Below are 71,003 nucleotides of genomic sequence, written 5' to 3' on the forward strand. Positions count from 1 at the left end.
GCAAACAGCTGCTTCTCCCACCCTTCCACTCTAAGAGGCACAGCACCTTGGGGCTGGACCCCCATCCTACCCCGCTACTAGGTCACCCCCAAGGCGACCGTCCCTCTCTGACTCAGGTTCATTGCCTCTAGGGAGGCAAACCCTGAAAAAAGAGCCTGGGGTTGGGGATTTGCATCCATGCATTTCCATCTCTGTTCACCTGTGTAAATGGTCCAGAAGAGAATAAAGCAGACCATAATTATCGCAATTATAGTGAGAGGGGAGTGGCACAGATGCAGAAGTATAATCCAAATTAAACTGTGAAGGAGGTAGCTACATCGCCTCCCAAGGCCCTTTTTTACACTAATACTCTGTGAGTCTCTGAGCCTAAACCTTCCTGGGGGCCCAATTCTGATAATGTGGTGACATAAAGACCAGTTGATTTTTTGGATTTACAGTTTTCTGGGAAAGTGTTGCTGGGACTTGGAGAGGATCTGCACATTTTCTGGAGAGAAGGTGATAGCCGGGGAGGTCAGGAGAGCATGGAGGATGCAGGAACACATGCTAACTCTGGTCAAGGCTGCAGTCCTTGGGCGGGCTGAGGGCTGGGCCCGGTGCATGGTCTCTCGTACACACAGAGCGAGAGGGCAGAGCCCTGGGCCAAAAGAGAAGTGTGCAGAGCTTAGTCTTGACACCAGCCTGCTTCTTCCCCTATCTCCTTCTCAGTCCTCATCTGGGAAGGCAGAAAGAGCCTAAGGGCCTATCTCAGGCCAGGTTCCCTGGAAGAAGCAAAGCCTGAGCAGAGATTCTTGAGCAAGTGACTGACCGGGTAGTGTCCTCCAGAAGAACCAGGGTAGAGCAGAGGACAAGGCCAAGGCTACATGATCCCATGATCCCACAATCCCACGAGGAGCCCTGGAGCATGAATGGCACCACAGAATCCACTGCACCTGGAGATGTGGGGGCTGGGCTTCCATACGCCTCTGTCAGCTGGTGATTGCCCAAGTGCCTTGGAATGGTGGTGAGGGTTGTAGTCTCCAGGAGTCTGCATTGGGTTAAGGGCAGGCCTCTGGAGAAGGTTGCAGGTGTGAACTATTAACAGCCAATCTGGATGGGTGCACCCACCTATGAATGGGGCAGGCACCAACAGCACCTGCTACTCTTTCTTTCCTACGAAATGCCACGTTAATTCAACGCGAGAAGATCCTTGCTTACTTCTGAAGATAGTTTAGAAGTCGTGTGGGAGTAGTTAGGAGGAGGAAATCTAAGGTCCTTCACCACCCTAAAATCTACAAGATTACATTCAAAAGTGAATAATTGCTGGGATAATTCTTCCAAGACTCATCACATTTAAAGGCTTATTATAATAAACATTCTTAAGGCTGGGCGCAGTGGCTCATGCCTGTAATCCCAGCACTTTGGGAGGCTGAGTTGGGCAGATCACTTGAGGTCGGGAGATCGAAATCATCCTGGCTAACAAGGTGAAACCCCATCTCTACTAAAAATACAAAAAAAAATCAGCTGGGCGTAGTGGTGGGCGCCTGTAGTCCCAGCTACTCGGGAGGCTGAGGCAGGAGAAAGGCGTGAACCCGGGAGGCGGAGCTTGCAGTGAGCTGAGATAGCACTACTGCACTCCAGCCTGGTGATAGAGCCAGACTCCATCTCAAAAAATAATAATAATAAACATTCTTACGATGAATTTCCATGCTGAGTTGGCACTCCCCTCACACAAAACTGTTGCTGACAGTGGTTGTTTCACTTAAGGTGACTCAGCTAGTCAATGTAGTCCATGTCTGATAGTACAATTTCAGGCAGTACTACAGACTTCTGGGACTATTCTTTTTAGGAGGGGATCTTCTCTGAGCAACTCTTTAAGTCACAAACTTCTTTGCACCCTCCATAGCATCAACTTCAAATGAAAACATTTATCAACTGTCTTCAGTGTTCAAGACACTGGTAGGTCCTGGAGGCTGAAAAAGGAAGCGGTATCTGCCTCCCGGGGTTTGCAGTCAAACCAAGAGCCATATTTGGAGCAAATGGGGAGGTTTGATTAAGTGCCAAATAAGAGGGTAGGTGGGCATCATAGGAAGTGGGGAGGAGGAGGGAACTTCTGAAGGGGAGAGGTGTTCCAGCATGGCCTTCTGAGAAGGGTCTGGAATCAGAGAGATTCAAGCTAGCTGCTGGAGAGTCCCTTCCTTCCAGCTGGTTGTTGCTGGGCCACCTGTGCCAAGAAGTGGCACATTCAGCCATTCATGTATCCACACAAACCCGTGTCGGCTAAGCTCCCACTGTCTGGCAGGCTCTGAAAGGACTCCCTCAGAGCTCCCATCTCATGCGGCCATGGCCTACTCTACTATCTGCTTTCCAGTTCCTAATCCTGGGTCCTGGGCCATCTAGATTGGGAGGCACTCTGAGCAGCATGTCTGCTCTTGAATTTACCCCACTCTAATTAAACAAGTGGTCAAAGTGGTCACTTACTTATCTCCCTAGAGAGAAGAGGTTTTAGGGTAGGGAGTGTATCACTTAGGAATGCTTTTGGATGCATGTAACAGAAAATACCATCTACAATAACTTTAAACAGAGGGATTCATTTAATCCCTTCACAAGAGGTTTTGGAAGTGGCAGCAGCTGCTGGTCTTTGCTCACTGGCTCAACAGCATCAAGGTATTCTGTTGCCCTCTTGGCTTGTCTCTTGTCTTGTGGTTAAAACAGGGCTGCTGTAGCTCAAGACATCACATTCAAATGCAAGGGAGGAAGGTGGAGAAAGGAAAGGGATTGGTGCCCACTGAGTCTATCTCTTACAAGGAAGACAAATGTCTTCCCAGAGCCTGTAGCAGACTTCTGCTTATTTCTCCTTGGTCAGACCTGGGCACCCGTAACTTCAAAAAAGGCTGAAGAAGCAAGTGTCTCACCTGAGGCTGGGAACATTGCCACTGTGTGCAATGTGGGAGTTTACTATCGAAGACAATGGGGGAATGAATTTCAGGGAGGCAATCACGTTAGCCACAAAGAGAGCTGGGGACTTCCTTGTATAATCCCAGGCACTGAGCTCCTGCCCCCAGCTCCTGCCCAAGAAACTTCTGGACAGCCCCTACCACTGAAATGTCAAGCTGCTTCTTCCTAGCCTGTCCTTAGATGAACCTTGAGAACATTATGCTAAGTGAAGTAAGCCAGTCACAAAGCTACCCTACTGTCCTCTTTCCTCCAGCACATGGAATCAAACACCAGCCTCCTCGCCCTCCCTCCCTGACTCAGCCAGGAGGCTGTTCTCCTGGTTTCTGCTCAGTTTCACCCACTGTGGAGCCCCTCTGGGAAAGTTAAAGGGAGGGAGAATGAAAGAGGAGGGAGAGTGTTAATTAAACACCAGACGTTTAACTCTGTTAATTAATTGCTCTGTCACCCTGAGTGGCAGCAGCCTTCTCTTCTCTGTCTCCTTCCCCCTCACTATTCTCTTTTTCTCTGGAGGGCCTTGAATTTGAAGCTAAAGAACTCAACATTTGTTCAGTGGGGCCCTGAGACCAGTGAAGGGTAAAGGGAGAAAGCTGGCTAGGCGACCCAGGAAGAGGGGGTTCCCTTGTCCAGGAGGGAGGCATGGACATATTGGCAGTAGGAATGGAAAGAAGGAACAGTGGGAGAGAGAGACCAAAGCCCAGAGGTCACAGAGAGACATGTTTTGTTTGGTGCATGTAGGGATTTCAAAAAATGCAAGCGGTTGCAAGCATTTAAAAATGGGAAAAATTTCACATAAATCCAGATGTGCAGATCTTCTTTAAAAATAGGCAGGTCTGGGCCTGTGTCCTCACACAGCAACAGTTAGCTGGTGGAAAGTAGAGCTGGGTAGCTGGTAGCTGTCCTACCCAGACGAAATGTGTGTCCTCCCATCCTCCTCTGCCTCCACCCCACATACTTAGCTCATATGTCACATGTCACCTGCCATCCCATCTGGGGTTGGAATCCACTGAGGTACAGGTGCCAGGACTCGACAGTGGGTTGCCTGTAGGAGAAGAGAGAGAGGAGAGCCTGAGAATGCTGAAACGTGAGTCAGGATATTTGGGGAAATTGTAGGACCAATGACAGAAATGAGGAATGTGGGAGGAGCAGGTTACGGGACAAAAATGGCAAATTTATTTTGGGCAGGCTGCAGTAGTGATGCCTGGATGACATGGAGACGGAGGTGGCCTGGTGGTCCGGAGTCCGGAAGAGAAGGGCTGGCAATCCGTGGAGCTGGTGGCGTAGGGGGTGGAAGTGGAAACCCTGGGTATGGAGGGAGGGAGGGTGGCTGAGACCACCCAGTATTGGCTACAGTGAGAGAAGAGGGAATTGAGGATAGAACCTTTGAGAACCACACATTTGGGAGAAAGAACCAGAAAGAAAAGTTAGGGTCAACTGAGAGGGTAGAAAGAACCCGGACTGTGTAACAACATAGAGAAGTAGAAACAGGGTTCAATATTTTTATGGCACCTTCCTCTATATGATCTGTTTTGATGCCCAAGTGGTATTTCCAGAAAGCCAAGGGAGTCAAATGTTCTGCTCCTCCCGATGCCCCATGTTCTCTGTCTCCTTTCTTATCTGCTACAGCTGGCTCCCCAACGAGACACAAAATCAGCCACTTATATCACAGCTTTTTGACCTCTTTCAGGCCATTTGGATTCTTATCTCTAATAACTTTAGAATAAAATCAGCCACTTATATCACAGCTTTTTTTTTCTTTTCTTTTTTTTTTTTTTTTTTTGAGTCAGAGACTCGCTTTGTTTTCCAGGCTTGAGTGCAATGGCACGATCTTGGCTCACTACAACCTCCGCCTCCTGGGTTCAAGTGATTCTCCTGCCTCAGCCTCCCAAGTAGCTGGGAATACAGGTGCGGGCCACCACACCTGGTAATTTGTTTCTTAGTAGAGATGGGGTTTCACCATGTTAGTCAGGCTGGTCTCGAACTCCTGATCTCAAGTGATCTGCCCACCTCGGCCTCCTAAAGTGCTGGGATTACAGGCGTGAGCCACTGCCCTCAGCCAGTTCGGATTCTTATCTCTAATAACTTTAGAAGGAAAGGCTTGGTCTGTAATTGAAAGTTTCATTAGCATCCCAGAAATGACCTGCTAGGTAAGCAATAGCCCCTGGTGCTGTCTGCTCATCTACTTGAGCGTGTAGGAGGGATGTAGCTTCTGTGACCAACACAGACACACACACAACTCTTTGCCACCCTGAAAAGTCTCTGCTCTCTGTGAGTGGCCAAAAGAACGGGGCTTTGGGGTCAGAGTGCCCTTGGGCCAGACCGGACCTGTAGCCACCCATTGTGACTTTTCCCTCCTCTCTAGCCTCTCTAGTTTATACATGTGTCAAATGAGAGTAAGGGTGGTGCGTGCATTAAATGGGATAATTTTCATGGGGGGTCAGGGGGTTGGGGAAACTGGGGCAGAGTCTGAGCCCATCACCACAGTCTGTGGTTCTTTCTGTCTCCCTCTGACACCACCAGCCCAGAAAGCAAGGAAGCAGATGTTACTGGTCTCACTTCATTTCCATAGATTTGCAGGCATCCCTTTATGTGTTACTGAAAAATTGGGTGTAAATCCTATTTTAAGAACACAGTGGAGCTCATTACTTAAAGAACACTTTGGAAAATCCTTTTGGGAAGTGAATAATGATCACCTTGTGTGCCGGTGTTGATGAATTTCTTTTTGTTGGAGTGCAGTTCACCTGGAAGGTCTTCCCGCGATCTCCCCTTTCCATTTTGTGGCCGTCCTCTTTCTCACCGGACAGACCCTGTTCTCCTTTCCTGTGCCTATCATTTCCACATCTCTGCTCCTCCCTCTCCCCCGCCCCCCGGGCCTGCATGTCCGGCTTCCTGATGTTCCTCCAGCAGTAGCTCCTTCTTCTCTGAGAACATGTGGCCATGACTTGCCGGGATCCATTTACTAGCTGCTACTCCTTCTTCAGAAATTCAGTCACAGATGAGTCTCTGGATGCCAGAAATGTGTTTGCCATGTGGGAATGACTGAGCGGGAGTCCCTAGGGTAGGTGTGGCAGGCAGAATAATGGCTCACCAAAGATGTCCATGTCCTAATCCCTAGAACCTATGAATATGGTGCCTTATGAGGCAAAAGGGAATTTGCAGATGTGATTCAGTCAAGGACCGTGAGGTAGGGAGATTATCCTGGATGATCTAGATGGGCCCAATGTAATCACATGGATCCTTAAAAGTAGAGAACCTTGCCCAGCTGTGGTCCACGGGAGAGGTAACAGTGGAAGAAGGGTTAGAGATTGCAATGTGGCTGGCTTTAACTATGGAATGTGGGCAGCCTCTAGAAGCTGAGAAAGGTGAAGAAATGAATTCTCCCCCAGAGCCTCCATTGAGGAATGCAGTCCTGCTAATGCCTTGATTTTAGCCCACTGAGACCCATGTTGGACTTCTAACCTATAGAATCATAAGGTAATACATGTGTGTTTGAGGCCTGGCGTGGTGGCTCATGCTTGTAGTCTCTTTGGAGAGAGAGAGAGGCAGGAAGACACTTTGGGAGGCTGAGGCAGGAAGATCTCTTGAAGCCGGAAGTTCAAGACCAGCCTGGGCAACATAGTGAGATAATATTTACAAAAAATTTTAAAAATTAGCTAGGTATGGTGGTGCAACCTGTTGTCCCAGCTACTTGGGGGTCTGAGGCAGGAGGATCTTTTGAGCCTAGGAGGTCAAGGCTGCAATGAGCTGTGATCATGTCACTGCACTAGACCCTTGGCAGCAGAGCAAGACCCTGCCTCAAAAAAAAAAAAAAATTGTTCCAAGCCACTACTGTGGTGATTTGTTAAAGCAGCACCAAGAAACAAACAACAGCAGCAACCATGTGGTCCCTGGGGCAGTCTGGCCTCATATCTGACCTGATCTCTTTTGCCTGGTTCATCATGTATCCATGACTCACCCAAAATTCTCCCCCTTCAGTGAGTGGTTCCAGCTGATGCCTGGCCTGCATCTCTTGGATGCCCTGTGGCTTCACTCCGTCTCCTGTTGCCCACCACCTCGTCCCTGGGCCGCCCGATACCCCAGCCCAACAGCTAAGGTGTGGATGGACAGTAGGGGGCTGGCTTCTCTCACTGGTCAGGGGTAAGTGTGCCCAGGGGAGTGTGAGGGGGGCTGCAGCAGGTACCAGACTGAGGGGAGAGCAAGGAGAAGACCCCCTCATCTGGGGCATCATCAGCATACCTCCTAGGACCTCAGTCCACTGTATTTGAGCAGCTCTTCCTTTTTAAAAATTGTGGTAACATATATATAACATGAAATTGGCCATTTAACCCTTTTTAAGTCCATGGTTCGGTAGCATCAGGTACACTCACATTGTTATGCAGCCATCACCACCCTCCATCTCCAGAACACTTCATCTTGCAAAACTGAAACTACACCCATTAAACAATAACTCCGGCTTCCTCCTGCCCCAGGCAAGCACCATTCTACTTTCTGTCTCCATGGATTTGACTATTCTAGGTACCTCATATAAATGGAATCATGCAGTGTTTATCTTTTTGTGGCTGGCTTGCTTCACTTAGCATAATGTCCCCAAGGGCCATCCATGTTGTAGCATGTGGCAGAATTTCCTCCTTTTATAAGGCTGAATAATATTCCATTGTATATACCTTTCACATTTTGTGTATCCATTTGTCTGTTGATGGACACTTGGGTTACTTCCACCTTTTGGCTATTGTAAATAATGCTACTATGAACATGTGTACGAATATTCGATATCCTACTTCTGGTTCTTGTGGATATATACCCAGAAGTGGAATTGCTGGATCATATAGTAATTCTATATTTAATTTTTTGAAGAACTGCCAGACTGTTTTACATAGCGGCTGCACCATTTTACATTCCCACCAACCCATTTTAACTATTTTCAAGTATGCGGTTCAGTGGCATTAAGTACATTCACACCGTCCTGTAAGCATCACCACCATCCATCTCTGTAGGAGCTCTTTGAATTACAGAGAACTAACTCTCTGGATGTGAAGAAACTTACTGGGGGAGGTGAGTAGAAATGGGCCCTCCCCACAAAGATTTATGCTGAGCAACTGAATTGATGCTGGAAATCCCAAGAAAATCCAGGCCTTTAGTTGGATTTGCTGCCTGTTTTTGAGCTGTGGGCATGTTTTCAAATGCAGTTTTCGTTTTATGCAGCAACTGAATATCTGATAGTGAAATGTTTCTACGGAGAGAGCCTGCCCATGGGGAGGAGGAAAAGGAGGCTGCTCTAATGAATAGATAAGCTTGATTTGCATCTGGTGACATCCTTAGCATTTAATTTCAGCAATTAAAGTAGGCAAGTCTCCTTTGTTTTCTTTTTCCTTGCAAAAACAATAAAACATTACAGAATGTTTGGTAAATAAGAAACAAAATCCTACTCATGATATTACCTTAGTGAAACCACCACCACCATTTGTAATGCTAATCTGTGCAAGGCATGAACCAAACATACTATTCACCTTATTTCATTTAAGCCACTCTGCTACTCTATGAGGCAGGGGCCTGGTTCTCCCCGATGGTTGCATGCTCTCTGCGCACGCATTTGGTCCATCTTCCTCCACATGCCTGTCTTCTACACAATTGCCCTCGTGATGTTCACACTTTGTTTTCCCAAGTGATGTAAACATTCTTGTTATATTCTTGTTTTCAGTTCTTACTGTGTGTTGACTTACTCTGTCTGGAGGAGCAAGACCAGTCTCTATGATCACAAATACAGAAGATTATAGACCATGTTTATGAGATTTTCGCCATCTGCAAACATTCCCTGGAGTGGCCTGGGCTCCACCCACATGGCTATGTCAAATAATGTCATTTTCTAAATAGCTGAGTCCTGTGTGGTGTGCTGGCATCGAGTAAGGAGCAGACTCCTGAGCCCGGCTGCCTGGGTTTGAATCCAGCTTTTACCAGTTGGACCTCATGCAAGTTACTTTTAACTGGTCTGTGCCTCAGTTTTCCCATCCGTGAAATGGGGGTGATTACAATATCCGCCTCACGGGGTTATTGTTTGGATTAAGTGGCATAATATAAAGAGCATAGAACACTTCTGGGTACATAATAACATGGTTGTTGTTGTTGTTGTCACTGTTACTTAATCCTACTATTACTTAGTCTCTGCCACGAGCTCCCTGCCCAATCTTGCTGTCTCCTCCCATTCTCAGTTTCTTCATCTATAAAGTACAGTGTTGAACTATGTGATCTGTATCAGAGCCCTTCTTGTTAAACTTTTGGTCATCACCTTGTTCCTTTTATCTTCCCCATTGCAGCTGGAGGGATGTGGGTGGGACTGCAGGGAGGACTGCCAGAACACTCATGACACACATGTGTGACTTGGAGGTTTCTAGGAATATATGGAGGAGAGAAGAACGCCGCCCAGATTGCAGAAAGCAGAGGCAGGGGATGAACTTGCCCCTGGGAGAGGGCAAGGGGGTGGGGGTAGGAGAGGCTCCTACCCCCCCCAATTTTAGAGCTGAAAAGTGCTAGGAAGGCTTTCCTCCCTCTGCCCCTCCCCGCTCTGGTCCAAACCTTCCCTCTGGGCCCCAGTCCCTCAGATGGTCTAAAAGGGAAGGAAAGAGGAAAATCCGTATCAAATCTGCTCTATTCAGAGCAATGGGAAGGCATCTGCCTCTCAATCTTATTTTTGTGCGGAGTTGGGCTAAGCTTGGCCCCCCAAGTGGTGAGTGATGGTTGGGTGGGAAGATGCCTTCACCGCCCCCACGGAGAAGCCCACTGCTAGGCCACCATACTCGGTGGCCCTGGGCAGGGGCAGGAGAGAGCTGCCCCCACAATGCCTTTCCCTCCCTGCCAAACTGCAGACAGTACACATTCTTCTCTGCTCTTGGTTTCCCCTCTATTTCCTCTTCTTTTATTTTCCTTCTCTTTTTCTCCCCCTTTCCCAGGCAGGCAGCCAAGTGGAGACTTTGAATGGAGGCAAGGATGGAGGGGACCCGGGGAAAAGGGGACCATGGATCCCCTTCCCCAAAGATCCTCATGGACTGAGCTGGAGGTGGAGACTAAAGGAAGCATGGCCTTCCTTCCCACCCACACTGGCCCCTGGCTGTCAGGCCTGGGCTGAGGGAAGCTGCCAGGTGGCTGTCATCGCGCTGGGCTTGTGGCTCCAGACTCTGCCCTCTCCATCTGGAACCTCTAGAATTTTTTCTCCGGAGCCATTCAGGACCCGGGAAAAACTGCCTCCCACAGCCCCAACTCACAGGAGGCTGGTGTGCAGCAGGAAGTCAGCTTAATAATTTATAGCCAGAAAGCACTCTCTGTAGTAAGGAAGCCAACTCAGAAAACCAAATTAAACTGGGAGGGCTGCTTGGAGAGCACGTGGAGCCAGGGCTGTGGAATGCAACGATAGGGCTGGGGCCAGTTTGTCCTCCAGGGAGGATGGTGAGTGTAGCGGCCCAGGGTGTGGGCTTGTGCAGCAGATTGTCTCGGATTCAAATCCCAGCTTCACTGTGGCAGTGGCAGGGGGACCTTGGGCAAGTGCCTCAGCTTCGAGAATGATGCTTATGTGGGCACCTCTCGGCCTTCTTTCAAAGCTGCCGTGAGATCTTGCACGGAAAGAGCTTGCTTAGCACAGTGCCTAGCATGCTGTCAATATGCTCCAGGCATTTGTACTCAAGCCCTCATCTTTTAGGGTCGTAAGTTGTCTTTTTCTTCCTGATGACACCCTTCCATGGTTTTTTTCACTAAAAAGAAAAGAGGTCTGAGGTTATCCTGGAGAGGACCTCCTTGTCGGCCGCAGTATGAGTGGCCGTGCTGCTCCTGCCTGGGTGCAGCTCTGTGGGCCACACAGCTTCCAACCTGGTCCCTCATTCTCCCTGCTTCTGTCTGGAGCCAAGCCCCACAGTTGGATTGGGGAATTCTGCACAAGGATGCAAATGGGGCTGAGATCCAGCTGCATTCTGGGTGCAAGACCAGCTTCCCCATGTCTAGAGTTGCCCTGCTGACAAATGGCCTGCTCTAATCCACCTGTCCCCTTGCTCACTGCTACCAAACTTCCCAAAGCATGCACGGATCTGACCACATCTTTCTACTGTCCCAAACTATCCACAAGTCCTCCACTTCAGCAGAAGGAAAACTCCTGAATCTTTAGGTTTGTGCTCAAGTCTCACTGTGATTTGGCCTCGGTCCTGCTTTCCAGACTCTTTTCCCTCTCTGCCTCTCTCCACCAGCTTCCCCAGATTGTTCAAGGATAGGCCAGGGCCAAGTCTTTCCCCTGCTGTGCCCTCTGTCTGGAATGCTCTTCACCCCGATGGCTGGGGAAGCTCCACCCTTGTTCCCTTCAAGAGAGTTCCGCCTTCTACATGAGGCCTCTTAGATGCCCGCCTGACTGCAGCCCGTCACCCGCTTTCCCAGGACGTTTTTTCCCTTTTAGGGCACTCACATCAGCTGCTTCCCGCTGCTCTACCCATGCGTCCGTCTTGCTGGACCCTGCAGGAGAGCCGGCCCGATGCATCCTCGTGCTGAATGGAATGGTCCCAGTGTGGCAACTCAGCTGCTACCCACCCCAGAGTGGTCAGGGCAGTCCCCTCTCTGAAAATGGGGGAGGGTTCGGGGGGCACCTGTTGGGAGACTGATTTGCGCTCTGTGGGGGAATTCAGCTCTGATACGCACTCTCTTTGCCTTTGTCTCCGTCATCCTTCGCTCCTGAGCAGAGGGCACCCGTCGCTCTGCAGCTGCAGCTGCGGGCCTCTTGATTGCTCTGGCCTTTTCTCCTGCCCCGGCTTCTCTGCGCTCCTTCACTGTCACTCGCCAATTTCACCCACTCCCCCTGTTACAGCAAACCCTCTTTCTAATCTCTGTGCTGGGAAAATGAGCCCAGGAGAAGTCCCATACAAGGCGGGGAGGCCTCAGGGGGTGTGTGCGTGGGCGTGCCTTCTCTCACACACATGCGCGTGCGTTCACACGCCTCCAGGCACCATTAGAGTGACCTCAAACCCAGAACCCACAGGGAACTGGGACAGCAGTGTGAGAAAAGGCAAGAGAAGCTCTGACCGAAGCTTTGGGAAAATGCTTTCTTCACCGCTGAAGATTTCCCAAAATAGCAGGAGTTGGCTGGTGCTGCATCTCCCCTCCCCCACTCCTACAGCACCCTGCCCCAGCTCCAATGGCAAGCAGGTCCGAGGCAGGGCAAGGCACGCACCTTCTGTGCCCCCTTCCTCATCCAGACCCGGGGCCATGGGTCACTGTCTCTGCTCACTGGAGACATGTCTCTTTTCCTCTTTTAGACTGTAAGTTTCTTGAAGGCAAGGACCATGCTTTTGTCTTGTGAACCTCCCTCCTCCCCACTTTCTCATCTATACAGGGCCCAGCACGTAGTAGGTGTTCAGTAAATGCTCAGTGAAGTATTGTATAAATGAATGAACAGATACTTAGGTAACTAGTGGAATATGTTTTACATATACTAGTAAACTAATATGAATGGATTTCATAAAGAGCCTACTTGGTACCAGACTTAGTTCTGGGTGTATCGAAGCATTCTCTCTAAGCAAGAAGCTATTAACCTTATTTCACAGGTGATGAAACCAAGGTTTGCAACCAGATAGGGCAGCCTCCCAAGCTCAGGGCTTTCTATGATACTATACAACCCTCGGGATAATTGGATTGGCTATATACTGCTGGTGGGAAATTCTGGGATTATTTTAACATCAAATCAGGCAGACATGTTAGAAATAGAAATTTCTGTTTGTCTTGGGAGTATTTCGTTGTATGTATGAGAAACCAAACTGTATGGGATAAGAATTATATTTAGTTAATATAATTGAGATGTGAAAAGCAAGGGCTTAAACTAGTTAAGACTGTATTATTCGCTAATAATAATAGCACTTATACAATGCCTACTTTGTGGCAGATGCTGTTCTAGGCCTGTTAGATAAAAATAACTTATTTCATCTCCACAACAGCTGTGAGCTGGGTGTTATTATTCTCCCTATTTTGCAGAGAAGGAAACGAGAGACACAGCAAGCATAGGAAAGGAGTCTGGAGGTAGACAGAATGGAGCTGGTTCCATCTTCAACGTCCCAGGTTCCATCTACCTTAGCATATGGCTAAAGGTCACGTCCTTTGTTTTTTTGGAGACAGGGTCTAAAAAAAAAAAAAGAAGAAGAAGAAGAAGATGATGACTACTCAAGTAGGCTCAACACCTGTAATCCCAGCATTTTGGGAGATTGAGGTGATAGGATAGCTTGAGTCCAGGAGTTTGAGACCAGTCAGGGCAACATAGTGGACACTGTTTCTACAAAAAAAAAAAAAAAATTGCCTGGCTTGGTGGTATGTGCCTGTAGTCCCAGCTACTCTGGAGGCTGAGGAGGGAGGATCACTTGAGCCTGGGAGGTTGAGGCTGCAGTGGCTGTGATCATTCCACTGCACTGCAGCCTAGGTGGCAAAGTGAGACCCTGTCTCAAAAAAAAAAAAAAAAGGTGACAACTCCACAGGGCCCATATTTATCTGTTCCAGTTTCCCCTACAAAGACTGACTTGACCTGCTTTGCTATCCTTAGCATATGGCTAAAGGTCACTTACCAGCTGCAGATGGCTACTGTGGCACCATTCCTCCTATCTGCCGACCACTCTGGAAAAAGGAAAGCCCTCTTAGAGCACGTCCCTGTAAGCCCCACTGACAACCTCCTCATGCATCTCATGGACCACCTCTTCCTGAAAGACTAGGAAAAGTTTTGAGCAGGGCAGGTTGCCTCCTGCCCTCATGAAGCAGAGGCTCCTTTAGAAAGGAGGAAGGCAAGGACAGACTGAGGAGGCAATGCCTGTCGGCAGCTCCTAGTCTGACACAACTCCAACGGGATTAAGTAAAAACGGGAAATTTTATTTTATTTTATTTTATTATTATTATTTTTTTTGAGACGGAGTCTTTCTCTGTCCCCCAGGCTGGAGTGCAGTGGCGTGATCTCGGCTCACTGCAAGCTCCGCCTCCCGGGTTCACGCCATTCTCCTACCTCAGCCTCCCGAGTAGCTGGGACTACAGGCGCCCACCACCCCCCCGGCTAATTTTTTGTATTTTTAGTAGAGACGGGGTTTCACCGTGGTCTCGATCTCCTGACCTCGTGATCCGCCCGCCTCGGCCTCCCAAAGTGCTGGGATTACAGGCTTGAGCCACCGCGCCCAGCAAAAACGGGAAATTTTATTACAAGGATCTGGGAGTGGGGGTGGCTCATGGAAGCAGAATGTATTTAAACCTCAGGAAAGGGCTGGAACTGGGAACTGGAAAGCTGTCAGCATGCCTCTGTCACCTGTCACTGGTCTTTATCTTCAGATTGTCCTCAGCTCCCATGGCAGGTAGCAGATAACCACCCCACGGTGGGCACAGAGGCTCATGCCTGTAATCCCAGCAGTTTGGGAGGCTGAGGGATTACTTGAGGCCAGCAGCTTGAGGTTACAGTGAGCTATGATCATGCCGCTGCATTCCACCCTGGCTGACAGCAGAGTGATATCCCGTCTCCTAAAAACAAAACAAAACAAAACAAAAAAACAAAAAAAACCAGAAGAATATGACCACCCCACACATTTACATATTCCAGTTTCCTCTACAAAGACTGACTTGACCTTGGGGGTTCACACACCCACATTGCTGTGGGAGAGACCTGATTTGTCTGTTTTGATCACATGACCATCCTGGCACAAGCAGCTATGGCTGGGATGGGGACCCCATGGTACATATGAGGCTGCTGGGGCCTACCCCTTTGACCATAAATGGAGGGGAGATGATTTCCATAGATGGGGACTTCTTGGGAGTTGGGAAGTCACCTCCCAAGTCTAGAATTCGCCTGGAAAACTCAAAACCCGGTAACATTTCCAGTGATATGGGAACAGACCACTCTTCTTTTTTCAGTATGATCCTGCAGTTGTGCTGAAATTTGCAAAGCTGCAGGCACAGACTCCTTGCTCTTGCCTCACCTGGAGGGAAGGTAATTGAGTAGAGGAGATCCCAGATCTAGGCCTCCATCCCTTCCCCACTCATCATGTCCTGTCCTTCCCTTCTCTCCTGAAACAGCAGACAGACGTGCTGTGCTGAGGCCCAGGTGAACACAGTAATATTAATCTAGCAATTACTGATTCAAGAGGGACTTGGAGGACATATTTACATAAAAATCATAATGAGAATGGAACTTCTGCTGCAAAACTTAGGTACCTTAAGGCCTGGGGTTCAGGGTAGGAGAAGAGGCCCAGGATATGCTCCTAATTCGGGCCCCTGGAGCTCAGGATCTGGCCACATAGAAGGCCAGGCCTGGGGCTCTGAAGATGGTGGTCAGACCTGGGGCGGGGAGGCAGAGAGGCCTGGGAAGGGAGCACAGGTCAGCGGGAGGGTGGGAAATAGTGAGGGGAGAGGAGGGCAATTGTCCTGGCACCTAGGGTGTTCTTAGGGGCTGACAGGAGAAAAGCCCCAGCTAAGGGCTAAAAAGGTGCTATTTGCATATGCATTGAGTATCCCTAATGAGGTGTTCTATCAGTCAGGGTCCCCCCGGGAAACAGATGACATACTCACTTGGGGCAATGTGAGGGCAGTTTAATAAAGGAACTGTTTACAAAGGTGTAGGAGGGGGATGTGGGAACCATATGGGATAACTCCCTGTGCAGTACCCAGGGGCTGGTAAGCAAGGAGGCGGCACCACCCCTAGTTCTGAAGGAAGGACAGAGGGAGCGATTTCCTTCCGAAGCCTGGAAGCAGATGAGCTCTGGTCTGTTGAGGGATGCAGCTGTGCTCACTCTGCTGCCTTCTCCTCCCTCTGTTGGCCAAACCCAAGCAGGGCCTCCTTGGATGCAGTTCCCCCACATCCATCCACCTCCCAGGCGCAGAGCAGGGAGGAGGAGAGCCAGGGCAAATGTGGAGGTCCAGGCAGAGGGCGTCCAGCATAAGTGTCAGAGGGCAAAAGGAAGTCCTCCAGTCCCTGTTCCTCTTTCCCCAGAGCACCAGAATAACTCATGCTAGTTGATCACTCAGTGTTGGCCAGGTACTGCTCTAGGCCTTTTAAAAGTAATAACTCCTTTCCTCCTCACAACTGCTAAAGAAGTTGATATTGTTATTATCATCCCCAGTTTGGAGAAACTAAGGCAGAGAGAGGTTAAGTGTTTTTCCCAGAGTCACACAGCTAGCAAGGAGGAGGGCTAGGACTGGGCCTCGGGTTATCTGGCTCCAGAGATTTGGCCTTGCCCTTTGAATCCCTCTTCCCCAGCCCTGTGGCCTTGTTTGAGGGGCCAGGGGTCAATGTCAGGAAAAGGGGTTGGTGGGCTCCAAGAATGGGCAGCACGGCCAAACCCCATGCCACAGGACGGACCCAGGCTAGCACTGAGGAAAAATTCCATGTGAGTGACAGTGTGAAAAACCATTCAAGGGAGTAGGTTTGGACCAAATCTCCCTCCCAGAGGGTCTCTGCTAAGAGGAATGGTTAGGCTCTTCTGGGGAGGACCAAAGTATGAACAAGTTTGAGCCTGAGGATAAGGGGATCAAAAAGGTGCTGTGGGTCCTAATTCCCTGTGGGGTGCAGACCAGGGAGAGAGTGAGGGGAGAAGGGGCCAGTTGGGTGCTCTGGCTTCATCCTGTTATTTCCTTGGAGGCTTGCAGCCATTCGGTGGTGGATATTATTCCATTTCACACACACGTGAAGAAACTTAGGCAGGAAAAAAGTAATCCTACTGTAATTTTCCAGACCTGGAGTAAGGTAGGGGCAGTAGGAAGGGAAGAGAGAGGAAGGGTTGGGGCAAAATTCTTAGAGCAGGAAGGAGCCCCAGCCCTCTAGTCCTCCAGATTCTACCCTGGGAGCTGCTCATCAGAATCACCTGGGAATTCCATACCTGCCAGCCCAGGACTCTGCCCCCTCAGGGGGATGATTCTGATTCACCCCAGGTCCTGTCAGGGATCCCTAATCTAGTTCAACCTTTCATTTCATTGCTGAAGAAAGTGACACCAAGGAGGTCAGTCTGGGTTAGAGACCTTTGAGATACGTAGGGTCAGCGGGGCTTGGTGACATGTTGGATAGACTAGCGAAGGAGAGAGGAGGTGGAAGGCGACAAGTTAGACAAATGTTAGGCTTTTTCCAGGAGTTTTAGTGAACCCAAACTAGTTGTTTAAAACTTTCTTAAATCTAAAAACTTTATTGAGTAGCCAATATGTTTACCTGGTCACAAATGAAAATAATGTAAAAAGATATTTACTGAGAAGCCTTGATTCCCATTTTGCTACTTATAGATAACCTACTAAAATTAGTTTTGGTTTATTTTTCTAGTGTATATCAATGTTAATATAAGCAAATATAAATACATATGTTCTTATTTTACCCTCTTATTTTCACAAAAGTTACCATGCTATTAAGCTGTTCTGCACCTTGCTTTTTTTACTTTTTTGATATGGATATTTTTCCATATCAAAACCTAGAGAAAGCCTGGGCAGCAGAACAAAACCCCTCCACTTACAACAGAACATGCCCCTCTAGCCAGGCATGATGGTGCACGCCTGTGGTCCCAACCACTAGGGAGGCTGAGCTGGGAGGATCACTTGAGCCCAGGAGGTCAAGACTGCAGTGAGCCATGATCATGCCACTGCATCCCAACCCAGGCGAAAGAGCAAGACCCTGTCTCTCTAAACATAAAATAAAATAAATAGAGAAAATCTTCAGACTTTTTAACGGCTGCATGATATTCCATTGTGAAGATACACCCTAGTTTATTTAGGCAATCTACTGTTTCTGAATATTTGGTTGTTTCCTGCCTTTCTTTTCTTTCAAAGAATGGCACAATGAACAATCTCGTTCGTAAGTCACTTTGCACATGTGCAGGTGCCTCTGTGATCTGTTTTTGCCTCTCAACTATCTGTGAAGAGGCAGGTTTGATTTTTCAATTTACAATCTGTCACAGATGGATACTTATGTAAAATTCAATAAAAGTAAATTACTAGAGAAATGAATTTAAATAAAACATGCAGCGTACAAGCCTGAATATTTTGTTACTAGATTCAATACACATAAAATTACTCTGTCAAATTATTGTAAAGATTTTTAAACACTGACTCTCAAATCTCTGCATTTCTGTGACTGTGGAGTTGTTCCAGTGTGTGAATTGACACTGGTTTGTGGAACACATTTCAAGGAGCAAGAGTGTAGACACAAAGAATTAGGTTGCTAGGTCAACGGGTAAATACATGGGTAGTTTTGCCAGATATTGCCAGGATCACTCCACAGGTATTGTACCATCTTGCACACCCCAACCCCCACAGCAGTATATGGTAGTGGCCCTCTCCCCACTGCTTCACTGAAAGACTGCAGCATGTAACTTGGATTTTTGCTAAATCGATAGATGAGAAGTGGTATCTCAGTCTATGTTTTAACTTGTGTTGCTCTTATTATGAGTGAGGATAAGTGTCATTCATATTTTAAGCCCCTGTTTGTATTTATATTCTTTGCCTATTTTTCTACTGCATTGTTAGTCTTTTCCTTCTTGATTCCTAGAAGGTCTATAATCGCCCGATGAATTCATCTTGCTCGCTGTCCAGAAAAGCCAATGCATTGAGAACAGTGGGTTTTTGCAATACAGAAAGAACTTAATAGATGCAAAGCCAGCTAAGCAGAAGGACAGGAGTTTATCATTATTCAAAGCAGCCTCTCCCAAAATTCAGAGGTTAGGGCTTTTAAAGGGTAGTTTGGGGAGCAGTGGGGCTAGGGAGTGGAGAGTACTGATTGGTTAGGTTGTGGATGAAATCACAGGGAGTTGAAGCCTGTCTTCTTGTGCTGAGTTCAGTTCCCGGTTGGGGGGGCCACAAGGTCAGATGAACCAGTTTAGCAGTCTGGGTGGCACCAGCTGATCCAACAGAATGCAGGGTCTGAAAAATACCTAGAACACCAATCTCAGGTTTTACAATAATGTTATCTATAGGAGCAATTAAGAATCTTGTGACATCTGGCTGAATGACCCCTGAGCTATACTGTCTTATCCTGTGGCTAATTTGTTAGTATTACAAAGGAGGTCTGATCTCCAAGCAAGGAGGTGGTTTGCTTTGGGAAGGGGCTGTAATCTTCTTCGCTTCAAAGTTAAACTGTAAACTAAATTCCTTCCACAGTTAGCTGGGCCTAAGCCTAGGAAAGAGCAAGGGTAACTTGCAGGCTAGAAGCAAGATGGAGTCTGTTGGGTCAGATTTCCTGCACTGTCACACTTTTTGCAAAGGCAGTTTCAGTTCTTTATATATTAGGAATATTAATCTCTTGTCTGTGATATGAATTGCAAATACTTTTTCTAGTTTGTCATTTTCCTTATGACTTTGATTGATGTTGTTTTTGGGGAGAGGAGGGGGAAGTGCAGGTGTTTGTTTTTTAATGTAGTCAAATTTATCTATCTTTTCTTTGATGGCTTCTGGATTTTGAGCCATGGTTTCCCATGCCAAGATATAAAGGATCCTGCCTGAATTTTCTTCTAGTATTTTTATGATTGTTATCCTTAATATTGAAATCTTTTGTCTGTTTGAATTTTTTCCTAGTATATAAAGTATGAATTATGGATCCAGATTTATCATTTTACAAATAGCTACCCATGGCCTCAGCTCCATTTATTAAACTCCCTAAGATACTACCTTTATCATTAAAACTAATTTTAAACCATTTGGGATCATAAATAGAAAAGGCACTATAATTTGTCCGTTTTATACAGAATGCTATTACAAGGGAAATTAGCTTTCAGGGAATGATCTATATCTTTGCATTTACTAGAGCAGAGCAAACTCTGAGTAATATAAATACAATAGAAATTTATTTTTCAAATCCTGTGGGGGCACTGATAACTACAAGGAAATTGAGGGAAGTGGGCCCAGATGGAGGGAGCGCTTGGTGAGACTGAGTGTTTACGTTGCAGGTCTTCTCCCCTGTCTGCCTCCCGGAGCTAGGACCGCAGAGGGGCCTACCATGGTGCTTGCAGGCCGCCTGGCTGTCTCGCTGCTGCTGCCCAGCCTCACACTGCTGGTGTCCCACTTCTCCAGCTCCCAGGATGCCTCCAGTGAGCCCACCAGTGAGCAGCAGCTGTGCGCCGTTAGCGAGCACCCCACCGTGGTCTTTGAAGGTAAGAGCTGCTTCCTACTTGGCCCTGTCTTGCAATGGCCGTGTCCTGAAGGACTTAGGTCAGACCTTGGCAGGATATTTCTGGCTGTTGGATGTCCTCGGGATGTTCATTAACTGCTAGGTCCCGGGGTCCTGAGACTCTACCTCTGGTGCTGGATGTTTTAAGAAGGATGGGCAGCAATGGGCTGGAGGGGTCTAATTTTTGTCTTTTGGTAATTTATTCAGGCCCTTCATGCATACCAACCTGGGGAAAGGGGAGTCTTTTGCTAGAAAAGGAAGTGTGGATGCCCTGGGTGGGGGTGGCTGGGGGTCTTAGCATGACTCATGCATTAGGAGGTGCCTGGAGATCTCTGGAAAGCTTCCTTCTGCTCTAAGGGGCTTCAGGGATCCCTCTCTTTAGGGTCTTGGGAAACCCCAGTGCAAGGGCCCTGGTGACTCATAACTCCTTCTGTTTGTCAAGGGAGGGTACGAGAATGTCCTATTAAAGTGTTTCCCAAACTGAGATCTGTAAATCACTGGACATATTCCAAGGGGTCTGGAAATTCTGGATAAGAGTTTCTAAAATTAGTATATACATTCTAATACTTGCTAAAAAACAAAGCACAAATACCAGAGCATCCCAGACATTGTCTCATGACCTGTTGCCCAGTTTGGGGGGAGTCATGGTTGTGTTACAGTCACATTAGTACTTCTTGAACCACCACCTCCTTGGCAGCTCACACTGGGATCTGCAGATGTAGTCTCAGGGGTCCTCAGGTTCTTAAGTTTGATCGACACTGGCGGGTTTCCTCCTCTTAGTAACCCTGTTGGGGAGGCAGTGCCAGGAGATCGTCACTGCCTTTTACAGATGGGAAGGCCTAGGCGTGGTGGGCCAGACAGGCTTGTCAGAGCCAGTCCTCAGTGCTGGGCTCCTGACTCCACGTGCAGTGCTCTGTCCACTGCCCACTGCAGAGTGATCTGTTGTTCTATGCTCCGGTGGCCCATACAGGAGGACATGCAGAGCATCATCCTGCAGGAGTGGGTGGGGCAAGACGGAACCCAACTGGAAAAATCAACCAATGAGGCCTAGGATTTGAGAGGTGGGAGAGGCAGTATGCACGAGAGTCTGGGGGAGTTGTGGAAGGGTGGGATTCCCAGCTGTGGGCTGACTCCTCTCAAGGAGGAACGTTTCCAGCTGTCTTCTCGGCGCTGTCTTATTTGAGCTGGGATCCAAGGCTTTGAAGGCTTAAGTGGATTAAAGTAAATTAACAATGTCCTAAGCATGCAAAACGCGTGCACACCCTCAGACTTCTGATGGCTCCTGGAGTGCTGGTGGCTGTCACTGAAGAGGACAGAGGGGGACAGAAGGAGTGGATTCTTAGGGCTACCCTCCTCACATTGGGGCCCTTGTGGCAGCTCCTAATGAAACATTTCCTCCCAGGAGCTTTGTTGGGGGCAATATTCGCCTGGCTGAGTCTGGGGGCAAGGACATGGAAGGAGAGCCGGGGAATCCCTGTCTCCCGACCAGGCAGGTCTCTATCTGTGCAAATTGGGTTGGGGGAGGAAGTCAGAGAGGTGGGAGATGTCTTCTGTGTGTGCCTGGGTCCCTTGAGACCATTTTTGATCCTCAGGTATGAATTGAATGAATCTGACTTCTCACCCCATCCTCCTACAGAATGAAGGAATGCCCCCCTCCTCTTCCCCATTCTGACAGCTTTGAGTTTCCTATCCATTCGCCGAATTTTTATTGGGCCCTGCTTTGTGCCAGGCACAGAAGGGGATGCTGTGGGGCCTCGGAGGTGAACAAGAGTTTCCTTTGTGTACCTAATGATCTCGTATTGTTGGTTAAAAGTCACTGCCTTTGGTCCCTCAGCCCAGCTGGTACTGGTTCTGGTCTTGGACCAGGACTGGTTCTCTTGTGTTCCCACATGCCTTAGCACTGCTGAGCACACAGTAGGGACTCAATTCCCATTGGGCAAAGGACTGTGCTCTGGGGATGCTGTGTTCAGGAGAAGTTGCCCTAATCAAGGACAGCACCAACCCCAGCCTCCAAGCCCCCTAGGATGTTACACTTCCTTTCTGACCAATCTGTAGGCTGCCAGCCTTGTATCTGTGAGTTTCCCTCTCCCCTGACACCTGACTGAGCTGTGAATAACCCCTAAATACCCTAGAGGAGCTGCCAGTCGCAGAATCTGACTGCTGTTTTTCTGTTCTGTAAGGTTAAATTTTCTCCTGTGGGTTTCTCTTAAGGGGGGCCAAGCTGTGTTTCTCTTCAGCCTGCATATTCTCTCATTTGCCAGTGTTACCTTTCCAGGCAGCAGGAGAAGCCAGCCTGGACTTAACACTGGCGGTGGTTAATCCACAAGGTGGGTAATTGAATTGACTATAATTAAAATCACAGGCACGTCATGGAGAATGTCATTTTTCTCTTAAAGTCACTGTCCAAAGCCTTTGCCGCACACGGAGCTCAGAACGTGCTTGGTGTTTTAAAGACAGCCTTCCCTTTGGTCCCCTTGGCCTGTTTAATATGAGCAGGCTGGTTCCCTTCCCAAGGCCCCCCCGGGATCCCTGTGCTATGCCCGGCCCCTTCTCTCCCCACTTCCCCCATCCCCCTTGCCCATGTGGATGAGGGCTACTGGGAGAGGGATGGAAACTGGAAGAGGCCACCACCCTCCATGCCCCCACCTCCACCTCCCCATTTTTATTCCATCTTCTACCCTGTTTCCTCTTCTTTTCCCCTCCTCCCCAAGAAAGGGCCTAAGTGAAGACTGAGCTGGGAAGTCCCTAGATGGAGTATCTACTGCAGACCCATCATGCCACCTCCTCCCTCATTTAGCTGCCTACATCTGGAATGCCCTTGTTGAAAGGGAAGGAAGAAATTAAGGTGTTTGCTGCTGTTAAGGAGCTCCCAGTCTCATAGGGACAGGGAAGACCCCACCCTACACACACAGAAAATATTTGACCACATTCAGAGTGGTCAAATACACCATAACATACAATGTGAATGGAATGGAAAGAATAGACAGAATTTGGAGCAAAATAAGATCAGGGTGGAGAGGTTGTAATCCAGGAAGGCTTCCTGGAGGAGGAGGACCCTTGGTTTCATTTCTAAGGTAATATAATATTTATCCAGGATTTCTGAGAGGTCAGCTAAAAACCTAACCCACCAGACTCCAGATCCACTTCTTATCCCCTATTGCCCAAAAGCCATCGTGACTACATGACAATTCTTGCCAACCTATAGTCACCAACCTATAATCACCTGCTGGGGGCAAAGGCAGGCCCAAGGGGTTTGCTTCATTTTGCTGCAGAATTTCTTTCTTCTTCTGTTTTTAATCATGCCTATCACAGTTTTCTGAAAAACATCCAACTCGCAAAACCTCCAGTTCTCCAGGGAGCGATTAAGTGTTTGCCTGTCGTGCAGAAATGAAGGGCTGCTTTTACTCTGTAGTGGAGGGATAATGAGCAATGATTTATTTCCTTTGGATTACACACACACACAGTCTCTCTCTCTCTCTCTCTCTCTCTCTCTCTCTCCCCTCTGGCCCTTCTGTGAGTCAGTTGCTAAGGCACTGTGGGGAGAAAGCATAGTGCCTACCATTATCCTGAATCTTTATCACCATCGGCATGAAAGTTCCTCTGCTCCATGGCTCTCTCCTTACTGCTGCCAATTCCCACCCATCCATGGGTCCTGCATAGGCTGAGGGAGAGCTACCAGGAGGCTGTGAATCAAGAAGAGAGAAGTGTGTCTCCAGCAGGAGGGAAACAGGGAGAGTCAGCTGGCACTTTCTAAGCAGGCCCTCCCAGACCACTCCCCATCCGCCCAGAGGCTGTGAGGTCTCCTCTCTGCCCACCCAGTCCCTTTGAAAGGCATTGATTGGGAACAACCTTCCTTGGAGGCAGGGTGGACACTGACCGCCCAATCTCTGCACCTCCCACCTCTGCAGAATCTTGTCTGAAAATCCAATTCCCCTCATACAAGAAGGGATTCAGGATTATTCATATATTTGTTCAAACACTGCTAGGTGCTGGACTGAGCCTGGAGATCTAGGAAGCAAAGTCTTTCTTGGCCCCCAGGACAAACTACCAGGCTAGACACACAGTGTAGCAGTAAAGTAGAAGACTATGGGAGCCCTTAACCCTGGCTTGAAGCAGGCAGGGAAGGCTTCTTGGAGGAGGTAGGGATGGGGGTGAACAGGAATTGTTCCATCGAGGGAGAACAGAAGCACAAAGTTTGCAGGCTCTTGTGGGTTGGATTTGGGGAAGTGTGAAGTGTTTGTTTAGTGTGGCTGGGGTGGAGAGTTTAGGGAATGTAAAAGGTGAGGCATCATTCTTTCAGGGGATCAGTAAATAATCACTGTGCCAGGCACTGGACTTGGGAGGACAGTGGGCCGGAACCCAAGGGCCTTCACAGGAGTTGGAGTTTTCCTGGGGTAATTGGGAGCTGTGGATGGGTTCTGGGCTGGAGAGTGACATGACCACATTTGCATTTGAGAACAAGCATTCAGGTTGCTTTGTGGGAAATGGACTCGAGGGGCTGGCCTGGAAGCCAGGCTGGTTAGGAGGCTGTTGGCACTGCTCCAGACAAGAGCTGGTGGTGGCTTGGATGGGGGTGGGATACAGTGGGAAAAAAGTGGATGGATTTCAGAGGCAGTGTAGAGGTAGAACAGGCAGGATTTGCCAGTGTGTACTCCTGTGGCTAGTGAGGGTCTGGGAGAAGTCAAGGGCGAGTATAGGTATCCCTTCGTGCCTCTGCTGGGAAGGTAGTGCCCTCCTCTAAGCTAAGGAATGTGGCAGAACAATGACTACAACACACACTCCCAAGTCCCTGGGGGCACACAGAGGTGGGCAGGTGGCACCAGGTCTCCCGGGTGCCACTGCCCCACTTCCCCCTGACTTTCATCCTTCTGTTCTGTGGTCTGCCGCGGTGCAGCTGGGATCCCCTGGCCCAACAGTAACCACAGGGTTGCCTCTCCCTCCACCAGATCTGCAGCCGTGGGTCTCTAACTTCACCTACCCTGGAGCCAGGGATTTCTCCCAGCTCGCCTTGGACCCCTCCAGGAACCAGCTCATTGTGGGAGCCAGGTAACAAGGGGCAGAAGGGTCGGGGCCGGAAGTGCAGGGACCTGGAGCTGGGAGGAGGGAATATTATTCAGGATGAACTCACCTGGGCAGACCTGTGTGCTGGGCCCCGTCCTCTCTGCTGGGCCCTCTCCATGTGGATGTCTGTCCCCCCACAGAAGGAAGTGTGTGTTGGCTGGGTGGGGGTGGGGGTGACTCTTGACCTCGCAATCTCAGCCAGCTGCAGGCCTCTGTGGTTGGCAGTTAGGGCAGGGATGCCTGCTGGCCACCTCCTGCCCGGTCCCTGCCCGGCTGTCAGAATGGTTTTCTGGGCCAAATCCCTGGGAGCTCCATGCAGAGAAGGTGCCCAGGAGCCCCCTGCTGGCCAGCTGGCGGCCTGCACCTGGGACGGCTGGGTAGGGGTAGAACCTTTCCCGAAGGACCTCACCTGCCTGTGGCCTGACCTCTTAGTCCACTGTTCAGATCCAATATCAACAGATAGTACTCTCCGGGGGGACCTGTGGAGACTTTCTGGGTGGACTAGGAGGAGCTTATTCCTCATGAAACCACAGACCATTGGCTCTGGTAGGGAGGGGGCTTAGAGAGGGCCAACCCCAGCGGCTCCCACGGTGCAGTCCCTGGCCCAGCAGCACATGAGAATGTGTTGGAAATGCAGATTCTTGGGTCCTTCTCAGACCTCTTGAGTCAGAAACTCTGGGAAGAGGCAACCTGTGTTTTAGCAACCCTTCCAGGTGGCCTGATCACACTCAAGTTTGAGAATCTCTGGTGTCATCCAACCGTCCTTATTTTAAACAGGCGGTAGCAGAGGCCCTGAGAGGGGAAGGTGACCTTCCCAGCATCACATAGCATCGTGACAACAGGGTGTGGGGACTAGAGCCAGGTCTCCTTAACCCAGGCCTAGAGTTTCTCTGCAGGTCTGTCTGCGTTATCGCCTGGGACTGCACTACTTTTCAGCTCTGCAGCCCAGAGGTTCTGACTCAGTGGGTGTGCGGTTCGGGAGAGGGTGGCCACGGGGTTGAGCACTTCCAGTCCACACTGTAGCTGACCATCCTTGCCCTGGAGCTTTCCTTAGTTTCTCCACCACTTCATTTGCTGTATGAAAATGAGGCAAGTCAAGAACAGAGCTCTGGATTAGGTGTGGATGAGCTGGGTTCCTGTCCTGGGGGATCTTGACCTTGTAGCCTCAATTTCCTAATCTGTAAAGTCTGGGTTACAGTCTCTGTGCCACCAATCTCACAGGGCTTCTGTGAAGCTGGGCCTGAAAGCATTTTTCTTTTAATTTTTCAATTTTTAAATTAACTATTTTGTCTTATGGTAGGACATTCAAAAGGTACAAAGGAATATATGGTGAAGAGCAGGGCCACCCCCTCAAACAAGCAGGACCCCTGACTGAAGGTCCACCCAGTGGTGAGGTTCTTGACTGTGCCCCCAGAGGGAGTCTGTCCATATGCAACTATACAAGAGGATGGACTTTATTTTCCCAGCAAAGAGAGTAATTATTTTACTCTCTATTTTGAGATGATGGTAGATTTACACACAGTTATAAGAAATAATAGAGAGAGATCCCATATACCCTTCACCCAGTTTCCCCCAAGGCTAACATCTTGCATAACTGTAGGACATTACAATCAGGAAACTGGCCTTGATGTGATCCTTCAACCTAATTCTGATTTCACTCGTTTTACATGTGTACTTTAACAAACCCAAATGGTAGCGTCCGAAGACTCCTTGTGAAATCATTTCGAAAGCTGCCATTTATTCTGCACCAGCCATGTGCCAGGCACTACTTTATGTGTCACGTATGTAGTAAGTCAGTTACCGCATATAGTAAACGTAGTAAATCACACATGTATTTAATCTAATACATGTAGTAAATCATGCCTGCAGTAAATCATTGAATCTTCACAAGTGGGTGAACCCAGGAAATGGGTTCTATGTACCCCCATTTTATGGACCAGACCAGGAAACTGAAGCTCGGAGAGGTTAGGTTACCCTATGACTGTGGTCACACTGTTCTTCCTCATCCGCTCTGTGGCTTCCCCAGAAAGTGGTTATGTTTTCTATCTGGAGGCTTCCCACACAAAGATGGAGGGACACTTTTTCCTGCATCCTTGAGCCTGGCTATGCCCTCAGATGGATGGGGAAAATCAATTCTAGACCTGGTCCCTTAGGCTTCTTAGAGCCAATGTAGTGGGTCTTTGGCCACTTTCTTTTTCTGTCTCCAGCTCATTTTCCTTCCTCCTTTTCTTCTGCCTGACATTGTCTTCCCTTCTTCTTGATCCCCTGGACCTCTGGAATTCAGGCTAGGGAAATTTTTTATTCATTTATAACCCTCCCTTGTTCCACAAGGGATTTAGGGTGGGTCAGGCTACAGAGATTTCTCTCTGTTCTCATATTCCAGCTCCCAGGAGAGCTGATTGCAATGTTGTGATGAATGATTTTTGATGGGATAAAAATGAATAAAGTGATGCAATGTTTCCCCTAATTTGTTAAAGCTGTGAGCAGATGCCTGTGTTACCTGAGCAGGCAGCTGGGGCACAGCCATAAGCTGAAGCTCATCTGTTCCCAGGCCAGGAGGGTGGGATGGGGAGAGCTCTGCTAAGGACTTGGGGAGGGGGTTGGAGAGGGACAGCAGAGGCCTGGAGCCAAGGTCACCCAGGAGGCCCGCCCAGCCCCAGGACAGCAAAGAAGCTGAGTGGGGCCTGGGCCTGGAGCCAGAGCTGGGAAGAGAAGCCTCCCGGCCTGCGGCATCTCCTTCCGGCTCTGGATTCCTTCAGTAGGGGCCCTCTTTCTCTTTCTGGCCCACTCCACAGCCTTTCCCCTCATTTCCCTCCTCAGCTGAGGTAGGCCAGAACTTTCTAAAGTCTTTATTCCTAAAAAGTTTAGGAACCAAAATAGGAATAGCCCAAAGAAGACACAAGAACCAAAGAAAGAAAATTGTTGGGGAAAACCAAGACTTTGCATCTGTTCAGCATGAACAGAGCCTTTAAATGTGCATCACACCATTCCTCTGTCTCCACAGTCCTGTGAAATAAGAAAGACAGCCATTCACGTCCCCATTGTACAGATGCAGGCACTGAGGCTCTCAGAAGGTGGCAGGTGGCTGAGCTGGAATTCTCCCTGTCTGTGCATGGTGGCCTTCTGACTCCAGCATCCATGCAAAGAAATTTCAGCAGCGGCTGACACTTAATGATACTCAATAAGTGTCTGATATCATTATTACTAATAGTAGTATCCTCTTTATTACTGAAGGTGAAAACTGTTTGAGGTAGATGTGTCTGGAAGCCCTGTGCAGGCTGGACTGTGGGGAGAGGGATAGTGAGGTGGTGGATGGGGTCGTTTGGGCTAGAGGAGAGAGGGTGGTCCATAGAGGTGGCCACAGAAAGGTCAGACCCAGAGTCACTGACTGCTGGAGAGACTGCAGGAGATGAACAAACAAATCGGACCCAGGACCCAGGGACGTGGAGCCAGGAGAGATGACTGGCCTGTGTGAAGAGGGGCGAGTCAGGGTGGCGGGCCAGAGTAGGAGGAAACTGGCTGTCTGCATCCCTGTAAGAGTGCGATGAGGCTTTACATTTAACAGCCTCCATGGTTGGAAAAGGTGGGGTCAAGGGGTTCCTCCCAGGGCCAGCTGAGTTGGCTGGGAGCAGAGACAGCATGGGACTTCGAGGAAAGTCTGGGTTTGACCCCTAGCCCCTTCACTTACTATCTTGGTGACTTGGGCCATCTACCCACCTTGCTTCCTCATCTGTAACTTGGAGCTTCCTGGAATTCCTCCCAGGGTTGTGTGAAGATTAAGTGAGTAAATGGAGGTAAAGCTCTCCTTGGGGGTTGACCCTAGGCAATCAGCACCCAGTCCTGGCATCCCAGGAGGCCCGAACCAGGAGGCTGCTCCCTGGGTCCTGCCTGCAGAACCAGCGTCACTTAGGATGTCTGTTTCCATTTTCACAGGAACTACCTCTTCAGACTCAGCCTTGCCAATGTCTCTCTTCTTCAGGTATGATTGCTTTCTTCCCTTGCCTTCCTGTAATTTCCCCTATTCCAGAGCCCAAGGCAGGGCAACGCAAGTGGTGCCATTCAGAATTCAGCCCCTAAAGTTGAAAACAGGAGCCACTTGTTCTTTTCACTGGCCATGGACTCAGACCCTAGCTGTCAGAGTCACTGCAGGCAATGTATGTGGAGGGAGGGTGTGGCTCACATATACGCAGAGGCATACAAGGCTCTTGCATCATGCAGCAAGGCTGCTAATGAGGAAGGGCGGAAAAGAATGCCAGGCTGGGGTGACCAACTGTCCCTGTTTGTCTGGGACTGAGAATGCAGAACTTTCAGTGCAAAAACTGGGACAATACTGGGCAAACTGGGTTGGTTGGTTATTGTAAGTCCCCAAACCTGGCTGCACAGGAGGGTCTCTGAGTTCAGGCCTCCACAGAAAGGGTGTTCCTAGTTCCTTTCTTAGCTCAGTCTGAATGATCCCATTCTAACTCAGCATTTTCTTTGAGCTGTGATTGATTTATTATCTGCTGCCAAGAAGGACTTCCCAAGCATAATTCCCTAAGTGCTCTGAGAGGCGTTTTAATGGGACTCCTTGATCCAGAACATTTATCCCAGATTGAGAAACAGATGCCAAACCATCTTTGCAGAGGCTGAATATTGTAGAGAAAGGAAGGCCATCTCTTCTTCAATGAGAGGAGAGCCTCAATTCTCATGTCTAGGAGACATGTTCTAGTCTCCCAATGATTAAGCATTCATTGAGCACTTACTGTGTACCAGAACTCGTGGCTAGGGGGCCACGAGACTATAAGAAATGCAGAGTCTCTGGCCTTCAGGAAAATATGATGAGTGACTAACCTAATCAGAAGTTAGAACTTAATCATTTGCTGGGCTGTTTGGTATAGAGTTTCACTGCCACAAGGGAGACTTTCTTGGGGAGCTGGTATGACATTCTGGTCACACCTGGGTTCACACACCCAGGGGCATTGCAGCTCTTGGCTGGTTGCTAGAGGGGAGGTATAAGGAAGCAGAAAATGTGTGCCCATTGGAAGGGAAGGGTTGGGAGGAACCAGGGCAAGTTGAAAGAAAATGCCATTCATCCATTTATCTGTCCATCTGTCCTTCTATCCATACCTTTACTAGCCAGCCTGCCCATCCATCCATCCATCCATCCATCCATCCATCCATCCATCCATCCACCCAATAAACATTTGTTGAATAACTACTAAAGGCCAGGTCTCATCCTAGGCATGGTACAAGGCATTTGAGTTCTAAAGCGAATCATGCCCAGTACCTTGCCGCAAGGAATATGCACATAAGAGATCACATATGATTCCCTTGAGGGGCTGTGCAGCATATTCCTGGGATCTGGGCTGGAGCAAGGCAGGGGAAGTCCCCCAGAAGCAGCATGTTGTGGCCTGTGAGCTCAGTCACAGGCAGCCAGTCCAGAGCCTAGTTTCCACTGGCAGGAAAGTAAGCCAAGATGCCAAACCCAGCAGGTCAGGGCCTGGGAGAAGCCAGTGCAGAGGAGGTTCAAAGTGGGCGGGAGGAAGTGGACCCAGGGGTCCCACCCTGAGCTCCAGGCAGCTGGCTTTTTATTTGGTTCCTGTGGTGTGCAGATGAAGGCCTTCTAGGAGTGTAATGTGGCTGAAGGGAGGAAGAGAAATAGATACACAGATATAAAAGCAAGGCCGTTAAGACTCTGCGCCTGATGACTGAGTTCTGGGGTTTGGTTCATCCAGGTCAGTGTTGACCTGGTGTCAGCCTGGGGCAGGTATCTTATGGCAGCCCATAGCTCAGGCTTGGAGCAGGGTCTCAGCTCCAAGGGCATTCCCTGAAGGGCCCTACAAACAAGCCCCCAAAGCGCCAGGAACTGGCTTGACCACCTTTCCCAGTGTGTCTCTTAGGGGCCTGACCTCAGGATTTCAGACTGGATTCACTGTGACAGAACTAAGGAAATAAATACATTTTATGTCCACATTCCCCCCCGGTTGTGTACCATCTGTCCACAGAGGGGAGAGAACGAGCAAGAGGTTGGGGTGGGCCGTCCAGTGTCCCCTGGAGCAGAACCTGGGCTCTGGTCTTCTGCCCGGTCCTCCTGTCTGTTGTCTGGCCTGGTGAGGAAGCCCTGACTTGTAACTCTCAAAGCCTGACTTCAGGGGTTGCCCTGCCAGTGCCCTCTCCAGGGGCTTTGGGTCCCTGGTTATAAGCTTTCAGTTCTCAGTGTCTGCTGTCACCAGCAAACAAGTGCTAAAAATGATCTGTACCACTTTGCTGACGGGCGGCTGGGCCACCCCAGCCCAGCTTCCTCTACTCTCCCTGTGGCCTGGGGCTACACTTGGGTTAAAATTCCCCAATACGGAGCCAACTGATTCTCCCACTTGGCCCCAGGGCATGATTTAAGCAAACTTAAAACTCAGTGCTTTATTGATAGTTTAAATAATTAACATTCCGTAAAGAAAAATCTAAATGTACACAGTTTTTGCAAATGAGTATCCATTAAGGGACTTCTAAGTACCTAACCCCTATTAAACAATTTACGTAAACCACTCTTCCTTAAAGAAAATCAAATGTCCAGCTCCTTCCTAATCCTCCAAGTTCTGAAGTAGGGAAGAGGTGCAGCTAGGAGCAGATGGGGCAGTGTGTGTTGGGGGTGGAGGAGTGGGGGGAAATCAGATCAGCTCACCTGTGTGGTTATTTATCAGTGTAACTTAATAAACCGGTACTGGGAAAGAAAAGGAGGCCAGTGATCGGCAATGTCCCCGGGCTGCTGAGAGGACCAGCGTGATGAGCCGTCTTGGAGTTGGCAATTAGGAGCTCGTGAGCGACCTTTGCCAGAAAAGTTCCATGGGACGACCTGTCTGGAGGCCTAATTGCAACAGATTTATGATCTTGGTTTGCCAGACATCCTGCGAGGCAGAAACGAGGACTGTTCTGCACATATGCATCAGGACGCACAATGGGGCTTTGTTCGGGCCTGGGCAGACATGGAGGGCAATGCCTGAGCTCTCTTCCAGTTTATCTCCACGTCCTCCAAGCTCAAATCTGGCAGCCCTGGAGTGGTTTGAAGTTGAAACTCCACTGAGCAGTGGACTTAACGCTCCAAAGATGCGTTGACACTCAGCCATTGTCCCTGGCCCCCAAGTGTCCGTGGGAGTTGCTGAGTTTACATGGAGATGATCCACGTCCCTGGGTGTCGCCTGCTTCCTCTCATAGCATGAAAACCACACAGCTACTGTTACTAGAGATCATCCTGGAATTTCTGGGACAGCCCTTGTTGAAAGCACTCTGTGTTCCAGATTGATCAGACACGTCTCTCTCCACCCCTTCATAAAACTCCACTAAAAAGAGTGAGAAATTTTAAAGGGTGCACATTCACAACAACAGAGAGAATGAAAAAGATGTCAGTGAAGAAGAGATTATGCATTCTAGGGCAATGGAAAGTGGATAGAGGCTGGGCACAGTGGCTCACGCCTGTAATCCCAGTACTCTGGGAGCCCGAGGTGGGCGGATCACCTGAGGTCAGGAGTTCAAGACCAGCCTGGCCAACATGGTGAAATCCTATCTCTACAAAAATACAAAAATTAGCTGGGCATGGTGGTGGGTACCTGTAATCCCAGCTACTCGGGAGGCTGAGGCTACTCGGGAATCACTTGAACCCGAGAGGCAGAGGTTGCAGTGAGCAGGGATTGTGCCACTACACCCCAGCCTGGGCAACAAAGCGAGACTCTGTCAAAAAAAAAAAAAAAAAAAAGGAAAGGAAGAAAGAAAGAAAAAGAAAAAAAAGTGGATAGAGCAGGTCAGCTTGCAGAAGGGATGCAGTGGACAGGCAGTTGACTCCTCAGAAGGGCCCCAAAACTGGGTGTCCCATATTGTGTGATGTGAAGATGAGGTACAAGGACAAAAGGGAGGATTGATTGAAATTCTCTAAATTAAACGGTTGGGACCCAGGTCTCCTATCCCATCCCAAACAGCAATCCCTTCTTCCATCTTCTCCCTCCCTCCAATAAAGGAATCAAGACCCTTTTTCCAAAGATTCAACTGGAAAGGCTCCATATTTAGAGACTCCTAAAGGGCACTGATGGAGTGTGATCAAATGAAAGTCTACTTCCTCCTCCCACCCCCTGCTCCCCCAGCCCCACTTCCAGGCAGGAGACTGAGGGAGTCTTTGCTGGAAAAACTCAATGACTCCAGAGACAAGACTTTTAGAATAGGACATAGAGGGTCTCCCAGTGAAAAAGGCTCCTCACCCAGCACCCCACGAGAAGCCCACCAGTCTCTACGAGCCCTCCCATGGAGTTTCCAGTGAGCTGCTTAGTACTTTACTCTTAAAGCAAACAAACAAAGATGCTTTTTTATCATGTAATTTCATACACACACAAAATCAAAGAGAATTGTATATGAACCCTGTGTACTCAATAGCACTTAAAAGCTTTAACAATTATCAGCTTATGGTCAATCATCTTTCATCTACATACGTCCCCGCATGTCCCTGTCCTAAAGCAAATCTCAGACATACATAACATCCAGAAATATTTCAGTATACATTTCTAAAAAAATAGGGATTTTTTTTTTTTTTTTTGAGGTGGGTCTGATTCTGTCACTAAGGCTAGTGGCACAATCATTACTCACTGCAGCCTCCAACTCCTGGCCTCAAGCTGTCCTCCTGCCTCAGCCTCCCAAAGTGCTGGGATTACAGGTATAAGCCACCATATCAGGCTGGGATTCTTTTTATTTAAGTGGCCCAAAGTTAATAACTTCATATCACTAAAAGTCCAGTTAATGTTTACATTTCCCTACTTGTCTTATAAAATTTTAAAATAATTTTGGTTATTTGAATCAGGATTCAAATATGCTGCAGTGTGTTGATATGTCTCTTTAAAACAATATTTCTCTCTGTGCAATTTTTTATTGAAGAAACCTGGTCACTTGTCCTATCGAGTTTCCCACAGCCTGGATTTTGCTGATTGTAATGCAGGTGGCATGACTGAACACGTTGCTCTCTTCCCTGTATCACCTGTACATTGATTGTTAGAGCTAAAAACTTCATTCAATTTAGATTCTGGCAAGATTACTTCATAGGTGTTCTTGTGTCCTTTCTTTAGGAGGTACATAGTGTCTGATTTTCTCTCTTTTGATGTTAGTAATCAATGATGATCTTTTTCTAGATCCTTTAATTCTTTAGGTATTACAATCAATTAGCTGGGCTACTTCTATAAAAACAAACATTTTAGGCCAGGCGTGGTGGCTCACGCCTGTAATCCCGGCACTTTGGGAGGCCAAGGTGGGTGGATCACCTGAGGCCAAGAGTTCGAGACCAGCCTGACCAGCATGGTGAAACCCTGTCTCTACTAAAAATACAAAATTAGCTGGGTGTGGTGGCATGCACCTGTAATCCCAGCTACTCAGTGAAACTCCGTCTCAAAAACAAAAAACAAAAAAAAACGAAAAAACACCTTTTCCTCATCTACTACATGATGACCCAATGATGTAGTCATATAGGAAAGGCAGGATAAATATTTGATATTCCATCTTTACTTACCAGTTTTCAAATAATGAGCTGATTTGCTAGTATCTTTCAATGGTGATCAATTAGTCTTTTATTCTTATGTTCACCACAGACTCGTGGATATAAACATTGCTGATATCTTTCAATCCATTGCAGTTACTTTTCATGACTACCCCATCTTTCACCAGTGGGGACCTCTTCATGTTGGCTCCTGGGTCCTTTAGACCCACCCTAATCATCTTTGATTACATCCTTGCTGTCTGATGTGACAGAAAGTTTCAGCCTTACCTTGTGCATTTGCTGCCCCAGATCTGGAATCAGCCATTTCTCCAAGAAGCCCTGGTTCCTTTCTGGGGGAAGTGGTTAGTAACTTATTTTTAGGTTAGAACAAATAGCCAGAAATCACCAGACATTTGAGGAAAGCCTCTAAAGTGAAAGAGAAGGCCAAAACAAGCAAATGGAATGAGAAATACTGTCAGAAACAGAAACAACGAGAGAAATAATTTAAAAAAAAATTTGGCTGGACAGGGTGGCTCACGCCTGTAATCCCAGCACTTTGGGAGGCCAAGGTGGGTGGATCACCTGAGGTCAGGAGTTCAAGGCCAGCCTGGCCAACATGGTGAAAGCCCATCTCTACTAAAAATACAAAAAATTAGCCGGGCATGGTGGCAGGTGCCTGTAATCCCAGCTACTCAAGAGGCTGAGGCAGGAGAATCGCTTGAACCTGGGAGGTGGAGGTTGCAGTGAGCAGAGATCGTGCCACTGCACTTCAGCCTAGGCAACAGAGCAAAAGTCTGTCTCGAAGAAAAAAAAAAATCAATTAATGATAAATAACCAATTAGTATCTTCTGAGATATACAAAATATTTTGTTTATAAAACAGTAAACTTAAAATATGGAAATTTAAAATGTGATTGGAAAATAAACTTTGAATTGAAGGATTAGAAAATAATGTTGAAGAAAAACCTACCAGAACAATAAAAAACAAGGAATGAAACATAGGAGAGAAATATCAGAAAACTAGAGGATCAATGCACAAAGGCCAAGAGTGGATTGGAATATTAAGAGTTCCAAAAAGAGAACAGAGGAAAAGGTGAGGAAGAAATTAAGGATGAACTAACATAAGAAAATTGGCCGAAACAGAGAATAAGTCTTCAATGCTAAAACGTTGACTGAGTTCCCAAAAGAGACCCGTCTTAAGGCACATCAGTGTGAAATTCAGGACACTGTTATGAAGGAGAAGATCCTAAAAGTTTCCAGAGCCTAAATCAAAAAAGAAAAAGAAAATGTCATCAGACTCCTCAATAGCAATGCTGGAACCTAGAAGACAATGGAGGAATAAATGCCTTTAAAATTCCAAGTGAAAATTATTTTCAACCTAGAATTCGGTATCAAAACTACCAATCAAGTATGAAGAGAGAATAAATCAGACATGCAAGAATTTGAAAAATTGATCTACCATGTTCCTTTTCCCAGGAAGATACTGGAGATGTGTTACACCAAAATAAGCAAATAAATCAAGAAAGCGGGAAACATGGGATTCAGAAAGCAAGAGAGGAAAGAAGGTAAGTCCCAGGCTAACAGTCAAGCAGGAGGCCTCAAGAGCAGCCAGAACACTAGGCAGGAGGATGGAGGTTGGGGGATGAGGAAGAGGATGGGAGCTTACAGATTGTCTGAATCATTTGTGCATGCAGTAAGAAAATCATATTGAGGCCAGGCACGGTGGCTTACACCCATAATCCCAGCACTTTGGGTGGCTGAGGGGAGCAGATGACTTGATACCAAGAGTATAAGACCAGTCTGGGCAACATAGCAGGACCCTGTGTGTACAGATAATTTTAAAAACTAGCTGAGTGTGGTGGTGTGCACCTGTGTTCCCAGATACTTGGAAGGCTGAGGCAAGAGGATCACCTGAGTTCAGTGTTAGGTTTTGAAGGGAAGGTGAAGGTTAAAGAAAGACACACACACAGCAAGAGGGTGGCTCAACAGCAAATGCAGGCTTTGTGTCCAGCATAAAACCCACAGAAGTGGGAAACTAGCCTAATGCCAGAGCCCACTGCTGCTTACAGGCTAGGGGTACTTATAGGTATGGGCGGGAGGGGTCTGGGCAGTATGGCTTGCTGCCCAGCGGGATATTGATAAGATGTTCCCATGATGAGGCGGTTCTGGCCCTTATTCCCGTGGGATGTCATCATAGTGCTCCTTGGACCTTTGCCCAGCGAGATATGATAGGGATGTTTCTTTAGTTGGGCCTTTGTCTACCTTGTGGTCAGGTGATTAGGAAGGATGTTTCTCACAGCCCAAATGCCTGGGAAATGTTTCACTTTGACCAAGGTTTGCAAAATAGTGGGGAAGCTTAAAATGGTGCAGTTTGGACTAACACCCAGGAGGTTGAGGCCGCAGTGAGCCATGATCGTGTCACTGTACTCCAGCCTGGGGCACAGAGCAAGACTTTTCTCCAAAAAAGAAAAAAAAAAAAAAATCATATTGAGAGGGATGTGTAAGACCTGTTGGACATTTGGGGAAAATCAGTGATAGGGCCGTGCAAAACAAGCAAATGGAGACAATCAAGACAATTATTCAGTCCAAGAAAAACAAAACATTGTTCAAAAAAGGAAACCTTTTCAGAATACGAATATTTCATTGATTCTCACTCATGTGCACATGTTTTCACATTTTAACGAGTCTGAAGTTGGGACGTGTCTTTCAGTCAAAGACATCTGACAGTCACTATCAGTCAGGTGCAGTCTTGATGTTGCCATGCCCGTGCAGGTGTGAACTTAGTCATTTTTTCTGGTGTTCTGACCAGACAACAGCAACCCCTCGACGTTTCAGTCCACAGACCATTTTAGGGTCACATGAGGGAAGAATGTGAGTCCTGGTGTGTCAGAAACCCTGTGGGCATCTTTTGGTATGGTGCTCATTCTGTAAGCGTCCAGACTTGCAGGATGAGGCCAATGGTATGGAAGAAAATTGTGGAGATCAGAGTGGAACGCTCTTTAAGAATTATTGCAACACTGACACCTAGGTAGTTCAAAGAATGGTTCTCTAAACAGACAAACGCAAAAATGAGCACTGACAACTCTAAAAAGTGATTCAGAAGAGATGAACACTGAATTCAAAGGTTTAAGGATACTCAATTTTCCATATATTTTTTGTATGCCAAGATTGATATATGATAAAACATATGTCTGAATAAGAGCACTTTCAATATGTGTATGTTAAAATTTTAACTAATAAGAGCATTTGATTGGCAGCAATTTTCTTTCTCAGTGGTTCATATTACAAGTTGATGGTGCCATACATTCAGTGAAATCTGGGGTACTGGCTGTAAATACCAATGTTGATTTTAATTAAAACTGTCATTATAATGGGAGGATGGGGAGACGGGAAATGTTATGTGTGCTTTGGTGCGGGGAAGAATGGTGGTGGGTAAGTGGGAAAAATCTTCACCTCTGTAACAGGAATTCAAAAGATGAAGACTGAGATTGATACATATTTTTTAGAAATCGATTTTAAAAAACAGAGAAACAACTAAAAGAGGTGAAGGTGGTTGTCCTTGGGAAAAGGGGTGGGGTATGGGAGGAGTGGGTCGCCGGGGTTTTAATTAATATGTTTTAATGCTATTTAAGTTTTTAAACTCTGTGCATCATTAATTTGATAAAAATAATTTTTGAAATAAATTAAAAATAAATAAATGGTCTCAAAAAAGCCATTCTGTGCTGTTCTCTCTATAAACATATATACTCTTTTTGGGGCATATGGCCTAAATTTTGGTTAGAGAAATCTATTCACTGTGAGAGGCTGCAGGATGTGGCAGAAAGAGCTTAGTTCCGGAGACAGTTGTCTGGATTCACATCTTGAGTTTCCCGTTTACTAGCTGTGTGACCTTGGGCAACTTGCTCCGCCTCTCTGGACTTTAGTTTTCTTCCCTGTAAAACAAGCAAAAGGCTATGTGTTCCACTGTTTTCTGTGAGGATCGAAGAGAAAGTGTGTCAAGTCCCTGGCACAGTGCCTGTCCCATTGTTGAGTTCAGCATAACTTTAACTCCTTTTATGGTACAGCCCCCCCTTCAATGGGATGAAGGCTGACCCTTTGATGTGCTGCTCTGCTCAGAGACTCGAGGACCCTTGGTCATGCGGTGCTCCCAAAGCCACCCACCATCCGGGGCTTTTGGCTTGCACAACTGCAATGTTTGTGGCTCATTGCTCTTTTCTGTCCCCCGAAGCCCCGAGATTTCTTATTTATGTCCCTCTCTTCTCTCATATCAGGCTCAGCCTGGGAGTATGACAGTGCTCAGTTGTTTCTGTCCAGATGAACACCATGGCTCTGTGGCCAGACTCAGGGTCCTTTGCTCTTCTCCAAGGTCTGGGAGACACAGAAGCCTGGGCTCCAAACTCATCACTCAGCTCCTGAATCCAGGGTGTGCAAGAGTCAGCCTCCCTCTGCCTCACAAAGCAGCCATCACTGGGGCAGGTTGGCTGTGGGCTGGAAAGCAGAGAGAGGCCTGCTGCTCGCTCTCCTGGCCCCCTGCCTGCCCTGCCACACTGCAGCCTCTGGGGCTCTGCAGGCAGTAACTTCGTGGCTAGAAACAGCCTTGTTAGAAATTAAAAGCAGGTGGGCTCTTTTTTTTCCCTCCCCATTTGGGTGACAGAGCTGCTTGCTCAGGGCTCCCTCTCCCAGGACAGGTAGGCAGTTCATGTTTATACACGTGACCCAGAAATATAATGAGCCACACCAGGGCTGTTGACATTGCCTGGACGTGGAGGGCATCACGCCTCCCTTCAGCTGCCGTTCAGAGAGAGTAGAGGCAGAATAGATGAAGGGGAAGAAGGGATCCTGGGTTGGGGACAGCCCTCTCCTAATGCCATGGGCATGTGAGAACATGGCACTGTCCTGCAGGTCCCCACATGAAAGCTGTGTCCCCAGACACATTACCCCACGGCAGAGCATGAGCGATGCTACCCGGGAAGCCGGAAGGAAAGTGCAGACAGTGGGGGTGGGAGGGAGGAGAGCAATTAGGAGAGGGGAAGTCCTAGCCCTTAAGACTGTGGGAACACACATAGCCTTTGGAATCAGAAATGTGGGCTCCAGTCCCTGCTCTACACGAGGTTCTGTGTGACTTGCTTAGGTCACACAGAACCTTGGTTTTCCCCATCTGTTAAGGAAAAAGCCCAGAGTTGTCACTAGAAAATTTAATCTCCTACATTCAGGGTTTGCCAAATCTTTTCTCCCTTCCTGCCTGCCACTCAATTGAGGGCCATCTGGCACAGAATAGGCGCATTCCCCACTCAGGGCCTGGGGTGGGATTGAAGGTCCTTCGGCCACTTCCAGCTCCCTGGCTGACTCTGAGGGCAGAGCTGCGTGGGGATGATGAAAGATTCAGAAGCTGTTCCTCCAGGCCTCCTCTGACCCAAGCAGGCAGTGGGGTGTTGGGATGAGGGTGCCCACCTGTGAAAGTCCTCTGGGTAAGGAGATTGGGAGCCCTCCCAGGTTCATGTGGATGTAGTGAGAGGAGCCCTCACACTGCAGACCATCCCTGCTTCACAGCTTCCTGTCCACTCCCGACACTGGCTGCTGCCTGCTCTGGTGGCGAGTGGCAGTGAATGACACAGCCATGTGATGTCTGTGTGTTCCTGTGTTCCTCCCCCAGGCCACAGAGTGGGCCTCCAGTGAGGACACGCGCCGCTCCTGCCAAAGCAAAGGGAAGACTGAGGTACGTGGTCTCGGCGGTCCAGGGGCCTAACCTGGAGCTGGAAGGAGGCCTGTGGTTGTGGGGATGGAGGGGTACTTTGTGGACATGAGGTCCCCTGCTGGAGAGGCCTGGCCGGGATGAGCTGGGGCTCCTTGGGCAGGTGGGGATACAGCCCTGTGGCAAGCTGGTCCCAAGCATCTGAGTGAGCAGTGATGCGGAGAGATGACCTTGGTGGGAGGGGACGTCCACAGATGTGACTCGGACATCGGGACAGGTGGATCTGGGGTCAAGTGGAGTGTTTAGAATCCTTGTTGGCATCCGTGACGCAATGGTGTGAGGGTGAGATATCCAGCATCGCACCTGGAGAGCTGTGCTGTCTGCTCCTTTCCTTCCTGCCTCAGGAGGAGTGTCAGAACTACGTGAGAGTCCTGATCGTCGCCGGCCGGAAGGTGTTCATGTGTGGGACCAATGCCTTTTCCCCTGTGTGCACCAGCAGACAGGTGGGCAGCTCGGGGTGGAGCAGGCTGAAGGGGACACCATGCCAGGGGTTCTCCTGCCCAGGCACACAGCCTTAAAGGGGGGTTGCCAAATTTTGCAAACAAACAGACACCCAAAACAGAAACAAAAGGACACCCAGTTAGATTTGGAGTTCAGATAAACAATAAATGATAGTTTAGCATAAATGTGTCCCATGAAGTATTTGGGACAAACTTATACTAAAAATTTACTCCCTGTTGGTCTGAAATTCAAATTGAACTGGGCCTTCTGTATTTTGTTGGTCAGGCTTACCTTGGAGGGTCCTGACTGGGGCTGGAAGCAGATGGAGCTACTGGGAGGACTGCTCCCTCAGAGGGACCATGACCCGGGCAGTGAGATGACGCTGGAGGAGGGGAGAGGCCCAGAGAGACTGGGGACCAGGAGGAAACAAAACTCAGATGGAAAGAACAGGCAGCCCCAGGGCCTCAGGGAAAAGTGTCCCCTTCTCCCCATTGTCCCCAGGTGGGGAACCTCAGCCAGACTATTGAGAAGATCAATGGTGTGGCCCGCTGCCCCTACGACCCACGCCACAACTCCACAGCTGTCATCTCCTCCCAGGGGGAGCTCTATGCGGCCACGGTCATCGACTTCTCAGGTCGGGACCCTGCCATCTACCGCAGCCTGGGCAGTGGGCCACCGCTTCGCACTGCCCAGTACAACTCCAAGTGGCTCAATGGTAAGGAGGCCCCAGTGCCAGGGGTGGGGACTCCCCTGATTCTGATCCCACCAGCCCACCCTGAGCCCCCCATTCATTCTCCTTCTTGCCAACCTCTGCAAGCGCTCCCACTTGCCTCATCAAGGAAGAGGTCCAGAGTAGGGCAGAGTAGACCGGAGCATGCTAGAGATGGGCCCCAGATGAAATCACAGATGATGTCCCGAGGCCACAGAACAGATGGAGGATGGGCTATTAGGAGAGAGGGAGATAATTACGAATTGTTTAGGAAAACAAGTTATGGATAAGAAGAAATTATGGGGCCAGGTATAGTGGCACATGCCTGTAATCCTAACACTTCGGGAGGCTGAGGCAGGAACGTCTCTTGAGGCCAGGAGTTGGAGACCAGCCTGGGCAACATAGCAAGACCCTGTCTCTAAAAATAAAAATAAAAAATAAATCAGCCAGGCATGGTGATGCATGCCTGTATTCCTACCTACTCAGAAGACTGAGGTGATAGGATGCCCTGAGCCTAGGAGTTTGAGACTGCAGTGAGCTATGATCACATCCCTGAACTCCAGCCCGGGTGAAAGAGCAAGAGCCAGCCTCTTAAAAAAGAAAGAAAGAGAGAGAGGTTATGGAAAGGGCCATATGAGTTTCCTAACCCTTGGGGTTGAACCCCTGCTTCCTCACTAACTATTAGATTGGTGCAAAAGTAATCGCGGTTTTCGCCATTAAAAGTAATGGTGAAAATTGCGATTACTTTTGAACCAACCTAAATAGCTGTGTGTCCTTGAGCAAGTACTTAACCTCTCTGTGCCACAAGGTTGTATCTGTAAGATGGGGATAATCACAGGATTTACCTCATATGTTGATCAACTGGATTAATCCACATAAAGTACTTAGGATAGTGTCTGGCACCCAGTGACAGGTGGGCGGTAGCACATGTTTAATATTATAGCTGCACTTGGTATTGGAAGTGGGAAGCGAGTTAGTTAGGGCCCCCAGGTCACCAAGCTTGCAGAGAGAGGGATGTCAGGATGCCCATCTGGGAAAACTGAAGTAGTTGAGTCCTCCCGACTCTGCTATCTTCTTCCCCCCTGGCCTGCCCTGCCCCTTGTTCCTCTTCTGCCCACCCAGAGCCAAACTTCGTGGCAGCCTATGATATTGGGCTGTTTGCATACTTCTTCCTGCGGGAGAACGCAGTGGAGCATGACTGTGGACGCACCGTGTACTCTCGCGTGGCCCGTGTGTGCAAGAATGATGTGGGGGGCCGATTCCTGCTGGAGGACACATGGACCACATTCATGAAGGCCCGGCTCAACTGCTCCCGCCCAGGCGAGGTCCCCTTCTACTATAACGAGCTGCAGAGTGCCTTCCACTTGCCGGAGGAGGACCTCATCTACGGAGTTTTCACAACCAACGTGTGAGTCCTGCCCTCTGCCAGCCCCTCGCCTGTGATGTCAGGAGCTGGCCTGGCCTCACGGCCTGGTGGGCTTCATCTATAAAATGGGGACTGCCGTGCCTCCTGCCGGGGGTCATGTGAGGATTTTGTGACTTACTGCTTTTGGAGCGGTAAGCACGTGTTCTGGGTTGCTGAGAAGGGCAAGCCTAGGCCAGAGATGAATAAAGCAAATGGATCTGGCTTAGGCTGCATGAAGGAAGAACATGCTGGTGATGAAGGTGGAAAAGCCTGCCTTGGATGAGGGGATGTAGCCATGTGGGGGAGGGGAGCAGGCAGCAATAGCCACAGGGAGGCTCAACAGGAATTCACTAAGGTCCCTTCCTACCTCAGGACTATGTGATTCGGCTCAATCTAACCAGCAGTCTTCTGGTAACCCTGCCATCACCTCCCACCTAGACTGTGCTGGAAAACCAGGCTGGGAATGACAGCCCCTTTTGTTTCCTAGGTGTGAGGACGAGTAACCCTCACAGATCATGGGACCCTGCTCCCACAACCTCCCTCTGTGTAAGAGGCTAACCCAAACAGGTGACTTTCCTATAGACTAAGCTTGTCCAGCCCACAGCCTTTGGGCCGCATGTGGCCCTGGACAGCTTTGAATGAGGCCCAACACAAATGTGTAAACTTTCTGAAAACATTACAATACTTTTTTTTCTTTTTCTTTTTCTTTCTTTTTTTTTTTTTAGAAGGAGTATCTCTCTGTCACCCAGGCTGGAGTGCAGTGGTGCAATCTCAGCTCACTGCAACCTCTGCCTCCTGGGTTCAAGCGATTCTCCTGACTCTCAGCCTCCAGAGTAGGGGGACTACAGGCACGTGGCACCACACCTGGCTAATTTTTTGTATTTTTAGTAGAGATGGGGTTTTGCTGTGTTAGCCAGGATGGTCTCAATCTCCTGACCTCGTGATCCACCTGCCTTGGCCTCCAAAAGTGCTGGGATTACAGGCGTGAGCCACCGCGCCCGGCCGGCAATATATATATTTTTTTCTCATCAGCTATCGTTAGTGTTTAGTGTATTTAATGTGTGGCCCAAGACTATTCTTCTTCCAGTGTGGCCCAGGGAAGCCAAAAGATTGGACACCCTGATATAGACAATGATGGATGGGCACCGAGACCAAGGAAGGCACTGGCGGCACAGCGTGCTTTGTAGGAACACCAGAAGCCTATAAGCCATGGAGTGGTGTTTGCTCACTTTGGGCCCCAGATAGCAGGCACTGGATGAGGGCCAGGCTAGCTATAGGAAAGACAGTGTGAGGGGGTGGACCGAGATGAGTGTCAGGAGTAGGTGGAGAGGCATCGAAACTGACGCCATCAGTGTGGATTCTAAATAGTGTATTTATTGCATGCCTTCTCCATGCAGGTGCTTGTTCTTGTAGGGTTGCGGCGTCAGGGAGCAAAAGCAGACATGGTTCTGCCTTTAAAAGCTTAAACAGGGTGATGGATATTAAACAACATATTTTAATCATGATAAATGCTACAAAGGGAAAGGGCAGTATGCAGAAAAGCCTCTAACAGTATAGAGGAGTGGTGATCAGGGAAAGCTTCCTGTAGGAAGTGACATCTATAAGATGAATAGGAATAAACTAAGGGAGAGGAGCATTCCAGCCTGAGGGAACATGTGCAGAGGCTGGAGGTGGGAAGAAATGTTTCAGGAGCTGAGCAGAGATCAGTGTGGCAAGACATTTAAGGGTGAGGAGAAGAAAGACAGGAGAGGAGGGTGAAGGGGTAGGGCAGGGAGGGTATGTCCCAAAGGACATTGCAGACTGCTTTAATCTTTATTCTAACAGCAAGGAGAAATTATTGACAGGTTTGAAGCAGGCCAGCAACCAGCTCGGAGGTGCATTTTGAAATGCTCACCACTCTGGCTGCCATGTGGAGAATGGATTAGGAGACTAGACAGGCTGCAGGCAGACCACCAGGAGGACAATGCAGCATTCAGGGGACTAGAGTGGGGCTGAAACCAGGCAGAGGTGGAGAGAAACGGACACACTTGGGAGAAGAACTAAATGCGAAGAATATAACTGAAGGCGTTTGGTATGGTGGTTTCCTCTCTGTGAGCTCTTCATGTAAGATTCATGGAAACATGCTTCTGTGACTGAAAGGGTCTCCTGGGTCATCTGAACTCAGGGTGTGGCAGGCTACGGCATAAATCAGTGATTTGGTAACCAGCTTTTGTAAATAAATAAATCAGAGTAGAATGAAATAAAATATCAGAGTCTTAACATATTTAGTAAGGGTAAGTTCATAAAACTTCTTTATGGATGTGTGCATATTATACTGAGTTGTAGGGTAAAATATATCTCTTACCATGGGCCATGGACTACAATGTTTGAAAGCCACTGTATTTCAGCCTCCCGCTGGATAAGGGAGGGAAGGAGGGAGGCAGCAGCACAGAAGGATTCACCAGTGCTCCTTGTCAGTGGATCGTTCCCAGGGGGTTTACAGAGTGTGAGGACCACATCTCCTCCCTTTGAGATCCCCCTGTGGTGTGCCAGACTCATCATAGCTGCTTACAGAGCCTTGGGAATTGGACATGACAGCTGGCTGTGGGGTTTATGAGGAGGGTGCCAGGTCTTACAGGGAGGGCCTTGCCCCACCACTTCTTGCCTTTCAGAAACAGCATCGCGGCCTCTGCTGTCTGCGCCTTCAACCTCAGTGCTATCTCCCAGGCTTTCAATGGCCCATTTCGCTACCAGGAGAACCCCAGGGCTGCCTGGCTCCCCATTGCCAACCCCATCCCCAATTTCCAGGTACAGAATCTCCTCCTTTTCCCTGTCTTCACACACTGTCTTATCCCCAGATTACGAGCCACAAGCTGATTCCTAACTGCTTAGCACAGACACCAGACCTGTCCCTGCCAGTCCATGCCCATCTCTGAGGTCCACAATGGTTCCCTGAGAGTATTAGCCTCTATGACTGTGAGGGAGAAAAGGAGAGTGGGTGAGGGGCAGTTCGAGGAAGCATGCTCGGAGCCGTCTCTAAATGTGAGCCCACACCTCCAGGGAGGCAGGGAAGTGGGACCTCAGCTCTCCACAGTGTAGAGGACCAGGAAAGCACTACACAAGCTGTCTGGCTGGAATTTGGGAATGTTAGCCAGAGCTTTCTCACAGTGTGTTCAACATGGGTACTAATTCCCGGAAGTGGTCAGTGCTAGGAGTGGTCAGGGTGTGGTCAGGGCCCAGCCGTGGGTAGTGGGAGCATCCCCCATCCTGCAATGGAGAAGGGGAAAGAACCAGGGGGCAGAGGAGGCTGCTGATGGTCGACTTTCCTGTTCGCCCAGCTTCCCACCCAGGGGGTGGGATGGAGCTGGGAAAGACCTCAAGCTTTGCAGTCCTACCATCTAGCCTATCTCTGTGTGACCTTGGACAAAAAAGTCATCCAACCTCCTTCAGTCTCTTTTTCCTTATCTGGAACTAGGGATAATACTGTAAGAGATAATACCTCACAGATATGTGAGAAGGTTCATATGCCTGGAATGTAGGAGATGCTCAGTAAAAGGTGGTTGGCTTCCAGCTTTGGTTTAGAAATCATAAGAACTTTGAGCTGGTAAGGACACAGGAGAGGGACAGCAGGCTTGGCCCAAGGTAGGAGAGGGGCATCTGCAGCAACAGCATAAAAATCACCAGACACTTGTCCACACTCAAATTATCTGTTTTTAGATAGTCCAGTCCCCTTTGCTCTCCTCCCTCCTCTTCCTCAACCGTGGCAGGATCCTCCTTCCCCAACTCCCCAGTCTCCTGTTCTTAGATTCCAAAGAAGAGGCATCCCACCCTGGAAAGGGTGCAGGACGCCCAGCAGGGATGCTGGGGGTGGGGGTGCTGGAGAATCAGCGTCCGCTGCTGTGGCCACCTGGGTTGCCAGGAGGAGGGAGCCGGCGGGGGAAGGCGGTAGCCCTGGTGGCCGGGCGCTCATGACCTGGCTCCCCGCGGCAGTGTGGCACCCTGCCTGAGACCGGTCCCAACGAGAACCTGACGGAGCGCAGCCTGCAGGACGCCCAGCGCCTCTTCCTGATGAGCGAGGCTGTGCAGCCGGTGACACCCGAGCCCTGTGTCACCCAGGACAGCGTGCGCTTCTCACATCTCGTGGTGGACCTGGTGCAGGCTAAAGATACGCTCTACCATGTACTCTACATTGGCACCGGTGAGCCCGCCCAGCCCAACCTGGACTGCAGGTCGGGGGTGGGTTGAGGGACGGGGCGGGGCTGCAAGCTTCCGGGGCCTTCAAGGCCACCTTGATCTGGCTCCCCCTCTCCCCCAGAGTCGGGCACCATCCTGAAGGTGCTGTCCACGGCGAGCCGCAGCCTCCACGGCTGCTACCTGGAGGAGCTGCACGTGCTGCCCCCCGGGCGTCGCGAGCCCCTGCGCAGCCTGCGCATCCTGCACAGCGCCCGCGCGCTCTTCGTGGGGCTGAGCGACGGCGTCCTGCGGGTCCCACTGGAGAGGTGCGCCGCCTACCGCAGCCAGGGGTAAGCCGGGACCGGGGCGGCTCCCGAGGCCCCCACTGCGGAGGCGGCGCTTAAGAGGCTGGGCTTTGGACCCGGGAGACCTGGGGTCGGTCCCTGCAGTCTCCACTAGTGTGCCTTAGCCAAGTCACTCCACCTCTCTGAACCTTGGTTCTCTGCTCGTAAAACATCTTGCAGGGTTTTTGTGAGGGTTAATTGAGATAATCTCCATAAAGAACTTATCAGTACCTGGAGGAAGTGTGTGCTTAGCAAATTTTGGTGGGCGGCTGTTGTTATCCCTGTTGTCAAACACATAGCTAGGGCCAGTCAACCATCTCTAGCCCACTTGATTTATTCTCAGTCCCTTCTGTACAAAGACGTCTTTATCTTTGAAGCCACAGCACTTATTGCCCAGATATGGGGGCAGATGGAGATGATGCTTTCAGTGAGCCCCACGTTTTTGCTCCCCTTGCTTCCTTCCTTAGAAGAGGTAGAGAGGGCTGCTGCAGGTAGGGCAGAGGTGAGGCGCCACGTGGAGGAGTTGCCCTGGCTTCCCACTGCTTCTGAACTTGGTTCTTCATGCCATAGCTTCAAGTGGACTCACAGATTTGACAACTGTGGCATCAGTGTTTAAGGGGGAAACCAAAGCCTATTCCAAAGCCAAATGGAAATGCAGCCCAGACTCCTACCACCCAAGGCTCTCCCAGGCTGCATCGCCTCATTTTCATGATACTCAGAAGCTGGCACCACCACAGCCACGTGAGCTTCTGTGGCCTTTGCAACCGAGAGTCCTGGCTGTGCCATCTGTCCTCAAGATTTGGAAGACAAATGGTATCCATGATACAGGGCTGTTCTTCAGCTCCAACGGGGTGTGCTAGGAGCTGGGCAGAGGCCTGTGGGGCCAAGAAGAGCTGGATGATCTTGGTGAGGCAGCCAAGGAGGGGGAGTCTCAGGGCAGACACTCCAGCTCCCTTCAGCCCCAACACAAGTCTCCATCAGTGAGACACCACACACTTACTAAAACCTACCATGTTCAGGGCACTTTGTAAGACTGTTGGTGTGAGAGAAGGCAAGAGAAATAGGCCCCAAACACTGACTTCCCTTAGCTCTCCAGATATCTGGGTAGGAAGAGAACCTCGGCCTATATCAGACATGTGGGGAGAGATGGTCGGGTGTCGGGGAAAGGACTCACATGGTGGAACCAGACACACCTGGGGCTCCATCTCAACTCCATCATCTACTAACCATATGATCTTGAACAACTGAATCTTTTTGAGCTTCGGCTCTCTCATCTGGAAAATGGGGAGACATTTGATGGAGCAAATGATGTTTAACAGGCAGAGTTGTAAGGATTGGGACTAGTATTCGAAGTGCCCAGTGCAGCAAATCACAGGTGGTAGCTGGTATCTTTATTACTTTTTATCTCCCCAAATGCATTTAGGAGCCCTCCAGCCTCATAGGCCCTCTGGAGTCTCACTGAATATAGTCAGTACAGCTTGGAAGTGAATCACAGGCTTTCACATATGACTTGTTCTCCAAGAGGTTGTAAATCCTTAAAGGCAAACCCAGTGTCCCAGTATTTTTTATACTCCACCAGGGAGCCCCACCCAGCCCAAGGTACCAAGTGGCCTTCCACACATGACTGATCCTTCAGTTGACTGATTGTTTGGCTTGAGAGGAGTTTGGTGAAACTCAGGAGAAACATGGGGAATGGGACTGGAAACTGGATTGAAGCCAACTGAGAAGGCCAAGGGAGGATTTTGACTTGAATCGTGTGGCTGTGGGCACTGGAGTGGTCCTAGAGCAGTGGAGTGCAGTCACAGGCTGTGTGAAAAGATCAATCAGACAGTGGTGAACAGCACTGTCATGTAGCAGGTGGATGGTCCAGGTGGGCTAGTATGGCTCTAAGCCAGATCTGAAGGAATGGGGCCTGCAGTGGACGGGAGGAAGGAAAGGGGCTGGGATGTTCAGCTCCAGTGGGGTGTGCTAGGGAGGCCTGCGCTCACGTTCTGCAGAGAGGGGCTGGGGAGCTTGTGTAGTGTGCCCATTGCACTCTTGCCCTGGAGCAAGGCAGAAAGAGGTCAGTTTGGAGTTTGGTGCTTTCATCCTATTTGGTTTCCTGACTTTGGGATAGGAGCCCTTGATGTGTACAGTGAAAACCCTGCTAAAAAACTATAGGTGAATCCAAAAAGTGTGAAATGCAAGGTCACATTATCGGAAGATTAGAAAAATGGCTACAGCAAGTACACACAGTCAACAAGCTGTGCACTCCAGGCGTCTGGGAGCCAACTGCCACAATATATTAGAATTTGCACTGTTGTGGGGTGTGTTGTCACAAGGTTTTACTGTGTCCTAGGATAGACATTTCATGCTTTTTCCCTCATGCCTTCCAAAACTGGCAGGACGATAAGGGTGGGTAAGCAGAGGCCTCTTCAGGCTCCCTCCTCTGCCCAGGATCCAGGGGCTTATCTCCAACTGCCTCTTTTCACTCAGGAAGAATCTCAGCCCCACGGGGCACCTCCAAGACCTGGCCTGACCAGAGAGAGATCAGTGCTCCCACGAGGAGGAGCTGGGGAATAAACTGCTGACTGGCTCTGCAAAGCGGGTGTTTTATGCATGAACCACCCCTTTCCTCCTTCCAGCATGCCTTTCACCCTGCCTTTGAGAGGGGTCCTCTACCCCCAACTCATTCACAGATCTCCCCTGGCTGCCGCATGAGCACAGGGAAGGCCCACTCTCAGCCATTTTTTGCTCACAAGCTCCAGAGATACCTTTTCCACCCTGGACAGCTCCCACTGTGAGACTACTACACCACAGTGCTGGAATCGGCCTGCCTGCAACTTCCATCATCCATCTCTGTCACGCCTCCGAGCCCATGGAATGAACCTGTTCCTTTTTGTAATGGCTGCTTGAGATACTGCAGTTAAAAACAAACAAACAAACAAAACACACACACACACACACACACACACACACGGTGATATATTATTAGTCTGATGGCTCCTTTATGAAAAGAACTCTAAACTGCCACCCATTTCTACAGTCAGAGACACACTTTAAGTCTCTTATCCTTGGAGCTTTCATTTTTCTTAAGAGCGTTCCCTGCTCTGTAAGCTTTGAAGTGGCCTTTGGCCAAAAGCAGCAAACGTGGTTCCACTTGAGCCAAGGAGGCAGTTATCCCTTTTATTCACGAGAAGAGAGCTCGGGCACTGGCCCCAAGAAGCCTCAAGGGTCCCCTCAGGCTGCCAGGGAAGGGGCAAGGCAGGCGTATCCATGGAGAATCTGGTATCCTCTTTCTTCTCTGGGACTTAATTGAGGGCAGGGGAAGCTGAAGGGGTGAGAGGGCTTGGAGAAAGGAGGCTGGAGCCAGCATCTACTCCATGTTTTTCTTCTTTCCTATTCTGCCATGGTTTGGAAGGACAAGACACTTCATCACTTGGCTTGGGAATCTCGGCAAAAGTGGCCCCTGGCACAGCAGTTCTCAACCATAGGTACACAGCAGAGTTACCTGGGGGGTATTTAGAAGATTCCAGTGCCTGGGCCTATTCCAGTCCAAAAAGCCAAAGTATAGGTTAGTGGGCTTTTTGTTTTGTTTGCTTACGCTTTTTAAAGGATGCCCAGGAGATCCTAATTTGCAGTGAAGACTGGGAACTCCTGCTGTAAAACTGGTTAGGCTCTAGATGGAAGAAGGAGCAAGAGGCCAATTGCATTTCTCCAGAATCTTCTGCATTTGTCTTATATAAGCTGGTTCGGGTTTTCTTCTCTTACCCATTTTCTCTGCTGACAGACATTTGTTTTTGATGAATAGAATATTGTTTATTATTATTATTAGTCACTAGGTATGGCTAATTCTTTTTTCCAGTTAATTTGTGTCACTTAGAAATGCCACATCAGCTGCCTCTAGAGGTTGATACCCCTTTTTGAGGGCTGAAGGAAATAAATTCAGGAGTGGGCTTTGCTGAGTTCTCATTGGTTGAATTTGCTAGCAGACCTCTTGATCCCAATGTCAGCCAGTAAGTGGAGTCTCAAAACCACAGGTCGCTGGGACTACTTGTGTACATGTGTTGCATGTAGTCCCACGATGTCCAGTTTGATGGACTCTGCTGATGAAACACCCTCAAATCAAACCATTGATCCCAGAGGAAAATATGACCACACTTATCTTGTACATTTTACCCAAATTGTCCTTGAGTGAATAAACTGGAAACAGATTCCCAAGCAACAGTTAAGTATTCTGGATTCCTGGGTGGGCCAGTGTGCTCACCGGGCTTCCATGATTGCCTCACTTATATGAGGCTGCAGGTTGGCCCCGAGCAGCAGACAGTACTGTCTTCTTTGCCCTCCTTTGGTGACAAGGAGAAGCCCCACCCTCTTCTTTGTATAATTAACCTCATTTTTCTCTGGGGCCTGACATGATCTAGTGAACTCACTGCAAGTTAAGAATTCATCTGACAGGTTACTCTCCCTGAAGCTTCAAGAGATAAGAAAAATTCTACCCCAGGGACGCCAAAAGCTGCAACTCTTAGCTCTTCATCTGTTTGTTTGCTTTTGGTGTATCTCTTTAGCCCTAGGCATCTTTGGCCCCTTTGTCTAATGGGAAGATCCCTCAGCAAACTCACAGAATGGTGTGAACTCCCCACCAGGCTCCATCTTCTTTGAGGTCCGGTACCTCCTTCTCCAAAGCCTCTTCTGTTTTCCAACCTCCAATTTCTGAGCTCCTGCTTAGTGCTCTCTCCAGACCCTCTTCAGCAGACTGGCTCAGAAGGGGGTGGAAGCTGGGGACAGGAACCAGAGGGATCGAGGTATCCCCCAGGATTGGCAGTGGGCTGAATGTTGGAGGGACCCTCCTTCTGGCACCAGGATTGGATACTCTCTGTACTTAGTAATGGATAGCAAAGCCTGATTCCATAATTCCCATAGACTTTTTCTCCCCTTTGAAGTCCTACTACTGGAGATTAGATTTTGCTGTTAAAAAATTACATGAAGACATCAAAAGGAGAAAAAGAAGAAAGGAGCTCTGGACTATGAGAAGTGGAGGCATTTGGGGCATGCATCAGTGTGTGAACCAGTTATCATTTTGGGGCCACTGTAGAGAGACCAGCCCTCAGGGTTGGGGAACCGAGAACTGGGATGTGACCTCCTACAGCTTGAGCTCATTCTCACGATGCTAAAGCACTAGACTCTGATTCCTGCCACTAAGCAGCACAAGCATGTGGGTGCTCCAAGTGACCATGGACAGTACCCAGGTGTCTGCTGATCCTGTGCTGTGTTTTGAGGGATGGGCTCATATTCAGTGTGTGAAATCAGACACAACCTCCCGTGGGAAGCAGAAGTGTGAGGGGAAAAGCATGGTCAGAAAGCTTAGGTCTGGGACCAGCTCCACCACCTATGATCTGTGTGATCTCAGGGAAACTACTTATCTCCTTGCCATGGTACAATGAAAAGGTTGTATAGTGGATCCCGGAGGTTCTCAGCCTGGCTCCCATTAGAATCACCCAGGGAGATTTTAAACAGTACTTTGCCCCCAGAGAGTGTTGAGCGGGGTGGGCTCAGGTATTGGTATGTTTTGAAAGCTCCTCAGGTGATTCTAATGTGCAGCCAGGGTTGAGAATGGCTGGATTAAACCATCTGTAAGGCTTTTTCCATCTCTAATGTTTTATGACTCTATGATCACAGCATGTGCCAGGGAGGCATTTCCTCTTTAGGTTCCTGTTAACCACATCTGCACCTGTGGCTGTGGGTGAGGAGTATGGGGCACCCATATTTGGGGAAAGCAGTGCCATCTCTTTTAAACGTGCAGTCTCTGGAGGATGAGGGTTTGAGTCCTGAGTCAGGTCACTGGGTTTCCCCCAGATAACATGGGGATAATAACAGTACCCACTTCACTGGGGTGCTGGATTTAAATTAATTCATGCTTATGAAGTGCTTAAAATGATGCCTTACACACAGTAAAGGCTCAGTGAACTTCATTATTATCATGGAGGACAAATGGATGGAAAGTGGTGCACAGAGGGGAGTGTTCAGGTGTGTTCCTGAGGTGCAGGTGAGGCTGGGAAGCCAGTGGGCTTGAGTCCCAGGACGTCTGTCTGGCAGGGCATGCCTGGGGGCCCGGGACCCGTACTGTGGCTGGGACGGGAAGCAGCAACGTTGCAGCACGCTCGAGGACAGCTCCAACATGAGCCTCTGGACCCAGAACATCACCGCCTGTCCTGTGAGAATCCCTTTGTGTCCTCCCATCTCAGACCCCTCCTTCAATTCAGGCTATGACTCCCCACCAATATTGCCCCAATCCCCTGAGATCTTGTGACTTCCCTGCCCTTGCCTTGGATAATAGGGGTACTGTCCCCCATGTGTGTCTGCAGGTGCGGAATGTGACACGGGATGGGGGCTTCGGCCCATGGTCACCATGGCAGCCATGTGAGCACTTGGATGGGGACAACTCAGGCTCTTGCCTGTGTCGAGCCCGATCCTGCGACTCCCCTCGACCCCGCTGTGGGGGCCTTGACTGCCTGGGGCCAGCCATCCACATCGCCAACTGCTCCAGGTATGTGAGGACAGGGCTCGCATGGTGTCTGCCTTGGACCAGGATGGGGAGAACTAGGGAAATGGGGCCCCCTCACTCGGGTGTTTGCACTAAGGGACAGAAACCACTTCAGGACTGTGCTGGGGACTAGATAGGTGTCTAATATCTGAGGCAGGAAACCTGAGCCCTGAGGGAGTTTCTCTCTAGTGAGAGAGAAGTTTCTATCTCTTGGTGACTCCTGATGCAAAGAGGAATGCTGGGAGGGCATGGAGGTCACTCCTAGACAAAAGCGAGCCTCAGTAAGTCTCATCCCAAACATGAGGAAGAGCATGGGATGGTGGCAAGGCAAGCAAATCTAGTGCCAATCCCGGATTGCCACTGTCTGGAGGTGTGGCTGTGGCCTAGCCACCTAACCACTCTGAGCTTCTGTTAGTGAGGATTATAGTACCCACCCAAGAGTTGTTGGGAGGGTTAAATGAGATACGGTATATACAGAGCTTGCACAGTGCCTGGTACCTGGGGACTCCATAAAATAACTAAGCCATAATTTTAGACACTTTTTTTATTTGAGACAGCATCTCACTCTGTTGCCCAGGCTGGAGTGAAGTGGTGTGATCATGGCTCACTGTAATCTCCTGCCTCAACCTCCTGATTAGCTGAGACTACAGGTGCCCACACCATATCCAGCTAATTTTTTAATTTTTTTTTGTAGAAACAGGAGTCTCACTATATTGCCTAGGTTGGTCTCAAACTCCTGGCTTCAAGTGTTCCTCCCACCTCAGCCTCCCAAAGCTCTGGGATTACAGGCATTGGCCACCACACCCAGCCTTGGACACTCTTAAAAAAACTATTTCATACACATTTATTAATGTAGCCCTCACAGCAACCTCTTGGGGGTAGGAATACAATCATTATCCTTAAAGTTAAGAGTACTATGAGGCACAGAAGGTTCTGGTAACTTGCCCAGGGTTTCAAAGCCAGCAAATGGTAGAGCCCAGATTTGAAAATTGGAGTCAGAGTAGGCATGAGTGAGCAGTGTCTGAGGCCAGAGTGTTGGTTTCAGTGCAAGGATTAGGACCAGCCAGGAAGGCTGAAAGGGAGGCTGCAGATTGGAAAGGGGACTAGGGCCTTCTTCTCTAAAGAGTCTGCCCTTTTGTTCCTTGTGAGATACGTCCTTAGTCCTGAGCACAGCCTGATATATAGAAGAAGGCTCTCGATACATGTCTGAAGGAGGAATAAATGAACGGATGGATGAGCGAGTCTGCCTGAGATGACCTGTTTAGGAGAAGATATTTCTATGTCACTGTCCAGCCCTTTCTGACGGCAGTAGAAAATACATCGGCCCAGAGACAGACTAGATCTAAGAAGCTAGGGCTCAGAGGGGCATCTGTCTCTGTCCCCTCCCACCCCGCCAGGAATGGGGCGTGGACCCCGTGGTCATCGTGGGCGCTGTGCAGCACGTCCTGTGGCATCGGCTTCCAGGTCCGCCAGCGAAGTTGCAGCAACCCTGCTCCCCGCCACGGGGGCCGCATCTGCGTGGGCAAGAGCCGGGAGGAGCGGTGAGGGAGTACAGGCTTGCTCTGAGGTCCCACACTTTCCCGGCCCCCCAGAAAGTGGCCTGGATTCTCCTCGTGATCCCGGGGACTCTCGTCCTTTCCGGTCTTGCACTCCTAGGGACCTCTCGTCAGGGAAGGGGGTCCCCCTCCCTGGATTGATGCCTCTGCCCCGACCCCAGGTTCTGTAACGAGAACACGCCTTGCCCGGTGCCCATCTTCTGGGCTTCCTGGGGCTCCTGGAGCAAGTGCAGCAGCAACTGTGGAGGCGGCGTGCAGTCGCGGCGTCGGGCCTGCGAAAACGGCAACTCCTGCCTGGGCTGCGGCGTGGTGAGGGTTGGGGCCGTGGGCCAGGGGCGCGGTGTGGGGGACTGGAGCTAAGGGGAGGGCGGGCCTGGAGGCCGCGGGGCTCTAAAGCTGCCTCCGCCGCCACCCGCAGGAGTTCAAGACGTGCAACCCCGAGGGCTGCCCCGAAGTGCGGCGCAACACCCCCTGGACGCCGTGGCTGCCCGTGAACGTGACGCAGGGTGGGGCGCGGCAGGAGCAGCGGTTCCGCTTCACCTGCCGCGCGCCCCTTGCAGACCCGCACGGCCTGCAGTTCGGCAGGAGAAGGACCGAGACGAGGACCTGCCCCGCGGACGGCTCCGCCGCTTGCGACACCGACGGTACCGCCCCGCGCCCGGCGCCCCCCTCCTTCCTCTCTCCCAGCCCCGGAGCGGTGAGGGCGGGGGCGGGAGCCCGGGGAGGCCCAGGCCGGGGTCGGGGTGGCCAGGCGCCCAGTCGCTGAGGCCTAGCCCCTCCGCAGCCCTGGTGGAGGACCTCCTGCGCAGCGGGAGCACCTCCCCGCACACGGTGAGCGGGGGCTGGGCCGCCTGGGGCCCGTGGTCGTCTTGCTCCCGGGACTGCGAGCTGGGCTTCCGCGTCCGCAAGAGAACGTGCACTAACCCGGAGCCCCGCAACGGGGGCCTGCCCTGCGTGGGCGATGCTGCCGAGTACCAGGACTGCAACCCCCAGGCTTGCCCAGGTAACCCTGCACGGAAGGAATCCTTGGCCTAGGGAAACCCTGTCATCCTGGAGGCCGCCGTCCCCCGCCCCAGGCCTACCCAGGAACCCCAATGCCCAGGTGACCCCTTCTCCCTGCCAACTATGTGCTAGGGACCCCCAGAGCAAATTTCTGCCCCGGCCATAGATGCAATGCCTACTCCAGTGGAGTAGGGCCTCAACTTATCCTCCCTGTCCCTTTTTTTTTTTTCACCCTTCTTAATGAGTTAGACAGGTAAGAAGCTAGATTGGAGGTGGAGTCGGTCACTCTCCCTCCGGGTGTCTCTGCTGCTTCCTGCGTTTCCCTCACCTGCCGGATGGGGTGGGGGCACTTCCTAACAGTGGACTGTTGGGTGGCGGGTGGCAGGGCAAAGTGGTCTGGGCTGGTATGGGATGGAAGACTGTCTTGGGCCCTGCCTGCCCCTACAGCCCCTCACACACCCCGTCCCCTTGCAGTTCGGGGTGCTTGGTCCTGCTGGACCTCATGGTCTCCATGCTCAGCTTCCTGTGGTGGGGGTCACTATCAACGCACACGTTCCTGCACCAGCCCCGCACCCTCCCCAGGTGAGGACATCTGTCTCGGGCTGCATACGGAGGAGGCACTATGTGCCACACAGGCCTGCCCAGGTACGAGGCACATCCCGCCAGGGCTGGGAAGCGCCACGGACCCACCAGGGGGGCCCTGGGCAGTTAACCTCATCCTACCCACAATCCCCAGAAGGCTGGTCGCCCTGGTCTGAGTGGAGTACGTGCACTGAGGACGGAGCCCAGAGCAGAAGCCGGCACTGTGAGGAGCTCCTCCCAGGGCCCAGCGCCTGTGCTGGAAACAGCAGCCAGAGCCGCCCCTGCCCCTACAGCGAGATCCCTGGTAGGTCTCCCTGCCAGCAACTGCACAGCAACTCTTCCCAGCCTGCACTCCCGACTTCCTTCTTCTTCTGAAGCTTGTGTCCTGGTGGGGAGCAGGGGGCGCAGGATGAAACATGGAGGTGGAGGGAAGGAGATGCCGAAAGAAAACTCCCATATTTGCCTCCATGCGCACATTTAGGGTTTGGGCCCTCCTCATCCTGTGGATGGGCTAGCCCTTCTCAGAGGTGGGGTCTGAGGAGAGACGGAGGGGAATGAAGGCCCCCACGCCCAGTCCTATGGCTGAGCGTTGACCTAGAGGTCCTCCCAGGCTTACGCCTACCCTGCAGGGCCCCCCTCCTCTCGTCTCTGCCCCTGACACCCTGTCCGCTGGTCTTCCTGCAGTCATCCTGCCAGCCTCCAGCATGGAGGAGGCCACCGGCTGTGCAGGTAAAAGAAACCACCCCTACCTTATGCTGCGGTCCTCCCAGCCCTCCGGCACCCCATTCCAAAGTCTGGACTCTTTCCACATCCTGTTCCAGACAGCCAAGCTTTGTTGGGATCCCCACTGCTTTGAGATGGTGTGTAGGGTGGTCTGGGCAGTTCCCTCCATGCCCCCCAGCTAGGAGGCCATCATCAGTCTGTACCCAAGGAAGGGTCATCTGACTCTAGACCCTCTGGTTGCCACCTCTGACTTGAGCCACAGGGTACCTTGTGAAAGAGGTCCCCATTGACAGCCTCCCCAGCCTCCCTGTTTCCTCTGGCTGTGGCCTCAGAGCCCTTTCCAGGATGCCTCAGAGCCTCCTGTTGCTGTTTCTGCTCCCAGGGAGGCAGGCAGGAGTCTGTCCTCTTCACAGTGGCCCTTATCTTACTACCTGCCTCTCTTCCCCCAGGGTTCAATCTCATCCACCTGGTGGCCACGGGCGTCTCCTGCTTCTTGGGCTCTGGGCTCCTGACCCTGGCAGTGTACCTGTCTTGCCAGCACTGCCAGCGTCAGTCCCAGGAGTCCACACTGGTCCATCCTGCCACCCCCAACCACTTGCACTACAAGGGCGGAGGCACCCCGAAGAATGAAAAGTACACACCCATGGAGTTCAAGGTGGGAGACTTCTTGTAGAAGCACAGGGCAGGGTAGGAGGGCAGGGTGAAGAGCCCAGGGGTTCTGGCCCTCAGCTGGGCGGAACTGGGCAGTGGTGGTGTGAACAGAGCACTGGATCCGCAGTCTGAGTGTTCTTTCATGGCTGGCTTCTGGACTCCTTGTCCTGGCCTGTTCCCTTTCCCTGTGTGTTCCCTCACCCCTTTCTCTGGTTCCTTCTTCCTCCCACAGACCCTGAACAAGAATAACTTGATCCCTGATGACAGAGCCAACTTCTACCCATTGCAGCAGACCAATGTGTACACGACTACCTACTACCCAAGCCCCCTGAACAAACACAGCTTCCGGCCCGAGGCCTCACCTGGACAACGGTGCTTCCCCAACAGCTGATACCGCTGTCCTGGGGACTTGGGCTTCTTGCCTTCGTAAGGCACAGAGCAGGTGGAGATGGGACAGTGGAGCCAGTTTGGTTTTCTCCTCCTGCACTAGGCCAAGAACTTGCTGCCTTGCCTGTGGGGGGTCCCATCCGGCTTCAGAGAGCTCTGGCTGGCGTTGACCATGGGGGAAAGGGCTGGCTTCAGGCTGGCATATGGCCGCAGGTCCAGTTCAGCCCAGGTCTCTCATGGTTACCTTGCAACCCACTGTCACGCTGACACTACGCTGCCATGCCTGGCCTGTGGACCTACTGGGCATTTGAGGAATTGGAGAATGGAGATGGCAAGAGGGCAGACTTTTAAGTTTGGGTTGGAGACAACTTCCTGTGGCCCCCACAAACTGAGTCTGGCCTTCTCCAGCTGGCCCCAAAAAGGCCTGTGCTACATCCTGATTATCTCTGAAAGTAATCAATCAAGTGGCTCCAGTAGCTCTGGATTTTCTGCCAGGGCTGGGCCATTGTGGTGCTGCCCCAGTGTGACATGAGACCAAGGCCAGCGCAAGTTATCCACCTCTGCCTGGAAGTCTATACTCTACCCAGGGCATCCCTCTGGTCAGAGGCAGTGAGTACTGGGAACTGGAGGCTGACCTGTGCTTAGAAGTCCTTTAATCTGGGCTGGTACAGGCCTCAGCCTTGCCCTCAGTGCACGAAAAGTGGCCCAGGAGAGAGGATCAATGCCATAGGAGGCAGACGTCTGGCCTCTGTGCCTCTATGGAGACTATCTTCCAGTTGCTGCTCAACAGAGTTGTTGGCTGAGACCTGCTTGGGAGTCTCTGCTGGCCCTTTATCTGTTCAGGAACACACACACACACACACACACACACACAATCACAATTTGCTACAGCAACAAAAAAGACATTGGGCTGTGGCATTATTAATTAAAGATGATATCCAGTCCCCAAATGTCTCTGTGCATCTGTGCGTGGCCTCCTCTCGCATAGTCTAGGCAATCTGAGCAATGCATCAGAGTGGCAGATGGTCTCTCAAGGCGGAGGAAATGCCCCAAGTAGCCTTATCTTTAATAGATGATATCTTTCCATTTGTGGAATGGAAATACACACACAATGTACACATACATTGCCCTACACCCTTTTTGGAAAAGATGTTGGGGATAAGCAAATTCACAAGTGGGGACATAAGGTACACCAAAGGCAACAAAACAGGAGAGAGTTCTGCCTGCTCCTTCAGCATCTCTTCCAGGCAACAGCTCCAGGGTATGAGTCCAGCGGGAGAGTGTTGATGAGAATTATTTTATGAGATATTTATACTGCTGAGTTTAATAAAATCAAAATTGAGAAACAGGCAAATCTGTGAGGTAGGAGAAGCCTAATATAGTTTTTGCTGGATTAAATAAAGATAACCTCAAAGCCTCAGCCCAACAGATCAATGCTGCCATTTTGGATGAGATTGACGGACATGTTAAATTTAGAGAGCAATTTCCTGACTTAATTGGCTGGATCAATTCTCCTAGGATTCCCAGCAGAATCTAATTGTAGGTCAGGCTGTAAAACCTGCCATCCTAGTGGTAGAGGAGGCGGAGGCTCTTGGGGAGTGGAGGGAGGAGTGCTTGAAGCTTAAAGGTTCTTGGAAGCAAGGAGGAGGAAAGAACATGCCTGAAATCTTTCCTGCTTACCTGGGACAACTGGAATGGCAGTGTCATCAGCACAGTGGAACCCCATCCTAGAGCTCAGGAAGCATGTGAGTACATGGGATTCCTGACTGGTTCTTAGCCCCATGTGTCTTGAGCTCATGGGGGCCTGCAGGGCATTTTATTTATTTATTTATTTTTATATATTTATTTTTGAGACAGATTCTTGCTCTGTCCTCCTGATTGGAGCACAGTGGTGCGATCTCAGCTTACTGTAACCTCTGCCTCCCAGGCTGAAGCACTCCTCCTACCTCAGCCTTCTGAGTAGCTGGGACTACAGGCATGTGCCACCATGCTTGATTTTTTTTTCTTTTTTTTTTTTTGAGAGGCGAGGTTTCACCATGTTGCCCAGGCTGGTCTCGAACTCCTGGACTCAAGCAATCTGTCCCCCTCGGCCTCCCAAAGTGTTGGGATTATAGGTGTGAGCCACCGCACCCAGCCAGCAGGGCATTTTAGATCCTGTGGTCTCAGAGCCCCTTGGACTGGAGGGTCATTGAAGTTTAAGAGTGTTCCAGGGCCCAGGGTGCCTGCTTCAGAAGGGCCCCTCGTGGTGTTCAAGTGGAGGGACTAAGTAGGTCTGTAGGAAGTGGTCATGGAGACTTCACAGGCAATGTCCACCTGCTGTTGACTGCAGTGGCATCAGCAGAATGCCAATCCTTGAGTGCCAGGTCAACACACACACACACACACACACTGAATTCTCTTTACAAAAACGTGGCTTTGGAGGCATGACCATTCAGAATGCATGAAGGATCCACACTGCTCGCAGATGAGCTGGCAAAGTTGGTAAGGGCTATTAAGTAAACAACACTGGCCCAGAGGTGAGGAACCCCAGGATGTGCTCCCTGACAAGGAGGGTGTGGGGATCTCTGACAGATGTCAGGGAGCTGAGGCGTGAAGGGGAAGGGATTCTTCCTAGTCCCAGCTGGTTCAGCAGGAGTAAGGAAGATGCAGGAGTGGGTGCTCCAGGCTTTTTTGCATCCTTTTGTGTATAAATGACTTTTTGAGTGTATGTGCATTTTCTTATTAAAGTCATATGTGTTCACTGCAGAAAATTTAGAGGATACAGAAAACCGAAAAGATAATCACAGTTCTACTAAAAACCAAGGCAGAAACTTAGGGATTTTAAATGGTGGTATAAAGACATTTATCCCCCTTTCTCTCAGAATCACCCCCAAAACAGAATAAAAAACAAATGTTCTGTCACTATTTTCAGTAAATCTAGGATGTATGTATAACCCCAAGTCATGATCCATGAAGACAGAAAGCAGATGGAGGAACCAGGCATCCAGTAGAGTGGATGTGGGCCAAATTTAAGCATCCAAGTGATTTCAGAAAGAACCAGATACTGGAGAAACCAGGAATGAGAAAGGTGGGGCTAAGGTGGGGACTGAAAAGAGAGGGATTGGTTGTACATCTGTGTGTAAGCTTCAGCTAGACTTTCAAATTGTCTTCACTTTCCACCCTTACAGCCTGTCACCACTCCTCTGTCTCCACAGGGGGTAATAAGTATGCTCCCTTAAGACACTGAACCAGAGAAACCTTGGACCTGGGGACACCAGGCCGAGAGGTGGGTGTGTGGTAAGGGGTTGTCTGGACAGACTCTGGTTGTCAGTGGGATTCAGCCATTGCCTTTCCTAAGCTAACTCCAAGACTCTGACGGCCAGGCTTTTCCTCCCCTTCCTCGTCTTCCTCTTCCCCTTTTTCTTCCTCCTCCTCCCCAGGCAGAAGACTGGAAGATGATCCTTTGAAGAAATGAACTAACCCTACAAATTCTGAAATAAGCCAGCTGGTCATCATGCTATATAGTCCTAGAGCAAAGTACACTCGTTTACAAACAGTACCCTGTACACAGAGCTTGCGGTTAGTTTTTAGTGCATCTACACTGCTTGCAGATGAGGTGGCATAGTAAGCAAAGGCTGTTTGGTAACCAGCCCTGGCCCAGAGGTGAGGAATCTCAGAATGTGCTCCCTCACAAGGAGGGTGGTATGAATGGGCACATGAGGATCACAGACATCAGAGGAAAAGGTCCAACATGAAAGAGACACCAAAACAAAGAAACAGATAAAGTGGAACTCAGTGAAAACAGAGACAATACAGAGAGAGCACTTCAAAGACACCATATTCTTCAGAAATGAGTGAAGATGCTATATGAAATAAACACAGGATGTAATTTTTAAAGGACATATTTAAGTTCATAGAAATTAAAAAACATGACAGCAAAAAAAAAAAATTGTCTAAAGGGCTTAAAGAGACAAGAAATTTACCAGAAAGTTGAACAAAAGACAAAGAGATAGAAAATAAGAGGGGATGCTCTGGTTTCCCTTCAGAATGAATAAATCTTTTGCCTTTTACAAAAAAAAAAGAAAAAAGAAAAAAGAAAAGAAGACAGAAAAGATAAGAAAATAAGAGGATCAGTCCAGGATGTCTAACGGCTCATGAGAAAACTCAGAAGAGAAATATCAAAGAAAGAGTACAGGAAAATTTACCAGGACCAAAGAAGGAGGTCTCCAGATAAAAGGCTGCACTCAGTACACCTAGCACCATAAATGAAAAAGATCTCCCCTGAGTCATATGACTTTTCGAAATACTAGGCTTCAAAACACTAGGCTTGAAAAGAACATTTCAACAACAGACCGAAAATTAAAAAAAAGAAATATGAAAGTCTCTTACTAACAAAATTTGAAGCTAGAATACAATTAAAATTGTACTTAAAATTTTTTGAGTAAAAATGATGTTCAGTTGTGAATTTTATATCCAGCCAAACTATGAGTCAGTCATATGAGAATAAAGACATTTAGACATGCAGAGTCTCAAAGAATATATCTCACATGTGCCTTGGTTTCACTAAAACAAGGAAGTAAACAAAGAAAATGTGCATCCAGAAGAAAGGGGACCTAACACAGGAAGGGGGTGAAGAGGGGCTGAAGCCAGGAAGCAGTCCTAGTGGATAACCAATTCAGATTGGTATTGGAGGATGGTATGCACCCAGCAGGATCCAGGAGAAAATGAAACTGATAGGTTATGTGGCAGGTTTGTATGGAAAGTTGTATGAAGATTTATTTTATAAACCTACTGGGGGTGGGTTGTAGAAAGACTTAAATTTGCATTCAAAGAAAACTAAGCAAATAAAGAGAGGATTTATTGGTTCTTGTTGCATAGTTTATTTAAGCTTTTTTTCTTTTTTGTAAAATAAAACACAGGTACAGAAAATCATAAAAAAGCAAGTATAGCTTAGTGAATGTAGGGCAAACACCCTTGTAACAACAATCCAGGTCAAGAAATAGAGCTTTAACAGCCAGCCCAGAATCCCTTTCTTTGTCCCATCCCTGTTACATCCCTTTCCCTCCAAGAATGAGATGATTATTAGCCCAGGAAAGGAAAAAAAAAGAGCACAAGGAAGGGAAATGTAATCCTTGTTTACCATTTGGTTCAACCATGATGATATTGATAATAATCACAGTAACTGAAACACTGTATATGGACTTAATCATAGCTTTTTAATATATATTACAATTTTTAATCATGCAGGATACAACACCAGAGGGACAAGCCTTTGAGCTTTTTGGTCCCAGCTGAATGTTGGGGTAAATATCGGGACGGAAATAAATAACTTCTTGTTTTCCCCTGATTATAACCGTGGTACATGTTCATTAAAGAAATTTTGGAAAATAAAAAAGAAAAGCTTATTAAGAAGAAAAATACAGATGCCCTAAAATCCAACCAGGAGACAACCATCATTTTAATATGCTCTTTTTCCAGGCATTTTTCTATGGCTCTGTGCAGATTTGAGAGTGTTTCATAAAACTAAAATATTCTATGTGGATGGTTTTTATTCTGATTTTAAGACAAAACATTATATCATTATTTTTCTACATTGTTAAAAATTCTCTTGGGAAGCTGAGGCAGGCGGATCACCTGCGGTCAGGAGTTCAAGACCAGCCTGGCCCAACATGGTGTAACCCCGCCTCTGCTAAAGATATAAAAAAAATAGCCGGGGAGTGATGGTAGGTGCCTGTAATCCCAGCTACTTGGGAGGCTAAGCCAGGAGAATTGCTTGAACCCAGGAGGTGGAGGTTGCAGTGAGCTGACACGGTGCCACTGCACTCCAGCCTGGGTGACAGAGTGAGACTCCATCTCAAAAAAAAAAAAAAAATTCTCCCTAGAGCCTCAGGATCCCTTTCAGTGGCTGCCCTAGGATGGGGTCAGGGATGGAGAGAAGGCTTTGTTTGCAGGGCTCCACAGGTAACAGTGTACCCCACCCCACTGCTTCAATAAGAGAAGGTTCAATTTTTATATATTTTATTTGTTTATGCCACTAAGATTTACTTTGGAAAAGGTTTGCATAATGGTTGAAAAATCCTAACTTTCTGTTATATAAGTTCTATTTCTATTACATAGAATTATCCATTCTACGACATACATTTATTCTCTATTATGTAAATGTACCACTCTATTACAAAAATGTATCATAATTTATTTAAACCACTCTCATTTGTTTCAAAATTTCTTTTACCAACGAATACTATTATGGACCTCCTTCTACTATACATATTCCTATGTCCTTAGGATAAATTTCCAGACGTGAAGGCTTGCAGGTAGCAAGTACTCATCAGTGTTAGCCCTTAGGGTTAGTAACCATGAAATGAGAAGACACTGCTGGTGGGAGTGTAACATACCAATCCCCTGAAGAGAATTTTGGCCACAGAAGTAGCTGTGTGCCTTAGGCTGGGCCATCTGGGGAAATCAGAAACCCTGAACCCATCATCCTCACACAGGAACCTGGGAATATGTCTTCCTCGGAGAGCCAACTGGACGAGCCTTGCCTCTGAGACTTGCAGCATTCCAAAAGGAGATCTTCCAGAAGAGGAGAGACACCCTGCCATTTCTACCAAATGATGTGTCAGTCACCTGGGTCCAGCATTTCAGGAGCTTCCTAGGAAGGAGTCTTTTAACTGGAGGTCCACCAGGCCTATGCTCACTGGGGCCCCAGGCTCCTCCCAGGGCCCAGCTGTTCTGAGCCAGCCCGGCCTGCCACTCAGACCACTCCATGGTCGCCACCTGCACTGCTAGGTCACCCTGACGACTCACTGAGAACCCTGCAGGCCGGCCCCAAACACGCTCCTCTGGAAAAGCGTCACTCCTCATCCTGAGCTGCCAACAGGGCACTCACTTAGTCCTTGGGGACTGGGCCTCTAATTCTGTAGCTGTGCTGACTGGAGGAGGCTCAGGCTTTAGCGTCTGGAACGTGAACTCTGAAGTTTGTGGGAAAATTTTTCCCTACCCCTAAGGTCCTTCCACCAATCACCCTCCCATCACCCTAAAAGGGAGATGTTTCCCTAGGTTTGCACCCCAGTTTCCAGGGCTGGTAGGACAGGACCCCCACCGTACTTGCACATTCCTAATCAGCTCTGCCCAGCACTGAGCACTCTCAAAAACAGAGAGTCCACTTCCCCCACCACCCCTGACAAATCTCCCTTCCGAGATTCCTAGGGGTGTAGGCTCCAAGAGCTCACAGTACAAAAGGATATCCAATAAAAAGTGAGGCCGGGCGCGGTGCCTCACGCTTGTAATCCCAGCACTTTGGGAGGCCGAGGTGGGCGGATCACGAGGTCAGGAGATCGAGACCACGGTGAAACCCCGTCTCTACTAAAAAATACAAAAAATTAGCCGGGCGTGGTGGCGGGCGCCTGTAGTCCCGGCTACTCGGAGAGGCTGAGGCAGGAGAATGACGTGAACCCGAGGGGCAGAGCTTGCAGTGAGCCGAGATTGCGCCACTGCACTCCAGCCTGGGTGACAGAGCGAGACTCCGTCTCAAAAAAAAAAACCAAAAAACAAACAACAACAACAATAAAAAAGTGAATCTCTCATTCTTGATTCCTAGGCCCCAAGATCTCATTCCATGAGGCACCTAGAGGTAGATCAGGGACACAGACACATATATGTATGTTTATCATGTGTGTACATAAAATGCACCAAAAGTCGGCTTTGGCCTTGATATTCAGTAGAAATATTTGAATTGGCCTTCAACCTCAGCTTTTGGAAGTCTCAGTAGCTGAATGCCTACCTCAATATTATTTATAATACCCCTGAGAGTGTGTGCTTAATCTATAGTCATCATTACACAGGTTATCACTGTATCTTTTTTTTTTTGAGACTGGGTTTTGCTCTGTTGCCCAGGCTGGAGTGCAGTGGTGTGATCATGGCTCATTGCAGCCTCAGCCTCCAGGGCTCAGGCAATCTTCCTACCTCAGCCACCCAAGTAGCTGAGACCACAGGCGCATGCCACCATGCCTGGCTAATTTTTAAAAATTTTTGTAGAGATGGAGTCCCACTATGTTGCCCAGGCTGGTGTCAAACTCCTGGGTTCACACCATCTTCCCACTTCGGCTCCCAGAGTGCTAGGATTACAGGTGTGAGCCACTGCACCTGGTCTATCATTATATCTAATCAGCATATCAACATTAGTAATATCCACGAGGCATACCATTTAGATTTATTAATAGATGATACTCACTATATATATCAAATGAGTCTTGAAGTGAAATGAAAGTCTCTTTTATGCTTCATATGTTAAAATTCTCAGTCATTTGAACTATATATATTTATTATTATAAGATTAAAAGGCCACAATAATTAATGTTTCACATAATGATGGTGAAAGCTGCTAATTTTATGTTCAAAAACAATTAAGCACTTTTAAATAGCAAATAAATTGAGAAAAAGACTGAGAATTAAAAAGAATATTGAGAGAGAATGTTAGTGAGATAACTTTCGGAAGAACATAATCATCTCTGTGAGCCAATGAATGCTAAACAATTTTCAATAATACCAGTCAGAATAACAGATATTTGATTAAGTCATAACTCTAGTATTTGTCTAGTTTGGTGCATATCTCACACACATTATGGTAAATAAAATCAACTTTAACAATTATGTTTGATTTTTGATATTTAATTCCATTTAGGTTATGAGTCTTTCAGGAATAAATTCTATTTGGGAATTCACATCTTATGAAAATGAATTTTTAAAAAAAGAATGTTAGCTTTTCTACCTCAACATTCCATAAGCAGAAAAAAATTGCAAAGCCATGTACAATATCCATGACAAATCACCTTTGATTCAGACATAACAAGAGACATAAAGAGAATGAAGAAAAGAAAAAAAGTACAGGAAAATGTAATATCCGAAAAATACCTGGCTTCTCTCCCATTCTCAGTGGAAAGTGAGCATCTATTTCTTATGACAAAACTGCAGTGAAGGCCAGGTGCCGTGGCTCATGCTTGTAATCCCAGCACTTTGGGAGGCTGAGGCAGGTGTATCACCTGAGATCAGGAGTTCGAGACTAGCCCAGCCAACATGGTGAAACCCCATCTCTACTAAAAATACAAAATACTAGCTGGGCGTGGTGGTGGGTGCCTGTAATCCTAGCTACTTGGGAGGCTGAGGCAGGAGAATTGCTTGAACCCGGGAGGTGGAGGTTGCCGTGAGTTGAGATCTCACCATTTTACTCCAGGCTGGGTGACAAGAGCAAAGCTCTGTCTCAAACAACAACAACAACAACAACGACAACAACAAGAACTGCAGTGACGTGATCACAGAGTCGTTTTGCAGCTAATCATGCTGAGTGATTACTGTTCTTGCACCATAAGGTCAAACTTAGAATTTGATCATTAGCAAAATTATAAGAATAATTACATTCTTTGGGATGAAATTTCAGGTTAATTCTTGCATCCCAGGAGTTTCATTCTGCGATGGTAATATTTGGTTTTGGCCCCAACTTTAACCCAATATTGATTTTAGCATTTGCCCAAGTGTGTGTTCTGGGCAACACATGGGCTCACCTGTACACACTGTTCTGCACCAGTTTTCCCACTTAACAATCTATCATCTAGAGTGTTCCATGTCTGTCTTTTCCCTAACAATTGCCACCAATTTATTTAACCAAACTCCTAATGATGAACTTTCAGGATATTTTCAATCTTTTGTTACAATGTTGCAAATACTTTTTTTTTCTTTTCTTTTTTTTTTTTTAATGAGACAAGGTCTCATTCTGTTACTCAGGCTGGAGTGCAGTGGTGCAATCACGGCTCACTGCAACCTCTGCCTCTGCCTTCCAGGCTCAAGCGATCCTCCAACCTCAGCCTCCTGAGTAGCTGGGACTACAGGTGCCTGCCATCACGCCCAGCTAGTTTTTTATATTTTTTGTGGAGACGAAGTTTCACTATGTTGCCCAGGTTGGTCTCAAACTCCTGGACTCAAGTGATCCACCCGCCTCGGCCTCCCAGAGTGCTGGGATTACAGGAGAATACAGGCGAATACTATCCTTTTATATATACAGCTATAATAGCAGAATGAATTCTGAAGAAATAGAATTACTCAAAGAGTATACATGTTTTTAAATTTTGATAGATTTGCCCAACTTACTGTAACATTACATCTTTTCTTTTTATCTATCTTTCTCTTATAGAAGTGATTCTCCACTTTTAGTGCAGGGTTCATTCTAGGGGAATAAGAAAGTTGGCCAAAGTGACTTGAGAGTCCCTGCATCTCCAGGCCCTTCTCATGGGAGGAGAGTCCCTTCTTCCTCCCATGGCCCTGGTCAGATATTCCTTGAGGGCCACACTACACCTGGTTTTGTTTTATTTGGGTTTTTTGGTTGTTGTTTTGTTTTGTTTTTTGAGATGGAGTCTCACTCTGTCGCCCAGGCTAGAGTGCAGTGGTGTGATCTTGGCTCACTGCAACCACCACCTCCCTGGTTCAAGCAATTCTCCTGGCTCAGCCTCCCAAGTAGCTGGGATTACCAGAGCCCGCCACAACACCCAGCTAACTTCTTGTGTTTTTAGTAGAGACGGGGTTTCACCATGTCGGCCAGGCTGGTCTCGAACTCCTGACCTCAAGTGATCCACCTGCCTCAACCTCCCAAAGTGCTGGGATTACAAGCATGAGACACCGTGCTTGGCTTACAACTTTTTTTTTTTTTTGCCATCAAATGTTGCCTCTTTTGATGTCTTATGTTTCCTGGGTCCCTTTTCTTTAAAATACCAATTGGCTAAGCAGATTCCAGCCTAAGTGTGACTGGTTGACCCTGCATAAAGGTTTTCAGGGTCTGACCTCAAAGAAGTCAGTGATGTTGGGGCTTTCAGGATCTGCACCTGGGCATTTTGGGCAGAGGGAATCCCAAAGCCCTCAACACTGAAGCTGTCTGGGATCCTACGACCCTCCCTTCTTCCACCCCTTTCCTTATCTCAGGAGTAGGGACAAGGCCCAGGGTTCCTGGAATTCCTCCCTGGTTCCCCCGACCCTCCATTACCAGCACTTGTGATCTGGGCAAGGAGTGGGGCCCTTCTGGCTGTTTAGGGCATCTTTTTAGACTTAGAGAGTTCCTGTGTTCTCTTCATCTTCATTTTAATGTCCATATGGTCCCTAAATGGTGATAGAAAAGCTGTTATTGTCACTTGATGTGTGGGAGGGGCTTGAGACAAGTGGGCATGGGAAGACCAGACTTCCATCTCTACCCCAAGAAATGACAGGCAAATGGACATCTCAGTCACGGTTCTGTCATGTCCATTACTCCCAGGTTTCTGAAACAGCTCCTCCCATCCATCCTCCTCCCATCAGACAAGCAAGTGTTCAGCTGGTCTTTGCACAGGGATGGCCACAGATTGGCTGCCTGCCACGGTGTGCGGTCTTGAAGGACTCTACCCAAAAGCCCAGAGGGAAATCAGCTAAGCCAGTCAGAGTGGCTCTCTGTGGGATCTAGGCTGAAGAATGAGGATAAGATAGGCTAGTAGTGATAGAAGAATGGAGCAGAAACATCCAGACTGCGAGGGAGAAAGACTGGACTGGCTGAGATTGAGAGACAGGGAGGGAGAGAGAAAAAGGGTAGCTGGCACCCTCTTGGCTCCAACCCATATCCAGTCGAATCACCTTCTTACTATGGCTGAAGTGACTCTATGATTCTTGTAACTGTAGGAGCTCTCTATCTCATGGACATCCACGGGTGTGGCTCAGAACTCACTCTCCTGGCCCAACTTCTCCCTCTACCCAAATACCCTACAAAGGAGATTCTTTGCCCAAAAGATGTTACCATTGGCTTGGCCTATGATCTTTACTTTTAAATTCCCTTTCAGAGAAAAGAGGAGTTTGACACATTCGTGTTTGCCTTCCTGGGCCACATCCAGAAATAAACGGTCTATGTGCTGAGGTAAATCCACTTCCCAGACATCTTATCTCCCCACTCAGAGGAGAGAATCCAGCTCTCAGCCAGCACCACACATGTTCCTGCTTGTTCGTTTCTGTGAAGTACTGTGGGGTAGAAGACTGACTATTATTATTATTATTTTCTTTTTACCACATACTTTCTGAAAGATTTCCAAAACATTAGTTACACCCTCACAATTTTTATGTTGACATCTAGAATTTCTCATCGTAAAGAGCTGCAAAAGATGTAATTTCTGGCTGTAAATAGTGACATTTAAAAAATATAA

General features: G+C 48.9%; 1 protein-coding gene across 1 annotated transcript; it reads left to right on the plus strand.

Annotated features, from left to right (window-relative positions):
- Window positions 1–6,929: 6,929 nt before the first annotated feature.
- On the plus strand, window positions 6,930–59,759 carry SEMA5B (semaphorin 5B). Its single transcript, XM_058438143.1, has 22 exons — window positions 6,930–7,068; window positions 19,830–20,033; window positions 24,997–25,096; window positions 29,045–29,090; window positions 40,245–40,307; window positions 40,688–40,786; window positions 41,286–41,499; window positions 42,616–42,901; window positions 45,550–45,685; window positions 46,868–47,075; window positions 47,193–47,400; window positions 53,470–53,587; window positions 53,739–53,920; window positions 55,315–55,458; window positions 55,635–55,782; window positions 55,892–56,117; window positions 56,258–56,476; window positions 56,950–57,120; window positions 57,212–57,361; window positions 57,742–57,786; window positions 58,230–58,435; window positions 58,664–59,759. The coding sequence occupies exons 1-22, from the start codon at window positions 6,945–6,947 to the stop codon at window positions 58,820–58,822; spliced, it is 3,456 nt and encodes a 1,151-aa protein (XP_058294126.1). The 5' UTR covers window positions 6,930–6,944; the 3' UTR covers window positions 58,823–59,759.
- Window positions 59,760–71,003: the final 11,244 nt, after the last annotated feature.

The sequence above is a fragment of the Hylobates moloch genome, unplaced genomic scaffold, assembly GCF_009828535.3.
Source record: "Hylobates moloch isolate HMO894 unplaced genomic scaffold, HMol_V3 SCAFFOLD_4, whole genome shotgun sequence".
NCBI classification, from domain to species: Eukaryota; Metazoa; Chordata; class Mammalia; order Primates; family Hylobatidae; genus Hylobates; species Hylobates moloch.

Coding starts and splice junctions, on each gene's coding strand:
- SEMA5B (XM_058438143.1), top strand. CDS start 6,945: ATGCCCTGTGGCTTCACTCCGTCTCCTGTTGCCCACCACCTCGTCCCT. Junction 56,477..56,949: donor CAACCCCCAGGCTTGCCCAG/GTAACCCTGCAC, acceptor GTCCCCTTGCAG/TTCGGGGTGCTTGGTCCTGC. Junction 57,787..58,229: donor GGAGGCCACCGGCTGTGCAG/GTAAAAGAAACC, acceptor CTCTTCCCCCAG/GGTTCAATCTCATCCACCTG.